At 34.3% G+C, this 72,089-nt stretch overlaps 4 protein-coding genes, 1 long non-coding RNA gene and 2 pseudogenes across 7 annotated transcripts; 3 read left to right on the top strand and 4 right to left on the bottom strand.

Moving 5' to 3' along the window:
• Positions 1 to 13,196: 13,196 nt before the first annotated feature.
• LOC105634344 (ethylene response sensor 1 pseudogene) lies at positions 13,197 to 14,266 on the bottom strand (annotated as a pseudogene).
• Positions 14,154 to 22,669, bottom strand: FAS4 (RNA helicase family protein). 2 transcript variants are annotated; one of them, XM_037639495.2, is made up of 13 exons: positions 22,555 to 22,648; positions 22,415 to 22,479; positions 21,259 to 21,335; positions 21,056 to 21,125; positions 20,900 to 20,971; positions 20,767 to 20,816; positions 20,597 to 20,657; positions 20,128 to 20,508; positions 19,145 to 19,390; positions 18,812 to 19,042; positions 18,028 to 18,141; positions 16,691 to 17,926; positions 14,154 to 16,105 (listed from the first exon to the last, which is right to left on the bottom strand). In XM_037639495.2, exons 3-13 carry the CDS (start codon positions 21,282 to 21,284, stop codon positions 14,618 to 14,620), a joined length of 3,975 nt encoding a protein of 1,324 aa, XP_037495423.1. In that variant the 5' UTR covers positions 21,285 to 21,335; positions 22,415 to 22,479; positions 22,555 to 22,648; the 3' UTR covers positions 14,154 to 14,617. The 2 variants fall into 2 exon arrangements, with proteins under 2 accessions (XP_037495423.1, XP_020535041.1); XM_020679382.3 differs by having other exon boundaries at positions 19,145 to 19,351; positions 22,415 to 22,669.
• An 829-nt stretch (positions 22,670 to 23,498) lies between these two features.
• On the top strand, positions 23,499 to 25,774 carry POM1 (Chitinase family protein). The gene is made up of 3 exons (XM_012217192.4): positions 23,499 to 24,153; positions 24,620 to 24,779; positions 25,072 to 25,774. The coding sequence occupies exons 1-3, from the start codon at positions 23,766 to 23,768 to the stop codon at positions 25,478 to 25,480; spliced, it is 957 nt and encodes a 318-aa protein (XP_012072582.1). The 5' UTR covers positions 23,499 to 23,765; the 3' UTR covers positions 25,481 to 25,774.
• Positions 25,775 to 25,895: 121 nt separating this feature from the next.
• Positions 25,896 to 27,162, top strand: LOC110009464 (uncharacterized). Its single transcript, XM_037639503.2, has 4 exons — positions 25,896 to 26,355; positions 26,452 to 26,588; positions 26,719 to 26,816; positions 26,925 to 27,162. The coding sequence occupies exons 1-4, from the start codon at positions 26,121 to 26,123 to the stop codon at positions 27,133 to 27,135; spliced, it is 681 nt and encodes a 226-aa protein (XP_037495431.1). The 5' UTR covers positions 25,896 to 26,120; the 3' UTR covers positions 27,136 to 27,162.
• A 2,139-nt stretch (positions 27,163 to 29,301) lies between these two features.
• LOC110009465 (uncharacterized) lies at positions 29,302 to 30,205 on the top strand. Its single transcript, XR_002284366.3, has 2 exons — positions 29,302 to 29,723; positions 29,833 to 30,205. It is a non-coding gene; the product is annotated as an uncharacterized LOC110009465 (long non-coding RNA).
• A 7,478-nt stretch (positions 30,206 to 37,683) lies between these two features.
• On the bottom strand, positions 37,684 to 41,326 carry LOC105634348 (Leucine-rich receptor-like protein kinase family protein). Its single transcript, XM_012217193.4, has 2 exons — positions 39,547 to 41,326; positions 37,684 to 39,276 (listed from the first exon to the last, which is right to left on the bottom strand). Exons 1-2 carry the CDS (start codon positions 41,085 to 41,087, stop codon positions 37,812 to 37,814), a joined length of 3,006 nt encoding a protein of 1,001 aa, XP_012072583.1. The 5' UTR covers positions 41,088 to 41,326; the 3' UTR covers positions 37,684 to 37,811.
• A 13,350-nt stretch (positions 41,327 to 54,676) lies between these two features.
• On the bottom strand, positions 54,677 to 60,245 carry LOC149496313 (putative WD repeat-containing protein C2A9.03; annotated as a pseudogene). Its single transcript, XR_016320998.1, has 9 exons — positions 60,105 to 60,245; positions 59,827 to 59,994; positions 59,604 to 59,690; positions 59,291 to 59,425; positions 59,016 to 59,126; positions 58,098 to 58,189; positions 57,905 to 58,010; positions 57,388 to 57,474; positions 54,677 to 55,228 (listed from the first exon to the last, which is right to left on the bottom strand). The product of XR_016320998.1 is annotated as a putative WD repeat-containing protein C2A9.03 (transcript).
• Positions 60,246 to 72,089: the final 11,844 nt, after the last annotated feature.

Genomic DNA, 72,089 nt, shown 5'->3' on the forward strand with positions numbered 1-72,089 from the left:
TCTAGTTTTTTTTTTTTTTTTTTTTTTTATGATTTTCAAACAATATTCTCTTTTAAGTCAAATAAATTTAGGATATAAGATAAAAAAATATCATAAAATTAAAAATGCTTAAGTATAAAAAGGTCATTTATTTATTGCAATGATGATATGAATCTCTTGCTAAATCAAAGTCATAGTAGTTAGTTGAATCTTTCATTTTGATTAACTATAAATAACAAGGACTTACTTTTTTAATATATGGCTTGATATAAATTCAAAGATTTATTTAAAATTTAATATATAACGTCTACTTTTTTTTCTTATGCAGTTTGAGTCTAGATTAAATACTTAAATATTCTTTTTTATCACTATATGTATTGTTTTTCCTTAAAGTTACTTTATAAACGGTTAATGATTTACTTGTTTACATTTTGTGTTGAATATTTATAATTAATATATTACTACTAAATAATACTATTAATCATTTATAAGCGATAATCTACACGGATTTATAATTAGTAAATTTTTAATTTCGTATAATCTATGGGTAATATTATTTGTTATTCTAACAACTCCGATTTAAGTTAATTATATTATATTTAAATGTTGAATCATATTATTGTTAATTACATAAAATGTTTAAAATCGGTTTGATAACAAATTCAAATTTTTATTTAAAATATAATATACAATATCTATTTTTTCTTGTATAGTTTGATTTTATAGCAAATACTTAATTGTATGTCCTTTCCATTTTTTATCTTTTGTTTTTTCTTAAAAATTATTGTTCTTTTACTGCATTATGTAGTACGAACTTGACGCTTACGCAACTTCTAGGGTTCATGTCTCAACCAACTCTAGCCGTCAAGGCCCCACCGAGGCCGTTAGAGTCGAATCGCGCCACGAAGAAGGTCCAGCACCGGACTGTTGAGGAGAGTCTGGAGTAACCTGAAGTCAGTTTTTAGGACAAAGTACTAGAAGGCAATCAGGATAAGTTTGACATGGTAGAGGATGGAGAAGTTGTAGTACTAGGTTTCGCATATAGGTGATATGACGCATGTGACGGATATCCAGAAGACTAACAGATGAGTTAGCTAAAAGCTTTCTGCATGTGACGGCAATCGGGTGTAGGTCGATATATTGGTTATAAAGCTTTCTGCATGCGAATTAATTCACTTTAGAACCTTGACAATCCTCAAGTTTGAGAACTGGTCAATGGATATTTCATGGTGCACTTCTCCAATGAAACTGATTACCAGCATGGTCTTCTTGATGGTCTTTGGATTATTATGGGTTGTTATTTGATGGTAGAACCATGGTATCCTAATTACCAGCATGTCGCCTCCTCGCCACAGCAAGCTTCGGCCTCGCCGCAGCGTTAACCTCACCTCTCTCTATTCGTCTCTAGTGTGAGCGGCTGTCGCAGGAAGAGCCACAAGCGGAATTGCGTCGAGTCTCCTGCTCCACGACTTTCTGGCGACGTCGGCTCCTCTCTCATCAACAAAGAAGCACCGGTCTCTCCTTCGTTCTTTCTGTCGTCTCCAACGAATGCAGCGTCGTAGGAGGAGCTGCGACTGTGCCTCGATCAGGTAGTCGCGTCGCAACTGTCTCCTCGATTTTTCTGGCAAGCCCAACCAAGGATCGGTCGGACTACACCCTCTTCTCGCCTCCAGCATGCCTTCGGCCACCTTTCCACCCATTTCCGGTCAAGTCAGCGGCGGCAGCGACTGTGTTCGTGCCTTGTCGTCACTGTCGGTCATTTAACAGGAAAATTCTGATTTCCAGCATGTTTTGCAACTGGGTGAGCTATTTTTTTCACTCTTTTAGGTGGAATTCACAAGTTGTTGATTTTAGTTGAAAGGATTGTAGTAGATTGGATTAATGTGTAGATTTCACTACTAGCTTTGGATTCTACAGCTGAATTTGGAGAATTTTGTTAAAATTACTATTATCAGGAATTTTGAATTGAGCTTTAGATGAGTTGAGTAGGATATATTGTATATGTTAAATATTTGATGGAATCTTAATTTTTAATATCCATTGGTTTACACAAAAATGAATTTCTTTCGTATAAAGATTATTGGTATACGATTTGTTTATATTTATATTATGAAAGATTTTATTTATTTGGTAGTTAGCTATAGAAGTTAATTGTATTAATGTGGGATAAGAGTAATTGATAATATTACAGTAATAAATTGAAAGATTATTTTAAGTTATAACTGAGGGTTGTATTAATTTATAAATTATGGATGTGTGGTGATGTTGAGGTTAAAGGAGGATGGGAACTGTTGGCTCAAGGGTCAATTTCTAATCTCGGATTTTAATGATTAATACAAAATGAATAAATTTAAATTATGTTATTTGTGCTAATTTTATTTTATGCAGAATTTCTATGGAAAGAAATCGTACAAGGCAAGTCCTACATTGAGTGTGAAGATTTCGAAGATTCTAGTAAGCTAGGTATTTAGGATATTTTGTAGGATAGAGAGAAAATCCATATATGAGCACAAAAATCTATTTCTCTCTCAAAAATATTTGTCGGAAAATTAGTTTTCTTCAAAATAATTTATTTTCGAAAATATTCCTTTAAATTGAAAAGATTTATTTTTCTAAAACTAAAGAGATTTCTTCTCTTAATGTTTTTGGTAATTCAAATTACTCTCTTTTCGGAAATATATTTTGAAAGATCTAATACACTTAAAATTATTTTCTTACCTTAAAAACGAAAGAGAATCTCTTTCGGTTTTAGTAAGAGTATCCTTCCGCAAAAATATTTTCCAAATATTGCTGCCGAAAATCTCTTGTTTAAAGGAAAAAAAAATCGTGTTTTATTCTCTTACCAAAAAGGATAAAATAAACTTTTGGTAACAAAGATTTTCATATCTTCTAATAAGGAAAGAAGATATTCTGATTTCAATCTCTTTCCAAAAGGCGACAGATTCTTTGCTTCCTATATAAAGGAACGTTCACGCCTTAAACATTTGGTGAAGTAAGAGTTTTTGTTTTAAGAACACTCTCTCATTGAACAAATCTTTATCTCTCAAAACTTACTCTCTACCCTCATTTTCTTTTCATCTCTACACTTAACATTTTCAATATTTAAAGTGAAAAGAATTTTTACAATTACTTTTGAAAAACAGTTCTGTGTTCTAATCGATCTTCTAATCTGATAAAACTGTTTTTCATGTGCTTATATGGGCGTTTCTTTCTGTCTATTTAAATTGTGTAATCTATAGTAGACAGGCTCTTTATTTGTTAAACTTTTGTGTGTAATAGCTTAGGTTATAAGCTATTGAGATAGAGGTTATCAAGCGACCTTCTCCATGTGTGGGATAGTAATGTCTTGAATCGAGTTTTCTGTACTCTACCAAAAACAGAAAGGGTTGAGGTTAACTAGAACCTTTGGAAAATCTAGTGGGACAAAAGGGTAGATCTAGGTTTTTGATCTATTGCCTTGTACTGTTGGTTTGTCTCTTACCCTTTAAAAGAGATAACTTAGTTGAGGATCTCAAGATACGTCTTGGGGAGTGGATGTAGGCGAGTTAGTGCCGAACCACTATAATTCTCGGTGTTGATCTCTTTATTTCTGAAGTTTGCTTGATACTGTCTTTATAACACTTCTGTTTAATTTTTTAGAAACGCTAAAATTGTTAATGATTCAGATGTTCTAAAATGGTAATAAGTCTTATCTATTCTGAACATTAGAACTCTGGTATTCTAATAAAGTGAATATACCATGTTCTAACTGTTGTTTTATTCACAGTATATTTCACTGATTGAGTTTCTATTTAATGTTCTAAACTTTATGAGGATGTTCTAATCTTGATAGCTCTCCATCATAAAGTTGTTCTGATATTTGATTAAGGATATGTGAAGAAGTTCTGAATTTAATAACTGTCTTTCACATAGCTTTATATGTTTTCTCAAACTTTATGAGGAAGTTCCAATTTCTATAACTTTCCTTCATAAAGAAGTTCTGATAGCATATGAGTCAGTGAGAAGCTGTTCTAATCAATAGCTGCACTTCGCACAGACTTTCTATTTTTTATAATTAGAACATTGTGAGGATATTCTAATCCATATTTTATTCTCACAAAGTTCTGTGTGTTTTCCGTTGTGCTTAGAATTCTAATTCTTGTTTAGAATTTCTAAAATTTATTTCAGTTTTTAGAAAACTCAATTCACCCCCCCTCTTGGGTTGTGCCATATATATTCGGGACCCACAGGAACCTGACTAGATTTATTGCCCGATGGATGGGCTGTGTGGATTGAGTTGAAATTTAATGGAATTGTTGATATTTTAATTGGTGGGTAGTCCAATTTTTAGGAGAGATGCTGCTGAAATTTCAGTGGAAATTAAGCTAGTTTTAGCAGTTATATATGTAGATAGTTCATTAGATTAAACTTCTTATTTCTTATTTAAATCAGTCCTTTTCAGATATAATTCTTTCCTTGTATACTTAAATTCTTTAGATTATTCGGACCCGTCTATGACTCCTTCAAGTCAGAATCCGAGATAGAGCACCTCCATTCCTCTATCACTATGAGTAATAATAAATAGTACATACCATCATTGCATACGCATATCATATACCTTATATTATATATATATATATAAATGATAATTTAATATTCCTTTCATATTATTAAATTATCATTAATATATTATTATATACACTTGTATCATATTTATATTATGCTAATACTAGTATATAATTATACTTTTATGTTGCGCATTAAAGATTGATTTGGTGCATTACGTTGAATGAATTGCTTGATTACTTGTGCTGTGAATTTGCTATGCTTTGTTTGTGTGGAATTGGGATGAAGTGGGCCACTATGGGTTTGCGAGGGTGGTCTGCAATACCGTCGGCCGTGTATGGGGAGATTGACGCCCCCGTGTGCACATGATGTTATATGATATTGAAAAACCACAAAGTGGCCGCCCGTTGATATGAAAAAGAAAAGAAAGTATATAAAAAGTAAATATGGGAGAGGGCTGGTCAAGTAAGGATTAGATCGGTCGGCTAGGTATGAGGGATCGGCTCCCTGGTGCACATGTTTGAGAGAGCAGGCTATGTGAGAGGACGACTTGCCGGGGTTTTCGGTGGCACCACTAACTAATTTCCACTTGCTTGATTATTTGAAGGTGAAATTTCTTGTGAGTGTTGATGTTGTGCCATATGGTTGACTGGTTGTGTGCTCACTTGAGTATCTTAGGGTGCATTTCGCGTGAATGCTTGTGATATGCATTATTTATTATTATTCACTTAGTTGTAAAACTCACTCTTCTTTTACTTAACTTGTCAGGAAGTAGAAGCTCGTCGACCGACTAAGGCTCTGCAATATTCTCCACAGGGCTATAAAAGTAAACTTCTAATTTCTGCAATTAGTTAATTTGTGTATTGTTATACGTATAACTTCATTACTTCCAACTATTGCTAACTCCGCAGTTGTAGGATTTGTGTATCTTTAATCTGGTCTTTAAACAAGTGTGCTAACCTATGAATGTTCTTATTGTTTACTTAAATTCATATGAATCAGTAGTCCATATTATGAATGAGATGTATTATTATTAGACCCGAACTAAGTTTTTCTCGAGATATTTGAGAATGGACAAGGATTGTATGATTATTAGATATATACAAATTTATATGGGCTTACTGCTCCTAAGATTTTTGTGTAGCGTATTTGGCTTTGGTAGTTTAGGCTTACTACGGGCCTCGGGACCCTTTAGCTTACCTAGGCCATAGTGCCGGTCTGGCCCATGGAAACGAGTCATAACAAAGCTGGTATCAGAGCTTAGGTTTATAATTCTAGATGTAATTGCGAAGTTATTTATGTCATGTCTTGATGTAGTTGTACCTTGCCTCTTAAATTCCAGCGTGATCGCCTTTAGAGTCATATTATTAGAATTAGACTAAGGATATAATTGATGTTAGTAGGATAAGACTTGTTATGTTTTTGATAAATTTTTTTTTAATGCTTTGAATTTTAGCATAGTGAATACCAGGAGGAGAGCGTCTGATAATACAGAGCGAGAGGCTCTAGATGAGGTTTCTTTCGGGCATCCAGCCCCAGCTCGACAACGAAGGGGTAGACTGCTAGAAATGATTGTGGGTCCCGTATATATATGGCACAACCCAAGAGGGGGGTGAATTGCGTTTTCTAAAAACAGATATAAATTTTAGAATTTCTAAACAAAATATAGAATTATAAGTGCAGCGGAAAAACAAAGAACTTTGTGAGAATAGAATATGGATTAGAATCACCTCACAATGTTCTATTCATAAAAGATAGAAAGTCTGTGCGAAGTGCAGCTATCGATTAGAACTGCTTCACACTGACTTATTCAATATTAGAACTTCTTTATGAAGGAAAGCTATTGAAATTAGAACTTCCACATAAAGTTTAGAAAATCACATAAGACTGTGTGAGAGACAGTTATTGAATTTAGAACTGCTTCACAAAGCCTTAATCAAGTGTCAGAACTACTTTATGATGGAAAGCTATTGTAATTAGAACTTCCTCATAAAGTTTAGAAAATTAATTAGAAACCCAAGCAGTGAAATATACTGTGAATAGAAGAACTATTTAGAACATGGTATATTCACTTATCAGAATTCTAGAGTTCTGATGTTCAAAAAAGATAAGACTTATTACAGTTTTAGAACAACAAATTTATTTTCAACTTTAGCATTTCTAAAATATAAACAGAAGTGTAATAAAAGCAGTATCAAGCAAACTTCAGAAATTAAAAGATGAACACAGTGATTTAGAGTGGTTCGGCACTAACTTCCCTACATCCACTCCCCAAGACGCATCTTGAGATCCTCAACTATGTTATCCCTTTTCAAGGGTAAGAGACAAACCAACAGTACAAGGCAATAGATCAACACCTAGATCTACCATCTTATCCCACTAGATTTTCCAAAGGTTCTAGTTAACCTCAACCCTTTTTGTTTTTGGCAGAGTACAGAAACTCAATTCAAGACATTAGAATCCCACACATGGAGAAGGTCGCTTGATAACCTCTATCACAATAGCTTCTCACCTAAGCTATTACACAAATGTTTATCAAATAAAAGCTTGTCTACTATAGATTACAGAATCTAAATAGACAGAAAAAATGCACATATAAGCACTGGAAAAACAATTTATCAGATTAGAAAATCGTTTAGAACTCAGAACCGTTTTTCAAAAGTAGTTGTAAAAAAAATTCTTTTCTCTTTAAAGATAAAAACGTTAAGTGTAAAGATGAAAAGAAAATGGGGGGTAGATAGTAAGTTTTGAGAGATAAAGATTTGATCAATTAGAGAATGCTCTTAAAACGAAAACTCTTACTTCACCAAAGTTCAAGACGTGAAACACTCCTTTATATAGAGAGCTTCGAGTCTCTTGCATTAGGAAAGTGGATATTTCATTTGAAATCAGAATATCTTCTTTCCTTATTTAGAAGAAACGAAAATCTTTGTTACCAAAAATTTATTTTATCCTTTTTGGTAAGAGAATAAAACACGATTTTGCTTTCCTTTAAACAAAAGATTTTCGGTAGCATTTTGTTATGGAAAATATTTTTACGAAAAGATGTTCTTACTAAAAACGAAAAGATTTCTCCCTTCATCTTAAGGTAAGAGAATAAATTGAAATACTCTTAGATTTTTCAAAGAGATTTCCGAAAAAGATAATATATGATTTATTACCAAAAACATTTAGAGACGTAATCTCTTTAGTTTTAGGAAATTAAATCATTTCGATTTTAAAGAATATTTTTCAAAAGATAAATAAAAGAATTTATTTTGGAAAAAGCTAATTTCCGAAAAATATTTTTGAATGAGAGAAAAATTTAATTTATGTGCTCATATATGAATTTTCTCTCTATCCTACAAAATATCCTAAATACCTAACCACTAGGATCTTCGAAATATCTTCACACAATGTAGGACTTGCCTTGTACGATTACTTTCCATAAAAATTCTGCATAAAATATTAGCACAAATAACATAATTTTAAATTTATTTGTTTTGTATTAATCATCAAAATCCGAGATTAGAAATTGACCCTTGAGCCAACAATGTACCTAATCAAGAGGAAGGAGTTCAGGAAAATCTAAATAAGGAATATACAGCTTGAAACCCCCCCTCCCCCCCCCCCCCCCCCGGGGAAGTAAACATATCGATGACCGGATTTCAGTAGGCAATAGCTGCTATGAATAACATGTTGATGCAACAACAATAGTTCTTTCAGGCTGAGCAGCAGCAACAGATACATCCTCCCATGCCCGAACTGACAACACAACCATTTCAGCCGGCTCCACCTCCCAATTTTCCGAGGGCCGCTAATGATACTCTTTATGACAGATTTATCCAGCATAAGCCACCCAAGTTTGTAGAAACTGGAGATGCTTATTCCTTTTTAGCAAGAATCAGAGAGTTCTGCGTTGAGTTAGGTTGCGATGATCAGAGGTCCATTGTATTTGCGGGCCATAGAATGGAGGGTGTGGCTGAAATATGGTTTAGACTGTGTTTTGTCTTTCGTAACCGGGATGTCTTGGCAATAGTTTTCTACTCTTTTCATGTATCGCTTTATACCAAAATTGACTAGGAGAGCCAAAATGAGAAAATATGAGTCCTTGGTTCAGGGAGATATGTCTGTTGATGAGTATAACACGAGATTTATAGAGTTGAGTAGATATGCTTCAGGATCTATACCAGATGAAGGCACTAAGATATATAGGTTTATTAGTGGGCTGAATGCAATATATGCTACTTTATTTTAGCAGAGGAGCTAGACTTTAGTGCTGTGATTGATTCAGCTAGGCGGATAGAGACCAAGTACATTTCTGACGGGATGATTGTAGGCAGAAGAGGTAACAGAACTGCGGCTCCACTTGGGAATCTTGGTGTGTCAAGGATAAGTGGATCTTTTACTATGGGTACACAGTCTCCAGGTTTTCATTTCCAAGGAAGAGGAAACCTTGGTAGGAAGAAAGATAAGAAGAAACTTAGGCCGAGAAGGGGTATTTATACTGGTGGTTCTAGCAGTGGTTATCATTCTAGCAGTAGCAGATCTAGTGAGACTGTTTGTCACAGATGTGGTAAAGTTCATAAAGGAGAATGTACTTTTGATGCTAACACATGCGTCAGATGTCACCAGACTGGGCATTATGCTAGAGACTGCCCACTTCCTTAGCTACGACATATGTCATCCCAATCTTCTATGGGTAGTGTGTCTAGACCCCATAGTACCACACCTTCTAAACCAGGTTCCAAATTTGCAGGCCAGCAGGGCTGTAGTTCTTTTGGTAGAGTTAGAGGCCAGAGTTCCGGACAAACTTCATAAGCTGCAGGAGGAAAACCTCGACTTTTCCACTTGACCCAGGAGGCATCCAATGTCGTGGTGGTAGGTATTCTCACTATTTGTTCTTTTGAGGTGGGAGTTTTATTTGATCGAGGTGAACCAGCTGATAGGAGATAATGATGATGATAAGGAGATCTCGGATACTGAGGAATCTAGGGATCCTAATCTAAGAGATTAATTTCTTTGTTCAAATATTCCTATGTCAATCTTTATATGGAATGTACAAGGTGCTGCTAGCACCACTTTTCTTAGACATTTGATGCTGAAGTTAAAAGGTATATAATCCGTCGGTCCTGGTTTTACTTGAGTCTCTGAATTTTCCTTTCTCTCATACAGTGGAGGCAGTTGGGTTCTCTAGGGGAATATGGGTGCTATGGAAGGATCGGTGGACGATTAAGGTTTTGGAAAGCCAACGCCAATTGATTCATTGCCAACTGCTAGGAAACTCTAATGGGCGTATGGTTTTTTCTATTTTATTTAGTGATGAGCGGCAAGGGGGTGCCCATAATAGAACTGGAATTTGCAGGTTCACAGGTTCTAATTAAATAGGCCTTGGGTACAAAGGCCCAAAATTTACTTGGCAGAGAGGGACGCTTTCTAAACATTTAGATCGAGCTCTTTGCAATCAATCTTGGAGACTTTGCTTCCCAGAAGCTGCTGTATTCCACCTTCCTAAAACTCAATCAGATCACCGGCCTTTGTTGATCAAGTTAAGTAGCACTAATGCTCCTCCGTCTGCTAGCAGGTCGTTTAGATTCCAAGCAGCGTGGTTAACTCATCCTGCCTTTGGGGATTTTGTGAAAGAAGCATGGAATCCAACACATTCGATCAGCTCCACCATAGCGGCTTTCACTCAGTAGCTTAAGAAATCAAATTCAGCAGTGTTCGGAAATGTATTCAAATGAAAAAAAAGCATTCTTGCTCACTTAGCGGTTATTCAGTGTGCTCTAGAATCCCGATAGTCTAGTCGGCTTTATGAGCTTGAGGTTAGCCTAAGAACTGAATCAGAACATGTTCTTTATTAAGAGGAGTTGATATGGCGTCAGAAATCCAGATCTGGATGGATGCAGTGGGGAGATAGAAACACTATATATTTCCATCTTAAAACTATTAAGAGACACAAACACAACCGGATTGAGATGCTATGTGATGAGCATGAAAATTGGATTGATGATGGACCCACTTTAAAACGAATCGCTTAAGACTTCTTTGTTGAGCTGTTTAAGGAAGAATGTCTGACTTCTCCAATATTTCCAATCTATGGTTTGTTTCCAGCTATTAGTGAGGAAAATTTGCAAAGTCTGTCTCGCCTGATTACTGATGATGAAGTGAATGGTGCCCTGTTTGACATGAAACCGTGGAAAGCGCCAGGCCCAGACAGGCTTCATGCATGTTTTTACTAGAAAAAATGATATTTGGTTGCACCTGCAGTCTGTGCGGACACTCGTAGAATTTTTACAGATCAAATTGTGGATGCAGATTTAAATGAAACCATCCTCATTCTTATTCCCTAGATAAGTAATCCTACTTCTATGTCACAATTCAAGCCTATTAGTCTTTGTTCTGTGATGTATAAAATTATTACTAACCTAATTGTGAATAGGTTTAAGCCCCTTTTTCTAGCTATGATACGCCCTACTCAAACAAGCTTTGTTCCAGGGAGAAGAATTATTGATAATATCATTATTGCCCAGGAAATTATTCATACTATGCAACAGAAGAAAGAAAAAAAAGAGGATTATGACCATTAAAATTGATCTTGAAAAAGCCTATAATAGGATTCGTTGGGATTTTCTGACTGATTCGCTTATTGATGTGGGTTTTTCTATTCCGTTGATTAATTTAATCATGTCATGTGTTTCATCTGTTTCTATGCAGATTCTTTGGAACAGGGAATTAATGGACAAATTTTTCCCATCCCGTGATATTAGATAGGGAGATACACTCTCCCCATATCTTTTTGTAGTACGCATCGAGAGATTGGCTCAAGCTATTTCTTTGGCTGTCCATAAGGGATTGTGGAAACCCATTCTTTTAAATAAGCATGGACCCCCTCTCACACATTTTTTTTTTGCAGATGATTTATTCTTATTTGCAGAAGCTGACATTTCTTAAGTGAATTATCCATGGGATTCTGGCTGATTTCTGTGCATGTTCTGGTCAGAAAGTTAATGTTAGAAAAACTACGGTTTTCTACTCCAAAAATGTATGCCCTCACGAGAGACAGTTGCTGGATACGCATTTGGGTTTTACGAAAACAGATAATTTTGGCAAATATTTGGGCATGCCCATTCTGCATGGAAGAGTAACAAAGCGCACTTATCAGCACATTCTGGATTCGGTGAATACTCATCTAGCTAGTTGGAAGGCGTCCCACCTCTCGCTCGTTGGACGAATTACTCTCACCCAGTCGGTTTTGGCTGCCATCCCAATTTATTCGATGCAAACCATGAAGCTTCCATTTGGGGGGTGCCATGATATTGAAAAAAAGTTGCCGTCAATTCATTTGGGGTAGTACTGTGGATAATCGAAAGGTTTCCTTAGTTCTATGGAGTCGGGTTCAATCTCCTAAAATGCAGGTGGACTTGGGATTTAAACGAGGCTTTTCTGTTGAAGTTGTGTTGGAGCCTTATTCATGACCGAAACACGCTATGGGTTCAAGTTTTACGGTCTAAATACAAGCTTGGGGATGAATATATTCCAGCTCATTTTCATGGGTTGAATTTGTCTACTGTGGCGAGAGGAATGAAACAAGTGTTTCATTGTGTTTCATTGCTTGGATGAGGGTATGCTTTGGGCTGTGGGTAATGGGCTCTCTGTTCGGTTCTGGATTGATAATTGGATTGCTCCTGGCGTGAAACTTATTGATGTGGGGATAACTGATGTTCCAGCGCATATGGTAGTGTAGGTGGTTGCTATGTATGTTATCCTGGAGGAGGTTTTGAATCATAGTTTGTTACACCAATATTTGCCACAAGAATTCATGGCAAAGCTTCAAGCTATTCCAGTCCCGTCCCACGAGCTTGGCCCTGATTAGGTTTTGTGGGACCCTTCTCCGACTGGTAAATTTTCTAATTAAGTCTGCTTATAAGCCTGCATTCACAGGACTTGGGACAGTCGAGCACTACTTGGAGTTGTATATGGAAGTGGAAGGGATGTCAACGGATACGGACTTCCTATGGCTCCTCCACCATAACCGTCTGCTGACTAATGTTGAGAGATGGAGGCGCCACCTTCCACAGCACATTGATTGCCCTCTTTCCTCAAGGCAGCTGAAACTTGTCTTCACATTATGCGTGATTGTCCTGTGATTACTGGGGTTTAGCAGTTTTCTATTCCATGTGATATTCATGAAGCGTTCTTTAGGGGTAATATCACTATTTCTGATTGGGTTTCTTTAAACATTCATTTTAAGAAAATCATTGTTCGTTTTAAGAAAATTAAAAATAGGTATCTTTCTTAGAAAATTACTTGTTCATAACCGTCGTTATATGATTTATTGCTTAAATATGTATCTTTGAAAATCTGGATTCTCTTTGCTATTAACGGGAGACGATTCGGTGATGTGATTATTCATAATTTTTTAATAGATTAAATTCTTAAATATATTATTAATATTTTTTACTATATTATCTTCTTTCGTGTTGAGAGAAGTTACTTAAATATTATTTATAAAAATAATATTTAAGAAACTCATAAGCAGCGTTCTAATGAACAACTGCAACCTGTATCGAAAAGGATTTCAGAAATGGAAATCTTGTTCTGTCTACAAGTTTTCATTAATGCAACCTGTGCAAGTATTGAATGCAAAAGGACAAGGAATCATAACATAATTATGCGGAAAATACGAACAATGAAAAAGACACTTGTGATTCACATTATTCTTAGTTTCTCAAATCTCTCAACATAACATCATACTATCACAGGTAGCAAGAAACATGAGTTAAATCTCTAGATTAATAAAAATGAAAATGCAATAGCAAGATACAAAGCTATACAACATTTGTAAGCCAGCCTTGAAATTAAGAAAAGAAGCATAACCTGTTCTGCAACAACTTCAACAGTTCCAACTCATGGTCCCGCCATTTTCTAGCACTGTCTGTAGGAAGAATCAGAACCATGACAGCCTAACTTTTTGCAGAGATATCAGACCAATCATTGATTTGGAAATTTGAAAGATGTAATAACTGAACACAAACAGCAACAACCTCTGGTGGTGTGTATCTGCCAAGAAGAGGTCTGATTCTAGCCAATGGACAGGTATATCTTAAATAAATTGCTTGGGCACTTTTGAAGACTGCATTGACCATTGGATGGTTTATTGGCACAGAGTTCCAACTTGCATTTTCTAGTTTAGGGTACAGAAAGTTGCAGAATCAAATCAGACCACGACGAAGTCCACGATGCACATTCCTCTACTCAACTCAACAAGAGTTTTTTTCAATATAGATTGCCTATCAAGTGTGCTTCTTGTTTCACGAGCCAGCTTTCTTACATGCCTTCCAATTTCTTCCCATGTAAGAATATGTCCCATCACTTTGTCAAGTTCTTCAGCCTTGTTCTTAAGAAGTAATTCTTGAGTTTTAACACTCCATCGATAAGGAATAATGTGAACAAGCATCAAAGCAGTTGCACATGATGCAATGCCACAAGAAAGTTTTGCAATAGTCATCACCATGAATGTCCACAAGTTTATGAAGTAGGTTGCCCCACAAAGAAAAATAAAAGCACCAAATTGCATGAGCACCCATCCATAAAGGAAGAATGCAAATTTTTGCACAAAGCATATGAGCTCAATGGGTATAGAGAAGTAAATCACAAAGAAAATGTAAATCTGATAACCATCACAAAGAAAATGTTTTGATGAACCTATTAGAATAGGTAACAATAGTGCCTGTACGAGTTTATAGAGTAAAAACTGCCATTATTACTTGCAAAATAATATGGCTCGAACAGAGAACCTTCCTTGGTTGCTTGCTCTTAGCATTGGTTATGGCATGCCTCAGGATTAGAAACTAATCTGTTACATACAATTCAACAGAGACTCTGATTCCAATTGTCTCAAATGCAAACAATTTTTATCATATATTTGCAATTTTCCTCAGTCAGTACTCAGTAGACTTCTATGTTACAAGCAAAAATAGGCACATAGGATTACCTTACACACTTTGTAATCAATCGGTTTCACTCAAGTGAAGGAAGCTTCATTTCTATTTTGGCACAACTCAAGGAAGCTCTTTCAGAATAGGAACAATGTTATACCAGTATCTCCAATCTAGCTCCCCATATCCTTTTTCTTTTTATCCTTCTTCACCTTCTTAAGAAAGCGTTCATGAGGCTCTAATTGTACTTCAACATGCATCTGTGTCCAAAGTGCTCCAAAATGATCATGAAAGCTCTTCTTAAACCAGTGTAAAATTTCTGAATGCAATTCATTGGGATTCTCTTTCCATACTTCTCTTAGCATCGCACAACTATCAATCGACAATGTCTTTAACTTATACATAAGGTCGCCAACCCGTCTTTCACCTACAGCCTCTTGGCCCAAAATGATACTGGGACGAGCTGCCATAAAATTACGGACAGAGCTTAAGCATGGCAAAACATGGCCTTCGAGTAAAGCATAAGCAAATACCTTCACACGATCCACATCACTGGTAACTGATACACTGTATAATGGCAACTGCCAAAGGTAAGGCCCAAAAGTTGGAATGACCCAGTGATATACTTGGTCAGTTTGAGGCTCATAATAAGGTTTAGGGTCCTCAACATCAGAAAAACTGCACAAAGACCCAGCATATTTAACAAGCCATTTTGATTTCACACTTGTCGCTCCATGAACATATGGTCGTTTTGTATGCAGCAATTCACTGTACACCAAAAATTCAGGGGCTGAACTAGAAAGAGATGACCAACGATGGAGGAACACAGTTTCTTTAACCATGCAGGCTTGATAGCGAACTGAATTTACTTTTCTATCTCCTTCAGATGACCTTGAATTTCCTCTGATTCTTTTGGCAACTCTATCAGCCCAACCAGCACAAATAGCTTGGCCTAAGAGCTCCTCCTCATTCATTAAAAGCGGGTTCCTACCGGAGGGTGTCATCCAAGCTTGTTCTACATCCCCCATTGTTCCATGAGTCCATGAAAACTCCTGCTTGAACCTGTGATCAACATTTTGATTAAAGACTAATTGAAGAAGCTGCTTTCTTAGCTTGGACATTTCTTCCATGGTTTTAAGATGTAGGGAATTTTCAGAGCAGAATTCCATTGGGTTGTTGGAAAGTTCAAAACACTGCAATGCATAAGCTATAGTCAGAGCATCGCTGGTAGGGTTTGAAAATTTTGCTCGAGATATTTTAGCTGTCTCTTTAAGTTTCTTTTTCCTTAATTTTTCTTGCTTGTCCAAGTCTTTATTATCGTCCATGCATTTAGCCATTCCATTCTGCTCTAGGCCATTGCTACTATCATGACTTCCTTCAAACTGCATGAGAAAAGGACTAGACAGGCTCAATGCTGCAGCTGCAGCAATTGCATATCCAAGAACCAGATTTGCTCTAGCATAAGTTTTGACCTTTCTCATAATTTTGATAGAAGTAAGAAGCATCCGAGCATGGCGAGGACTCATGGGATAATAAGCCATGGCCTTCCCAAGAGGTGTCAATCTTCCATTGCTATCAAGTGCTTCAAGAGTCTTTAAGCACCGTTCTGCTTCCATCATGGCAGTGAACTCTGGAGGAGTTGGAAATGGAAAATTTTCTACCTGGAATACACATAATACAAAGACAATTAAGTGAAAAAATTAGATAGAGGATGAATAGAACTAGTCTCTAAAAAACCACAACTCTTAAAAGCCACACAACAAGAAGCTTTCGCAGCATTGAGGCGAAAAAAAAAAAAACAAATTTGTTGCTAGCTGTGAACAATAGGTCTCTAACCAACATGCAAGAAATGTACAAGTTGTTCATGTAAAGACACAAGATCAACAATTCAAGAGGGTTCCAACTATTTCCTTCCCAACTCCATCCAAATAATTAAACTGTTATACCTAATACTTGGGAATAGCATGTGACAATAGCATCATCATCCTCCCTTCAACCACCACCCTCCCCTGCCTTCTATATATCGAACCCAACCCAACCCCGTTCACCCCAAACCCCCACGAAAAAAAAAATACATATTCAAAACTTAATGTCATAAAATAAACACAGACAGATCCACAAGTTTAAGGTCTTTCATTTGCTCAAGCTTGCATACTGGCCAACTGACTATGTGAATCATTTACATACCATTGTGGAACCACCCATCATATTCATCATGAAGCACCAGAACAAATAAGAAAACCCACCTTATCAATACTCATGGATTTCAGGAGAAGAACAATGCTATCAACAGGCACTTTACAGATTTCAGCATAAGAGAAGTCTTGAAATATATTATTAAACACCGCAGATGAATAGAGGCGGTAACAGTGGCCAGGCCCAGTTCTCCCAGCTCTTCCGGCACGTTGAGCAGCTGATGCTTTACTTATCCACTGTATTTCATATGTTTCCATGCCATTAGAGGGGTTGTAGTTCTTCACCTTTTCCCTTCCAGTATCAACAACATACTTTATGCCCGGAATAGTCAGAGAAGTCTCAGCAACATTAGTGGCAATAACAACAAGTCGCTCCCCTTCCTTGACCTCTTCAAATATGCGAAGCTGTGCTGCAGCAGGAAGCATTGCATAAAGAGGAAGAACATGTAAAGCTCCAACAGAGACACATACATCTCCTCCTTTCTTCCCCCCTAAAATGTGGTTGGATTGCTCTAAACAGCCTTTCAACATAGAAGGAATCTGGTTTCCCTCAGAATTAGGGTCTGATGTAGTTTTTCCAGCCAATACTTCAAAAGCAGCCTTTAACGAGGCAAGACTCCCCTCCCCTTCTAAAGCACCTAAAAGGTTACCATCATTTTCCAAAATGTCATTGTCTCCTAAATCTCCATCATCACCAGCAATTTCTAGTTCGCTATCTGTTTCAGAATCGTAAAGGTCATCTGGTTCATCCCCATTAGTATGTTGCATATCTTTGTCATAGGAGCTATATTTGTCAGTTTGCTCACCAGTTGAGTTCCCTTGAATCTCAAATGCATCATTTATGTCCTTCATGTTAATTCCCTCAACAGAATTCATTTCAGATGTGGCAGAGACCTTATTCCCCATATTCCGTTCAACAGTATTAGCAATCAGTTGTTTTGAAGCTTTACGTAATTTCTGGCACAAGTACTCCACCTCTCTCTGCCCTGTGACAAAGACAAGTATGCCACCTGGTGGCAGCCTCTTGTGGATTGACAAGACCTTTTTATAGGCTTGGCCAATATAATCCACAATTTCTGTTCTCTTTGAGAAATGTACCGTTACTGGAAATTGTCTGGTGGGAACTTCAACAACAGGAGGAGGGTTATGAAATAACCTTCCCCCAGAAACAAAATCTTCCACTCGCAAGGTGGCACTCATTAGAACAAGTTTGAGTGGAAATATCATATTTTGGGGGCTTATGCTTTCTCCAGAAAATATCATATGTCGTTGTTCCTCATACTTCTTCTGCGTATGCACAGAATGCATATAGTAAATAGAATGCTTAAGGCAAAAGAGAATAGACTTTGTTTACTGCTTACAATAGTAAAGTTAGTTTCAAGTTTTACCTGGCGAAGTCGAATGATACGAGAAAGCATTCCAATGAGTATGTCTGTGTTCACACTTCTCTCATGAGCCTCATCCAGAATTATAACAGAGTATTTCTTCAATAGAACATCATTCTGCAGCACAAGAGACTTCATTAGGAAAACAAAAAGAAAACACTAACATACACAAGTAAAGATTTGATGAATAATTGTCACTTTGTATACACCCCACAAGTAATGATGGGCTCACAAATACGTGATTGGAAACAATGCCAAAAAGGCTTTAGTAGAAAGAATATAGTCCATGGCTATGCTAAAGAAAAAATAAACAAAACAGTACATCCTAATCTGATCTCTAAGCATATATACTACGAATTTTAATTTTCAGGAGCAATCACAAACAAAGCTAGAAAATTTCTCATGTACTTTTTCTTTCTTTTCAAATTACTTTCTTCCACTCAGAGCCACAGATTCTTTTTGCCTCAGGTAAAAACAATAGATAGGCAGGCAACACAGCAAGAGAAATCTCCAAAAAGTCGAACCTTAGAAGAAACAACTTTAATGGTAAATCAAACCCTCAGCCTCCATAACCCAAAAGAGGGGAGAAAAAGAAAAAGGAGCAACAGAGAGCAAAAAAAAAAAGCTATGATAAGAGGAGGGACGCCAATCTAATATGGAATTGAAAACATATAAATATAACAAACACCATCTAGCATCTTAAGGAAAAGCAAAAACTAGTATCACAAAAGAGTTTCCAGATCATCACATGCAAGATGCAATATTCAGTATTGAGTGGAAAACAAACCTGAACTTCTCGTAGTAAAATTCCATCAGTCATAAATTTGATAGTACAGTTGTCCCCAATCCTCTTGTCATGCCTCACTTGAAAACCAACCTCCTTACCAAGTTGGAGACCCAGCTCAAATGCCACACGTCTAGCTGTAGCGAGGACAGCGACACGTCGTGGTTGAGTAACTCCAATAATACCACCTCGAGCAACAGATTGGTTTGAACCAAAGCCTGCTTCATAAAGGAACTGAAAGAATACATCAATGAAGCTAAAATCAAGGCGATTCAATGGAAAATTGGTCTGAAATTCTAGAAGGTAGGCAAAAAAGAAAGCATCAAATAAATCCACCTGAGGAATTTGTGTGGTCTTTCCGCACCCAGTTTCTCCACAGATAATAACACTAGAATGCTCATTTATAGCTTCCATTATCTCCTGCTCCATCATAACTATTGGAAGATCCTTTCGTTTCTCTTCTACCTCCTTTGGCCTTACAACATGCACCACCATTGGGGCAGCAACAGGACTTTGCAATGTGCAATCTGGTAAATTGTTAGCCTGGACCAAATTTCCAATTAAGTTCTCATCTGATTTTCCCTGATCCATGAGTCTCAGATTAGGCAACATCAAACAGTGATCCAATTAATATCTCAGTTCTAACATGTCTAATATTGTATGTCTCCATGAATGTTCTAGCACTAACTACATCTGAATCTTCAATGTCATACCATGTGCTACAAACAAGAGTTGCATAATGCAGGAAATGCATGCCATGCATGAACAGTTTGTTTTCTTTTGGCAACATCTCAGTAAACATAAATAAACTTTTGACAAGGCCTTGGTCTCAAATTACTTTATAAAAATAGAAGAAAGCTTTCAGAATCTAATATCTCCTACATTGAAAAAAATAATAATTCAACACTAGGCAAATTTTTTTAAATACTAAATTTTTCATTATTCTGTAAATAAAAAGATCTGGTGTACGATATGGCTCGTCACTTGACTTGACCATATAGATACATGTAAGTCATTGTTACATCATCCTACTGTACATACATTATCAATGTAGCATTGGAGGCATATGTAGCTCCCGATTAGCATGATTCATGACCAAAAAAAAAAAAAGTTTTGTTGTTATCTTATGCTATTGTAGCATGAATCACTCAGAACATTGAAAGCAATATCTTTTATTCAGATTTGTTTGTAAATGCCAAAGCATTATATTTCTTGTGCATGCTTTTCTACTTATATCGAAATTTCATTGCACTTCAAATATTGTGTCCAATAAGCTTATTATACATATGATCCCAAAATTAATTACAGACATAACATACCATTAACTGTGTGATCTTTCCAGAACCACAATGATGTAGAGCCGGAGCAGAAATCTTAATGTCCTCTTTACTCGATTTGAAATTTTCCTTTCCAGAAAATTTTTCAGTTGAGAAGGCAGAAACTGATCCGCAATTGGACTTCTGTTCATTGCCACTACCTAGCTCTAGACCGGTGGCCAAAGAATCAGAAGAATCATTTGCAACATTTGTTACAATTGGCTGTGGTTGGTCATTCGTGTTTAGATCCTGCCATGGTACAGCTTCGGTCTTCCAAGATGCACCATCAACACTTATCTTGAAAAACTCATCACTATGTGAAACTTCTAGACCTGCCTTGGAAAATTGTATTGCCATTCTGCGTTTTTCTTTCACAGTTTCAACCTGCATGGATATAAATCTTATGAGTAACATAACAAATAGTAGGATTTGAATGTAATTTTCAAAATTCAAATTGAACAGAGATACAAACTCGACTCATGTTCCTTGATGATTGCAGAAGTGAAAAGGCATCCTCTGGTATCTTGTATTTCCTAAAAGATAAAAATTTATATTAAGTTCCAAACAATGTCAAATCTTCCTAGAAAGACAGCAGACAAAAATAAAAATCAAGCATGTTGTGGGTAGAAAGTATAAACGCACTCTAATGCCTCAATGCTTTCCTTGAGCAAAAGTGATTTCTCATTTTCCTCCTACAGAAATTAAAAGGATTTTCAATATAAATTAACACAAAATTGAAATGAATCAAGGTAGAAGCAATATGAGAAGCACACACCTCCAACTTCTTCAACTTTCTTTCCTGGGATTTGCTCAACTTTGGGTTTTTATTTTTTTGGACTCCTTTATCCTGCATGACAAAACTTTTAGCATTGAAACACTTATATTAAATATTGGAACAGAATCATGAAGCCTATTACTCTACTGCATATACCTTATTGATGGCTTTTCTTTTGTTACGTTTCTTTGCAGGCATGATCAATGCATTGCTATCACCTTCCAAACTACCAAATGCAAGCAACAAGATTACACAAGTATGACAAATATACAAGTACAAATAAAAGCTTATTAAATATAAATTAATAAAAAAAAACTGTAATGAACAAACTTAAAGGCAAAGTTAAAATGGGAAAATACCATGAATCTTCAATACACACTTCCATGTTGGCTCTCTATTGCTCAATGAAGCCTTCAAGCTCAGATAGAAGATGTGGCTGTCAAAAAATTGACTTCAAGGTCATCACAACAGCAGGAAAGTACTATGCTAATGCTTTAAAACTCTTAACTCGTTGAAGATTCATGATTTTGAAGAAAGACAGCCAAATTGTTTAAAAAGTGACTGATTAGCAATTTCTATCATGGACATTGGCAGCAGGATGGGTACCCACTAGAAATCAACTACCTGAACCTAAACACACTTATCAATTCAAGTACCTGAATCTTTCCCGAATCCATTAAGAAATAAACCAAAAATACTCAAATCTGTCCCAAATCCATTTAGAGTTATCCGCATACTACTCGAACCCGGTTTCCCGTTTAATCATTAATTCATTCAATCATTTTGAAAACCGAAAACATTTAAAACCCGAATCCGAATCGGAAAATGCAACAGAAAAATTATAAGAAAATATAATCTATCCAAAAAAAATTCAACCTGAAAACGATGCTAATAAATTAAAATAGAACAAAAAAATTAAAATTCAAACTAAATAAATAATACACACAATCAAACCAATAACTCAATTGAACAATTTGACAATCAAAAATCTATTTTAAAACTCAATAATAATATAACACCACCAAACCAAAAATTAATTAAAAACATAACAATTGATTATTACAATCTCAATTACAAAATTTAAAAAAAAAAAAAAAAAAAAAAAAAAAAAAAAAAAAAAAGCTTACACCTGTCTTCAATCCTAAGAACAAAATACAAATTCAACAAATAACAATATTTATTTATCACTCTTGAACTAAATAATTAATAGTTAATTAACCTAAATACAATATGGTTTCTACCTGATCACTAATCACAGCATCAAAAATTGATAAAACCACTCTCTATCTTTGTCTCTCTCGACTAAAACTATAAAGCAGTTAAGCAATTCCTCTTCTATATCTATTTATATATATTTACAGAAAAAAAAAAAGGAGGGAAAAAGGAAAAGAAAGTAAGGCACTGTTTCATGAAAAGAAAATAAAATAAAATAAATCGACAATGAAATTTTTTTAAAAAAATCTTCTCAAACGTATAAGTAAATGAACAACAAAAAAATTTATTGAATGGAGAAACCTGGCACTATGGTTGAAGAGCAGGATTGCCAATGAAGGTACGCGATCAAAGTTCAGCACAGAGAGCTGCTCGAGGTTCAGAAACGAAGGCACTGTTGGCGAAAAGAAAATTAAATAAACCAAGAATGGAAACGGAGAAACCTGGCACTAAGGTTGAAGAGCAGACTGCTGCGGAGGCGACGGCAAGGTGTAGAAGGAAAGGCGCAGTGAGTTGCAAAGGAGAATAAGATTATTGGGCAGGAATTTTGTTTTTTGTTTTTTTATCATTAAAATGCAACTCTAAACGAAAACAACATAGTTCTGATGAAGCTACACCGTTTGATAGTAAAACGGTTATTATTATTATTATTAGGGAAAATAATTACTTGGTACTTATATTTGATCAAATTAATTAATTCGTTCTTGCAATTTTATAATATTAATTAATAGTTATAAAAATTTTCCTCAGTCAGGATATTTAATCTTTATGTCAATTTTATCAAAATTTGCCATTAAAATCATGAGAAATGATAAAAATACTCTTATATTTAAAAAGGTAAAAACTAATCAAATTACTAATTTACTGTACTTAAAAAATAATTTATAGAAAGAAAGAATGATAAAAAAATAATCTATTTGTATGGATAAAAAAAAAATAAAGTTTTCAAAAAACAATTAAAAAATAAATGGATTTAAAATTCATGACATATATATACTAAGAAGAAAGTTATCTTATGAAAAAAAATTCAAAAGAATAAAAAAAAAAAAAGCCATATATAATAGGAATATTTATTTGCTATAATAGATTACTATGCGAAATGGCACACAAACACAACTTCTCTGTGCATGCAGAATTTTTGAATTCTGATACCAAAGTCAACGCGGAAGGACAGATACCGTTTTATCTAATTTCATGAAACGGTGCGTTTCCTCCTTTGTCCAGAACGGTGCGTTTTTGCGTTGGCTTAAAAGTTAAAAATTGGGTAAAGTTGTCGTAAACGTCAAGATGGTTAACCAAGAGATTTCTATCTCCATACAGAAATCAAATGTAAAAAGGCGCACAGCCCCTGCTGGTATTTTGGTTGTCGGTGGAAGAATCGGGTGGGGTCAGCTCCAAAGCTTCCAACCCTTAAAAGCCAGCCTGTGTTCCATAATCGTCGAGCATCTATTCCCAACCACAGCTAATATCCACCGTTGATATGTGTCAAAGATGCAAGCGATTTAAGCACTGATGCAATAACTGGTTTACGGAAGCTGAAAAAGACTTGCGATCCAACACTTGTTTCTTCTTCTTCTTCAAATTGGGGGTTTTAACTTAGTTAAGACTGAGTAGAAGCAACAGATCCAGAAATTAGCATTTCCAGAATAGGGAAATGGAGAAGAAGGGTTGGATAAGTGTGGCATTGTTATTGGCATTGACGTTCAATTGGAGTTTGTTGGTAAACGGAGATGATTCAGAGAAGACGATAGTGAAAAAGGTGAAAGGAAAGAAGGTTTGTACGAGAGGATGGGAATGTAAGGATTGGTCTGTATATTGTTGCAATCAGACTATTTCAGATATATTTCAGACTTATCAGTTCGAGAATCTTTTCTCTAAGAGAAATGCTCCAGTCGCTCATGCTATTGGGTTTTGGGATTATCAATCATTCATCACTGCTTCCACCACTTTTCAGCCGCTCGGTTTCTGTACCACCGGCGGCAAACTCATGCAGATGAAGGAACTCGCGGCCTTCCTCGGCCATGTTGGCAGCAAAACCTCCTGTTAGTTTTTCTAAATCTCTCTCTGTGGTTGGATTTTCTTTTTCTTGATTTAGCATTTAATGTGCTCGAACACTTCCATTAAATATTTTTTTGTTTGATAGAAAAGAGATTTCTTATATAGGATGGGATTCATTTCATTTCTAAATGAGTTTTTAGAATTCATTAGGTTGTAGTAGGTTTCGCCCTTGTTAAGGATAGAATTTGCTTCAAGCATAACCAATTCTATACAATTAAAATGTAGAATTCTAATTTTAAATGGACTTTTATTTATACCAAACATGTAAAGATGGATTTTTAAATGAATTGAATATATGATTTCATGGAATTCGTTTGTACCAGAGAAGCTGCGAGTTTTTGATTCATTTTGGTTCCTACGTTATGATAACACCTAGTTACTAAATTCTGAATATAGCTAGTAATCCCCCTAGAATTCGATGCACATAACTGGTTTCTATGATAATTGCAGGTGGTTATGGAGTGGCTACAGGAGGACCATTGGCCTATGGTCTTTGCTACAACAGGGAAATGAGCCCTAGCCAGTCATACTGTGATGACTTCTACAAATTTACCTATCCCTGCGCTCCTGGTGCTGAATACTATGGTCGCGGTGCCTTGCCAATCTACTGGTATCTTATGTGCTCTCTCTATTTCTCATGTTTCTTTTTCTGCATGACACTTTCTGGCTCTTTTATTTTGCTTAACCCAATTTGTATCTGATTCTATGGAGTCTTAATTTAGGAGATTAATTTTGATTGAGCTATATAATCGCGAATTAGGACAAGGCTATTGATCCTTTAAATTTTATTAGTGATTGATGATAGAACGTGGGCAGTAAAATTTTAGATTCACATGATGGGGTTTTTCATTGTGAAAATATTTTGTTATGGGTTGCCATCTAAGATAATGTTGTTGTTAAAGGAACTACAATTATGGAGCTACTGGAGAAGCTCTGAAGGTGGATTTGTTGAACCATCCTGAGTACATTGAGCAAAATGCTACCCTTGCCTTCCAGGCTGCAATCTTGAGGTGGATGACCCCAATAAAGAAATCGCAACCTTCTGCTCATGATATCTTTGTTGGCAACTGGAAACCCACTAAGAATGACACTCTGTCCAAGCGGGTTCCTGGTTTTGGTTCTACAATGAATGTTCTCTATGGGGAGCTTACCTGTGGCCAGGGTGACATTGATGCCATGAACAACATTATCTCACACTATCAGTATTACCTCGACTTGTTGGGTGTAGGCCGAGAAGAGGCAGGACCACATGAAACTCTCAGTTGTGCAGAGCAGAAAGCATTCAATCCATCAACTTCTGCAGCTTCTTGAGCTTTTGTATGCTGCTTTGAACCATCCATCAAAGTCTCATATTGGTGTTTAGTGAATGAAGTGTCTGCCAGCTAAATATTATAAGATCATTTCAACTTTATAATGTTTCTGAAAATTAAATTACTTTGAATCAATATACAATAAGGATTGTTTTGTTCGCCTTTTGTAGATTTTCAATTCATTGTTAAAATCTTTATTATTATAAGCTGTGTGCATCTAGTACTGTATGTAATATTTGTCATTTGGTGTTTGTATTGCCGACACTACTTAAGTAAATGTAATTATTTCATGCAACTTCTCTTGTCGTGCATGGTTAATTTTTCTGTTTGCACTAAATCCTGCTTGGAAGAGTAGTTGTATGGACTAATTCTAGTTAATATATGTGGCATTAACAGCTCACTCCGCCTTACCTTGTTATCTAATTAATTTCTTGTATCGACCTCTACTATGCTGCACAATCCTTGAAATACCTATCCATTTTTATGTCTCTTTGTTTGATATCTCCAATAATGGTGGGAGGATTTTTTTTTCCTATTTATGGGCAGCAAGGGGCCTAAGCTTCTCTCTTTTCCCTCCTCTCTTCTTCTTTTCTTGTTCTAACTCTCTCCCTCTCAAAAGAAAACGTCTTTAAGGTCAAGAAATGATTGTTTGCATCAAAGGCACAGACGAGGATGAGAGGGATGAAGCTACTGGTGCAGGCAGTAATACTTTGGCTGAGGTGCTCGTGCCGATGAACATCTGTAAACATGTAGTAATTGTAATGGATGCGTTGAAGGAATTCTCCCGACAACCTCTCCAATGGGCACTTGATCATGTTATTCAAACTCACTGTACTATCACTCTCCTTGGTGTCATGCCATGGCTTCCTTTACCATGTATGTGGCTTTATCTTCTTAATTATTCTTCAAATTTCACTTGTTTTCAACATATTTTCCTTAATGAAAGCACGTTTAATTTCCCTTTTGTTTCAGTATCATGCAAGACATGGTTAGATGTTTGGACGTTTGATCATGGAGATTTGTCAGCACTGAAATCCAGGAGTGAGTGGAAGAATGATCATAAGTATCAGAAGATTCGGAGAATAATTGAGCAATGCGAGCAAAAAGGGGTTCGTCAATTGGCTTAATTTTATCCACTATCCCTCAATTTATCATATGTGATCTGTCATTTAACCTTTTGATGATGTTTCAGAGAAAATCCCTTAATTTACTATATATGATTTACCAATTGGCTTGCAGGTAGTCCCTTGCATGAAAGTGGCAATGGGGCACCCTCTGAAGCTAGTGATTCTCGAGCAGACCACAAATCTTCATGCTACCTTGGTGGTTCTTGACAGGCACAGATCCTTTTCTATACCAAGGAATTATTTTCTTTTCTTTTCTAATTTCAAAAGCTGAGTTAATTACATTATAATTTAATTTAATTGATTGTGTGTTTGTGATAGGCATCTGAGGAAAAACAAAGCATTCTTTGCAGAAAGATTACGAAGCAGCGTAGTGATAATGAGGAGTGATGGAGAGGTTGACATGCTCAAAATACAGACAAACATGGATAATTCCGGTTATCTGAGTCCTACTACGCCAGAATCTACGGCAACCATAATATCTACACCTCAGATTATTATATCTGAAGCTTTGTCTCAACGACTGAAGTGAATAATGGAGAGTCGGAGTTAATTACAAGTAGCAGAGTGAATATTTTGCTGCAAGGGAATGCACATATTGTTTACATTACTTAAATTTTCTTTTGAAGCAAAATCTCATGCACTTACATTTAAAAAGTAAAATGAAAAATATAAAAAATAAATCAGATACATAATCTAAATATACAAATTCTAAAAAATGAATGTGTGAAATATAGGAAATTAACAAATTAAATATAAAGAGCTGACAACAAATACAGTAACAGTGTATGAAAGCCAAATTTGAAAATTTAAATATATTGGCACTCTAATTTTAAAATCAGACTATAAAAAGGAACAAAATGATATTATGGTAGGATCCGGTGTTTGACATTGGATTAATTTAACTCAAAAGAGGCAAAACTCACCGTTTTGATACCACTTCCCCTAAACGAAAGGTCCTTTTGTTTGCATTGAACTGCCTCTTCAAAAATCCCTAATCGCCCGACTTTCAAGCTCTATCTCCCTCGCTGCCTCGCAAACACTTCTCTCGTTCAATGGGAAGTATCCTTCTCTTGTTCTTGGTTTAGGACTTTCTTTTTGGAATCGAATGTTTAATCCATCGCGTTGAATAGAAGCATAACGTGGTTGTTTGGCAATGACAAGGCAGAAGCGTGATTAGTAAATAATATACACTATCTGATGCTTTTAATGGTTGTCGTTTAACCTTCTGATGTGTAACAAATTTGAGCCTTTGATAATTAGAAATTATGGATTTGCAGATTGTGACAATTTCAATATATATATAAAATCAATCCATATGTTAGGGTGCTTCAAGTAAGGACGAACCTACTAATTCCAAGCAAACCAAAAATAAGTACCTTTACAGAAAATACATAGGGCTAAGGTGGGTTTGGGTTTTGTAGCTCGAGATGAGAGGGGAGAACTTTTAGCAGCAAGCGCTAAGAAAGGTGTTGGCCCTCTTGAACTGGTGGAGGCTGAATGTGAAGCTCCTATTTTTGTGTTGAAGCGTGCAAAAGAGTTGAGTTGTTCCTCTGTTGTCTTAGAACTCAATTGTCTCGTAGTGGTTCAAGCTTTGAAAACCATGTCTTTTCCCCGCAAATAAACTTGGGACTCGTCTGTTGAATTTACTAGATATTGCAAACTCTTTCCTTTCTATTAATATAGGTAGCGGTAGCCATGATTCTGAAATCGCCGATTTCGATTCTAAAAAATTTAGAATCGGAACCGAATCGAAAATAAATGGTTCCGGTTCCAGCTTGGAACCGAACGGTTTCAATTTTATTCCCGGTTGTTTAATGGTTTTAAAATTAGCGGTTCCAGTCGATTCTCCAATTGATTTTCCGGCGAATAGCATAATTATAAAATAAAAAAATTAGATAATATTTTTTTATTAAAAATTAAAAATTTAAATATTTATGAAATAATTTTTAGAAAAAACTTTAAGCAAAAATTTTTTTAAAAAAAGGCTTAACTTAATTTATTTGTCTTTTAAAAGACATGAATTTTTTTTTTTTTTTTTTTTTTAGAAAAAGGGGTTGGACTTAGTTTATTTTTTTTAAATGAAAAGGGGTATTGATAGTAAATCTAAAAAATCAAATTTCTATAAATACCCTTAAAACTAGTCGTTATATAGTTGTTAGGAGGATTAATTTGAAAATTTTATAAAAATATTTGAAAAAATAAAAAAATTTATTGAAATCGGGTGGAACCGTTGATTCGAACCATCAGAATCGCCGGTTCCAGTCGGCTCCGACTGATTCTTAAAACCGTCGGTTCACAGTTCCTTAAAAGTTGAAATCGAAACCGGACTGCAAACCCTAATTTCAAATTTAGTTCCGGTTCGGACCGATTTTGATTTCTCAAGATTCCGATTCCGGTTCCACTGGTTCCAAATCAGTGATTCCGACTCCAAAAATCGTGAAATGGCCACTCCTAAATATAGGTCATACCCGTAGGGAGGGCAATATTGTGGCCCATAATTTAGTAGAGTCAGTTTTTTCTTTTGAAGAACAAAAACTCATTTGGGTGTAGGAGGTTCCATCTTCCATTTTGTCATTTGTAGAAGTTGATAAAGCTTTCATTTCTCAAAAAAAATATTGAGATTAGATTTTATGATATTAGTTCCATTAGTGTCCTTCTAATGTTGTAATAACAATTGTTATCTCCTTCATCTCTCTAAATCTCCATCTCAGCAACTATATATTCAAACTCAAAATTAATTATTTTCCTTTGTCTTGATAATTTTGGTAATTAATTTTGATTATTTCTTTAGATTTATCCCAAGACAAACAAAAGTGGGCCATAAGACTTCAGTGAGATAGCTAATTAGCATCAATGCATATTTTCTTTTTCTTTTTTTTTTTTCCCTTTCCCTTTGCCTTCATTTTTTCTTTTACTGCTTTCTCATAATTTCCCTTTATGTCTTGTGAGTTTTCTTCAGTATCCATAAAACCCTTGGATTTTGACCGAAATATTACATTTTTTGGTGACTAATATCAGTCGGAGCAAGTCTTTCCATCCTCTTTCTCTAGTTTTAAGCTTGGAGTTCTATTACACTCACTAGACCTCTGGATGACCTTTCCTCTTCTCAAAATATTTGTAGGTGTTAATTTCTCTTTTTTTTTTTTCTTTTTCTTTTTTCTTTTTATTCTTTACAATATTTATAAGAATTGCATTTTTTGCTGCAAAAAATTTGGTCTCATTGTAGCTTTAAAAAATTTGTTGCCTTTGTCTATGAGATCGAGCTTGAAGCTAGTGGTCGGTGCCATTGATTGAGGGTCTAGATCTTGATGAGAAGGATAAGAATCGAAGAGAAATTTATTCTGCAATCTGCGTATGCAAAGTTTAACGGTACCCTGCAATGTCCATTAAGATTTCGTATATGCTGCTTTCTTTGATTGCTCTTTTGTTGGTAGTTGTGGTTGTGGCAATAGCTACATTGATTATGCAATTTGTTGAATTTTTGTGGTTGTTAATAACAGTCATTTCGCGGCTGTTAGCAATTAAGAGTTCATGTAAATGGGTTTCTTGGATATGAACAATTTCTGGTTTTATAAAGGGTACTACTTGTCAATTTAAAATATCTCTCTCTCCTCATTCTTAGTTTGTTTTTTGTTTCAATTAATGGAAAGAATAGTTGATTTTGAAAGGAATGACCATCTAACGAGACAGAATCAAACCTTGGGGACTAAGGAGGGTGTACTGCATTAAGACCCTATTAGATTTTAAAATCTTGTGGGTTCAATTTAGACTCTTATAAAATCCATAAAATCTGATGGTATTCAATTATGACTTTTTAAAAGTCCATACAAATTTGATAGTATTCAAAAATTGCTGATTTGGAAGGATTTTATAAAATTATTGCTTTTATCAGATTTTAAGATGCTAGGTATGAATAAAAGAGTCATTTACAAATCCATTCCAAATCCAAAGATTTCAAAATTCTTTTAAAATCAAATGGAGTCTTGATCCAATACACTCCTTAATAAGGATATGTATTCGTTTAAAATTTTACTACTCGTATCCGTTCTAAACCCATTCAAATAACCGTATTCGAACCCGTTTAAATTTTACTACCTGTCCAAAATTCATTTAAAATAGCTCTTAAACGGATAGGGTGCTCATGAATTTTAAACTATTTAAGTTTGAATTTATTTAAAATATATTTTTTTACTAATAATTGATAGGGTACCCGTGGATAGGGTACTTACTACCGAACCTGTTTAATATAGCAGTTAATGGGTAGCGGGTATCCAAATATCTATACATATACCCTACCTATATCCATTATTAGTAGCAATTTCACTATCCATATCCGTTACAAGTAGTTATTTTATTATTTATATCTGTTCAGACCCTTTTATGACTACCCATATCCTGTTTAAACGGATAGGAGCGGAGTGTGTATCCTAAAATACCCGTACCACTTCTCTCTATCCCTTAAGATGTAAAACAATGTATTAATTATCGGATTAGTTTAGAATTAATTCATGTTCTGAAATTTTGATATTTTGACAAAAATTAATATTAATGGTGCTGCAAATTTTTAGAATTAATTTGATTATTTTTTTTAGAATTTTTATGCATTGATTTCAATGAAATAAGGGTTTAATCAAATAAAAAAATTTGAAAAAGTTTTGAAATAGTCAAAGAACTAAAGAATGCAATCTGCCATTGTTGTGGATGGACCACTAGCCTTCATGAGTTGCAAGCGATCGGTCATGCATTAGTTTTAAATTAATATAAAATCAACTCCTTGCACGAGCTTTGGAAGTTGGCGCAAGTCCTAGCCAATGGTAGTTGCTGATTTTCAGTTTTAAATTAATATAAAATCCCCTCCTTGCGCAAGCTTTGGAAGTTAGCGCAGGTCCTGACTAATGGTGGTTATTGGTTTTCAGTTTTAAATATATATATATATATATATATATATATATGAACTTGCGATTTTTCGACGAGACGGTCACCGTTCATGTCAAGGGACGAGAAGCCTATGGTCGTTTAACGACATCGTGACTGTTGTGGGAGCACAGGATAGCCGGCGGCGGTGGCGTTGGCCATTGTAGGCCTTCCACTATCGGCGGCGGTAATGTTTTAATGAAGAAAAAAAATGATTTCAGAGAAGATGTCACATTTACATTTTGGTCCCTCGTGTTTTCAGCTTTTAAGTTGAGCTCCAAAATCTTTTAATTTGTTCAATTAGGTCCTAAAATTAATTTTGATTAGATATATAAAAATCACTGTAATTCTATCAAAGTCAATCAAAATCTATAAAAAAAAACTCTTACAAATTTCATAAAACTCTGTGTAGAATTCTAGTAGAATATGTGGAAATCTTAGAAAATCCTTCAATTCTATCAAATTTAAATTAAATGGCATTTGACATATTAGAGGCTCATAGTTAATTAATTAATTAATTAAAGCAATATATATCTTAGGAGTTAACATGATGCACGATGAAGACAAGTTACATGAACTGTTGTTCACCTGAATGGTTGAAGAGGTGACAATTCGATAACCAGCTGGTGCCTTATAAAAGCCAAGTCCGAACAACAGAACTAGCCCCAACAATCAACTCTAAAAATCAAACTCAAGATCAAACTCAACTACAATTATCAAGCAATTTTATTTCAATTTCCTTTATGTTAATTGTAATTTCTTTGTTCCAAGTATTGTTAATTTGCCTTCACAATCTCAATCTTTGTCAATAAGATATTTTTAATTCAAGCAATCTCTTTCTTTTACAAAGCTTTCTACAGTTTCTATTTTCAAGCACTATTTATTTTATTCCAACAGTTGGTGAAACATTTATCGTGAAGCCAAACCTTTCAATCCTCTAATAAAAAAGTTCAGGTGTGTAATTTCTCCTGTAATGATAGACTTTAATACATAGCATGCTCAAATTGTTAGTCAGCCCGTAATTATTTCTCAGTATGAATACTAATATAATTAATTTTAATCTAGAAATTTAATTTTAACTCAATCTCTTCTTAGTTTAGTAATTGATTATATTGAATAAAATTTTAGGCTAAAAATTTGAACAAAACATAACGTGTAATTTATTATGTTATATTAAAATTATAACACTAATACTTATCATATTGAAAATCCTAATTGAGAGGTTCTCCCTAGTCTTATTTAGGAATTGTGGAAATTTTGTATATCATTATATACATGTTTACTTTGTGTAAAAAAGAATTTCACCACTAAGTTTTATTTGCTTTCGCTATCAAATACTCCCTACCTCATTATCATTATATATAATAAAGGAGAATTAAGGGTTTTATTGAATGTTGATATGGCACTTCCTTTAAAGAGAGAGAGATTCTCTAATATTTTAGTAGTATTTAACTAATTGGAGGAAAAAATTGTAAATTTTGAAGAAAAAACATGTTTTTCATTAAAAATTCTCCTTTATTATATATAATGATATGTTTTCTCTGTTTTAATTGGCCACATATAAATATTAAATTAGCATTTTTTTTTTACCTTTGCATGAATAATTCATTCATTAGTTAGAATAAAAATTTTCAATTTTATGTAATACATTTGAATCATACTACCTATGCATTATATGCACTTTAAATTTTAACAATTTATTCAATGCACATATTTTATAACTTAAAATTAAATATATTATATAGTCGCGCAAAGCGCGGGAAACCACCTAGTTCTTTAATATAGGAACAACTAATTTTTCACCAAAATTAAGAAAGTAGTGTAACCAACTTCTTTTGCCCTTTTTTTTCAAATTTACCCATAATATCTCATTTATTCCTCTTTTAATATCAATGTGTATCTTAAATTACGTTTCAATCTTCAATGAGGCTTTTAAATGATTTGTTGGAATGAAAAGAATACAAGTGGTTGCAAAAAAATGAAGTTTATGCTCTGACCTGAGGAGGCAAATTCATATTTTGGTCCTTTATTCGGGAAAGTTGTGTGAAAATATGAAAATTTATACTCATTTAACCTTCCAACTGCTTTTAGTTATTGAAAACGCACTTTAAATATCATGTAATTTTTCAAATATAAGGATGAAGTCTGTAAGGATTCATTTCAATGTGGCTAACTTAAAAATGTTACGGTGTTTTTCTATTCAAACTCTATTTTAATCAACGCTCATATCATATATATGAGCACGTAATTTAACCTTTCAACTGCTTTTAGTTATTGAAAACGTACTTTAAATATCACGTAATTTTTCAAATATTCGGATGAAGTCTGTAAGGATTCATTTCAATATGGTTAACTTAAAAATTTTACGATTTTTTTCTATTCAAACTCTATTTTAATCAACGCTCATATCGTATATATGAGCACATTTGTTTTCAACGGAAACTGATGTGAAAAACTTATTCTCGAAAATTTCTCCATATTAAATGTTCATCTATACCTTTTGTTTGCCACTACATTGAGAATTTCTCACATTAAAAGTTTCACAAATGACTAAAACAAAAGTAAAATAGACTTTTCACATTAGCACAGTTTTCAAAGTTACCAAATTAGGCAAAATTTTATATATAAAAAGAACACTTAAAATGGAAAATTTTCCTATATAAAAAAAATGGAGAGAGTAATTATTATTTTCTTTCACTATTATTATTATTATTTTTTTTTTTGCTATCAAGGGTATATTGAAAACTTCTCGATTATTGTTCATCTTTGAAGTATCAATTTTTATTTTTAATTTTTTTATATACTATCATAATTTTTTTTTTTTTTCATCATTTGAGATCTGGTACAACTTTACAACTTGAATTAATTGGTAATATATTCGTAGTATATATTATTATGTTATGTGTTTTTACTCAATTCAAGTTTTCTTTATATATATCATTTGAATTATATGGGGTTTGTAACACTGATATTGTATATTAATAGTAAATAAGAGACAAATAAATTGGAGGTAAAATAGTTGATATTAGTTTCATTAGTAAGTTAAAAGTACATTAAAATTGAGACCCATCTATTAGCAAGCAGTTAGTTCTTTAATATCGAGATTAGATTTATTATATTAGTTCCATTAGTTTCCTTGTACGGTTGATTACTTAATCATTTTTTACTATTTATATTACAATTTATTATTACTATTTTATATTAAAAGAAAAAATAATTTTTTATTCGATCATTTAAAAATAACAAAATTAAATAGTAAAATGATCGTGAAAAACATTACAAAATTATATCTCATTGAGATATGTTGAAAAAGTTGCGATGTTAATATGTGCTATCTTGGCAAAGCCTTTCACCAAGGTATGAATCAGTAAAATCTATACATAATATGACCTGCATAAAAAAATGCATAAACAATATTCCTACAAATGATAATAAGACTTGTAATAGTATCATTTTTCTCATTCTCATTTTCGTCACATCTTAATAGACAATTTTCATAAAAATTTGAGTTTATATTTGTATAAAAAGAAAAGTTCTATTTTTAATAAAATATATATATATTTTAATATCCATTTTGAGGAATGAAAAGATATATTAATATACACAGTTAATAAATTACTTCTATGAAATTTTATCTTCTTTTCATTTTTCATTTATACTTCTAACATTTGTCATTCTATAATTCAAAATACTGTCAAATGACAAATTGTGATACTTACATTTGGCTTCCATATAAGGCAAATTATTCTTCTTTTATATATTATATAGATACTATTATATATATGTATTTATAATATTTCAATTATTTAATTAAATAAACAAATATTAAAATTTTTCCCACAAAATAGAAAATTGAACAAGATAATAGTTATTATATGCAAGCAGCCAAACACAATTAGAGATGCAAATAGATAGGTTTCAAATAGGATAGTGCAATACCCATGCCCATTCCCCATCTCATCCCCAATCCCTATACCTACCCGATACCCTATCGGTTAAGGAATGTTACACCTATACTCAAATCTAATAGGTTCTTATATAATCACGAGTACTCATTTATTGGTGGGTACCCATGGGTATTATTAAATACAGATACCCATTTATCCACATACTCATATTGTACTCATATTGTTTAAAGATTAAATTACATTGAATTAAAAAAGTAAAAGTTTTTATCCAAATGGTTTATGTAGTACATATATAAAAAATTAAAATAAATAAATATTTAAAAAAATGATAAATTAAAACTTTAATTATAAAGCCGTCTTTTTATCATAATACTTCACTCAAAGTGTAATATTAGTAGACTCTCCAAGTATAATTGTAATAAAAATCAATTAATAGAATGGCTAAAAACTCAGATAACAAAATCATTAAACATAAAAATATAATTATCTGAGCACTCCAAACTACCATTATCACCATTATTTTTCTTTATTATTTGTGAAATTGAAATTTAACTCAAATAAAATTGAATTTTAAATTTCAAAATCTAAAACTTTAAAAATTTGACCAATTAAAATTAATATATGAAAACTAGAGTGAAGTCATTTTAGACTACTCTATACTACAATATAATTAAAGTTATAATTTATATAATCTCTTGAAATTTAGATTTTGAGTCCAGATCTAGGTTTGAATTTCTAATAACAATACTCATACTCAAAATAAAACTTTCGGACTTTATCCAAACTCTATCCATATTTAATTAAAACCTTAAAATTCGGGTTTGACTGGATTCAGATACCCTTGCATTGAGTTGATTTTACCATCCCTAAGCACAATAACTTCATTTCTCTCTTCTTTTTTTCTTTTCTTTTCCCTTTTCTATTTATACTTATAGAATATACGTTTGCTATCTTTTTTTTTTTTTTTTCTGTTAAACAGTATTTCAAATGTATTTATTTTTATTTTTAACATTTATTATATTCCAAAAATATATGACCAATCAAATGAAATATTACTATAAAAATTATAGATTCTTAATGAAATTTATGGCTAATTCAAATATAGGAGTTTATCATTATTAATTAATCAATATCCCTTTTTTCACCATCCCAATGTTTCTTATTCTAAAAAAAGGACAAAAATATATAAAAATTAAAATTGTAAAATAAAAATAAATAATGACTAGTAAATATATAGATAATAAAATGGTGATAAAAAGACTAATATTTGCATTCAATTAAAAATTATATAGAAAAATCAATAAAAGCTATATAAAAAATTAAATTTATTAGTACATAAAATGAGTGAAAACAACATGCAATTCACATTCTCAAATATCATTTGATAATAAATTCAAAACTTTCACATCTGGCTAAATATAAAAGCTGCGCAAATTTTGAGATTATCTTAATATATATTGGAAACTTCATAATCATCCATGTCATTATTGATAAGACTCTTTAAATTAGTTTGAAATTTGTGGAAGTATAAAAATATTGAAGTTTCCTATTTTGATTCAAATAATAAAAAAAATGTCCATATTAATTATTTAGAGTGTTGTTATTAGATTTGACATGGTGCCCCAAGCAAGATGTGTTCTTAGGAGCAAATGGGAAAAGCTTTGGAAATTATAATAATAATAATATAAATAATGGTCATGGTTGAGAAGATTGTGGTTTATTCCTAGCTTTTTTTTTTTTTTTTTTTTTTCAATTGTGCAAAACAAACGCGGAAGGAAGTATTTTACCTCTTTTAAAAACTCGGGAGGAAACGCTTTTGCATCTCCATTGTGGATTTGCACCGATTTGTCAGGCCGGTGGACTTAAGATAGCCAATGGTTAAAAAAAAAAAAAAAAAAAAAACCCATTTCAAAAGACTTAGAAATTGCAGAGAGATTTTCAACCCAACGACTCCATCGATCAACAATGGGAATGTGCAACCAATAAGATGCAAGACTCATTTATTGGGATAATACTTATGTAAAAAATGTTATGTATATGAAATAATACTTGCAAAATACAATTATAAAGTACAATGTACATCAAGAAAGCAATCGGCGGAATATGCAATCCTTCATCTAATATACTAGTGCAACCAGAAGTAGCACATGAACATCCTGTGCTATTTGTTTAGTATGATAGTGAAAGGTACCTTACTAATTAAACATGCATATCAAAGAGGTAACTAATCGAACCACGCTTTAGCATCCTAAATGTTGATGGAGGAAGAGAATTTTAACTAGTTATAGAAAAATAATTATACAAAAATGAAAAAAAGAGAGTCAGGTAATCCAATCTTACAAGTCAAAATAAAAGTGAAACAAGAAATAATTGACATTGTTAACTAGAACATCTCCATTCTCTGTGGAACAGGAGTCTTAATAACTTGCAGTATTTGCACAACTTCTGCCATGGAAGGCCTACTGGATGGAATTTGAGAAGTACAAACCAAGGCCAATTTCAGAACAGGCAAAACCTCATCTTCTGGATAATCTCCCATATTAGGATCAACACAATCCAATGAATTCCCTTGCTCGAGTAAAACTCGAACATGATCATTTAATATGACAACATTATCTTCACCATATTCAATTGGTCTTCTACCAGTCACTACCTCAAGAATCATAATTCCAAAACCATACACATCGCATTTCTCATTCACCCTCAAGCTTTGACACGCTAATTCCGGTGCCACATACCCCAATGCGCTCTGGAATCTATTACTCATCACATGCTTATCAAGCTTTGTTAGAAGTCTTGCAAGTCCAAAGTCTGAAATCTTTGGATTGCAATTATCATCAAGAAGAATGTTGCTTGGTTTTATGTTATAGTGAATGATCGGAGGACGAAAGGAATGATGCAAATAAGCAAGCCCCTTTGCTGTTCCAAGCACAATTTTGAATCTATTAGCCCATGAAAGAGGAGGAGTAGCATGAAGTTTTGCTTGTAAGCTACCATTGTTTGCAAATTCTGATACCAATAGCTGAAACTGAGGTGTCCAGTAATACCCTTTCAATGAAATCAGATTAGGATGCTTTGCTTTGCCTAAAATTCGAACTTCTCGATCAAAATCCTCGCAGTACTGAATAATATTCGATGTAACAAGTTTCTTTATAGCTACCATTCTTTCTTGAGAACCACCTAATGAGACCTTATAAACAGTTCCAAACACTCCTTCTCCTATCTCAGAAGCCTTGTTAAGGAGTGATTCTGGATTGTTAATGAAATCTGGGGAAGATGATCTTGAATCAAACAGAATAAGCTTGCCTGTGGCAGGACTTGCAGACCTTGAAGAGCTAGAGAATATGCTTTCTAAAGCATGGTCGACAAATGCAAGCCGCTTCTTAGCAGATATATTCAAGAGGCTAATCACAATTACTCCAAACACTATAAACACAGCTGCTGAAATTGCAATAATTGCTGAGGTGCTGAGGAGCATGCGGTGATGAGAGCTTATGGAGTCATAATCCGAGGATACATTTCGCGGTCTGTTGTTACCATAGGCGTATGGATTGAGGACTAGAGGTTTAGGAACATTCATCTTACATGGTCCCTTGAGCAAAGGTGAGCAAATTCCCAAATTTCCTTGCAATGCACTTTGATCCAAGCTTGGAAATATACCTTCAGAAGGAAGCCTGCCTATGAGATTGTTATATGATATGTTGACAGCAAGTAGGTTCTCCAATTTTCCAAGCTCTAATGGTATTTCTCCACTCAGTTCATTGAATTCCAGTTTTAGAATCTTGAGTTTGCTTAGCTTTGAAATGGACTTGGGAATAGGACCACTTAAATTATTGTGAGACAAGCTCCTGCACAAGCAAGCATAATAATTAAGCATTTACATTTATAAAACAAGGCAGAACTTGGAAAGAAAGAAATTATATACATGAATTATCTAAATTACTCATCCAAAATCAAAAAATTGTGTGGATCCATTTGGATAACTAGTTATTTGAGATAATTGATGTTCTGCATAATTATGTCTAAATATAAAACCAAAAGAAAAAAAATCAGCAGAATACAAATTCCAAATACTCAGTAATTTCAAATGAGTAGCTATTTTGAAATAAAAGACTTACAGCAAATAGAGAGAAGAACAGTTTCCAATCTCTTCAGGAATTGAACCACCCAACGAATTCCCATCCAATTGAAGAATGCTCAACCTTCCAGACTCACAAATATCTGCTGGGATTGAACCAAATATTGCACTGTTTCGAAGATCCAACACCATTAGATTCTGGAAATAACCAACCTCTGCTGGCATTCTGGATTGAAGATTGTTCCATGACAAGTTCAAATATCTCAAATTGGAAGACAGACCCATTTCTGCTGTTACATTTCCTGTCAAATTGTTTCTTGAAAGATCAAGTGTACGAATCTCTTCATAAAATCTTCTTGAACCAGCCGGAATTGAACCAACCAATTGGTTATCTGAAAAATCAACTACCTCTAAACCAAGATCAAACAAACCCTCTGGTATAGTTCCATTAAAGCTATTACCTTTCAATCGAATGACTGATAACATGCTACAATAAACAATGGAGATTGGAATATTACCACTAAGTTTGTTATTTGACAAACTTAAATAGGTAAGAGCTTTGATTTCGCTTATAGATAAAGGCAGACTTCCAGTAAGACTGTTACTAGAAAAGTCTATATAAACAAGCTTGCTTAAGTCACCAATCCATTGAGGGAAATCACTGGACAACATATTATTTGATAAATTGATATAACTCAGTGAGGTGAGTTGCCGGAGAGATTCCGGCAATGGTCCGGTGAAGAGATTGTCGCTAAAATCTAATTTATACAGATGTATACAAAGTCCAATATCTATAGGTAATGGACCAGAGAACTGGTTACCCTCAAGTTGTAGGACTTTCATATTGTGTAGGGCAGATATTCCTTCTGGTACCGAACCAGAAAACTCATTCTCTGAAAGATCCAAAGTTCTTAACCGATTTAACGACCAAATTCCGGTAGAAAAGTCAGGATTACCGGAAAAATGGTTGTTGGAGAGATTGAGTGTATTTAATAAAGAACATTTTGATAGTGTAGAAGGTAATGGACCTTGAAGCGAATTTGAAGCTAAAGAAAGATAGCGGAGAGATAAACAGTTCTGGAAGAGATTATCAGGAAGTGGACCTGATAAAGAATTATAAGAAAGGTCAAGAAATTTAATGGAAGTCATAACAGAAAGTGGAAGTTGACCTGAAAGACTGTTATGACTAAGATTGAGATTTTCAAGTGTTGGAATGACAGGAAAATCTGTAATAATCTCACCACTAAAATTGTTATACGAAAGAGACAATACCTCTAAATGCTGCAATTTCTGAAGCCCTTTGCTTAACTTTCCTGATAAGGATAAATTGTCAAGCAAAACATGAGAAACCCGACCAGTAACAGGATTGCAGGAAATGAATTTCCATGAACATGGTGAATCATCATCTTCATTCCAAGAAGTCAGAGAGGAAAATGGATCTATGAGGTCATATTTGAACACAATGAGGCCTAAAACGTCATCGTTGAGTTTAATAGGTACTTCATCATTGGCTTTAGCAATGCAAGAATTAAGAGAAAAAGCTGAAACCAGAAAATATAACAAGAATTGAACAAAACCCATTATTAACAGTAACAGTCTCTGTCTGTCTTTCTTCCTCTCTTTCAGTGTTTCTAACTGTGCTAGTTAGCTTAGGAAACATGGAAGACTATGGCTATGATGAGATAGAGGAGATATTGTCCTCGATAAGGAAATTCATGTGTGAGAATGAGAAATACTGTTAGATGTTGGCTGCAGCAGTCTGAAAAGTGAAAGCGACGTCGCATGACTGAGTTCACGGGAGGACAGAGAGAGAAAGAGAGGGAGAGAGAGAGAAACTCATCACGAGAGAGATAGGACTTCTTTGCTTTCTTGTCTTTGTCTTTTTGCACTTTTGAAATTAGTTTTTTTATTTTATTTTTTGGAAAAATTACTATTTAGCCCTATAATTTGACAAAATCAAATACTTAGTCCTTATTATTATCAACAATATATTATTAGTTCTTATATTTTGCAACCATTGAGTAAATTAACCATTCCGTTAAAATTTTACATTTTTTGCTATTAAGTGGCCATGAAAAGCACTAAAATATTCTTTTATCCTATTTTTATTATATTTTTCTCTGCTATTTTTTTTTATCATATGTGTATTATGTTTTTGATTTTAGCATATTATATTTTAATGCGAAGTTAACTATTCATACTATTAAAAAAAATGATATTTGCATAGTTAAATTAAAAAATCTAGTCGTCGCTCGCATTTTTCAAGATCTTGCTTCTTTGGGTTATCACCGATCATCATCTTTTATCAGTAGTGGTTCCTTTTTATTTTTCTCTTGATTTTTACTTTATTTTTTCAATAATTTCAAGATTCATATTCGTTTGGAACAAATTTTTGATTTATTCTTATTAATATATCTTGAGTGCTTTTGCTGCTCTCTTGATAAGAGTGAATATTTTTTGTACTCTTATAGTGAGAGTGTGTTTTTTCTCTTTTTATGTAGTTATTTCTCATTATTGAGAAATTTTATTTGTATTTGTGATTTGTTCTTTTTAATAGTTCAAAAATACAAGATAAAATATTGATTACTTTTGGTTGAAGACTTTAGATTTTCAAATTCGGATAAAGAACTGCCTGGTAGGTAACATGGCATGCTCCCCTATTAATCTTTACTATTTTAAATTCGTGTGAGTAGTGTAACAAGTTTCTGAAGAATAAAGTTCGAAATTATATTGTAAAAAGTTTTTTTTGTCATTCTATTTAAAAAAGGACCAATGTTTACTTTGAAGATTAATCTTTTATGTTAAGTTTATTTATGAATATAAAATTTTAATTTTCTATATGTATATTTCTTATTCCTATATGAAAATATTATTATATACTCATATATATAGTCTTTATCAATGAATTGTCAAGTTTCTTTAACAAACGTAATTTTTGCATAAAAAAACTGCGATAAAAATAGAAATAGATAAAGGTATTTTAGGTTTTTTTTTCAAAATTAGTGGTAGAAAGTATAAATTTTAGATGGAAAACTTATTAATCAAATGGGAGAAAATTAGAGAACATATTAATGTTTTTTTTTTTTTTTTTAAAAAAGGGATTAAATAGTTAATTTCTTCAAACTAAAGGCACTAAATAATAATTTACTTTTTCTTAAAAAATTCACGTTGAGGTGGTCCGTGTGACTGCACGGCCATGAAAGGAATGTGAAGTGAGGATACAATCTACAAGAATGAAACCATGCAATTTAATATAATTGAATCTAATAAAATACCATGACGGATGACCTGTTTCATTCTTAAATTAAAATTAAATTAAAATTTTGTTTTATTTTGCAAATAAGATCGGATACTATTTGATTACAATCTGCTTTGGTTTATATATATATAAATTAGCTATAATGGGATCAGTTGTTGATTAGGATTTTATCGGCTACTAACTACTGATTGAATTCATTATTAATCGATTATCATTTATCAATTGTATGAATCAAATGAACTAATGCCTTCAGTATTGCTTAATTTGCTTTATAGAAGTTCTGATTTAAGCTTTGATGTGAAATATTATTAAAGATTTATAATATTAACTTCAATTTATATTATTTTTTTATAGTTTTCTAAATATAAATTTAATATTGCTATAACAATAAAGATGACAAACATGTCTGAGGCTTGATTTTGATTGAATCGAGCTAATTTGGGTTGAACTCATTATTTTAAATTTACACGCTCTTAATCATGTCTTTTTCCAAGGATTCGAATTGAATTATTTTTAGATCGAAAACTATTAGATTATTCACATGACTGATTCACAAAGTAATTTGAGATCAAATTTAGGGTTTTTATATAGAGATGATAATCTTTTACTACGGAATGGTGGTTTGAGGCACATAGGAGATGGGAGATGTACTGAAGTTTTTAATTCTCCATTGTTGCCTGACATTCGTAGTCCTTATGTTGCATCATCAAATGCAACGGGTCTAAAGGAGATATATGTTTCTGATTTGATGCTGTAATTCAATGTGGAAAAAATATTATTGTATATGTTTTATCAATAGGGACACACACACACATATATATACAAGATACTATAAACCTATTAGGAATTTAACTCCTAATAGAACTCTATTTACAACTAGTCCTTAACATTCTCCCTCAAGTTGGAGCATAGATGTTAATCATACCCAATTTGTTACAAAGATAGTTAACCTGAGGTCCATTTAGGGCTTTTGTAAAGATATCTCCTAACTGTTCACTTGTTTTAACATGTCCTGTAGAGATAACACCCTGTTGTATCTTTTCACGAATGAAATGACAATCAATCTCGATATATTTTGTTCGTTCATGGAATACTGGACTTGATGCAATGTGAAGAGCAGCTTGATTACCACACCATAATTTTGCAGGCAAAAACGACTTGAAGCCAATTTCCTCTAACAACTGACAAATCCAAATTAATTCACAAATAGATTGTGCCATAGCTCGATATTCTAATTCAGCACTCGATAATGAGACTATATTTGTTTCTTGCTCCTCCACGATATCAAGTTTCCACCCACAAAGACACAACATCCTGAAGTTGATCTTCTATCAACCTTTGATCCTGCCTAATCCGCATATGAAAAACACTCAATGTCCAAATGCCCATGATTACTATAAAGAAGGTCACAACTTGGATTGCCTTTCAAGTAGCACAAAATCTATCCTAAAGCTTCCCAATGGATAACAGTAGGGGAAGACATAAACTGGCTTAAGACGCTCACAGAGTAAGCAATATCTGGACTTGTTACTATAAGATAATTCAGTTTGGCCACCAATCTTCTATACATCTAAGGATCATCAAATAGCTCACCACCAATTGAAAGTTGCAAATTAGGAGTCATTGGAGCACTGCATTGCTTGGCACCCAACTTTCTAGTTTCCATTAGTAAGTCAAGGACATACTTCCTTTGAGATAAGAAAATGCCTCTCTTACACCTAGACACTTCAATATCTAAAAAATACTTCACCAATCCTAAGTCTTTTGTCTGAAGCTGAGTCTGGAGAAATGACTTGAGTGATGTAATGCCGGCTGAATCACTTCCTGTAATAACAATGTCATCTAGATAAACCACAAGTAGAATCAAACCAGTCTTGGTACTTCTGAAAAAAATAGAATGATCAGAAGTACTCTTCTGCATGCCAAATTGGTGTACCACATTGCAAAATCTATCAAACCAAGCTCGAGGACTCTGTTTTAGGCCATAAGAAAATTTGCAGAGTTTACACACTTTACCCAACTACCCCTAGGCAACAAAGCCTGGTGGTTGCTCCATGTAAACTTCCTCCTGAAGATCCCCATGAAGACAAGCATTCTTAACATCCAGCTGATGTAAAGGCCAGTCAAAAGTAGCTACTAGAGAAACAAACAAACGAACAGAAGAAAATTTGGCTACAGGAGAAAAAGTATCAAAGTAATCAAGGCCATAAATCTGAGAATAGCCCTTAGAAACTAATCGAGCCTTGACACGAGCAACAGACCCATTAGGATTCACTTTAACAGTGAAAACCCACTTACAACCAATAGCTTTCTTACCTGCCGAGAGAGGCACAAGATCCCAAGTACTATTAATATCTAAGGCAGCCATCTCCTCTTTCATTACTGCACACCAACCAAGATGGGACAAAGCTTGAACAACAGTTTTAGGGGTAGAAATAGAGTCTAGGTTACTTGCAAAACAACGAGATGAAGAAGAAAGATAATCATAACTGACAAAAGAAGAAATGGGATAGGTACACTTGCGTTTACCTTTTCGAAGAGCAATGGGAAGGTCAAGGTCTGACTAAGGAGTGGATGGCACAGGCTCAAGTTGAGTAGAGGGAACCGGATCTTTTGTTGAAGTGGCAGGTAGGGGAAGTGAGTCAAGAGTTCCTGGTCTCCTGGAATAAACCTGTTCAAAATGAGGTCAAGCGGATGCTAGTGCAAGAGTGGGAATAGGAGCAACAGACGCTGTGGCAGGAGTCGGTGCAAGTTCAGGAATAGTAGTAGGAGCAGGAAAGCTAAGAAATTGCTGGATAAAGTAGACTAAAAGCTCATCATCCTCCCCCCTCACTCTTATATATAGAAGAAGGAAAAAATGGAGTATTCCCAAAAAATATGACATCTACAGAAATAAGATAACGGTCAAGATCGGGAGAGAAATAACGATACCCCTTTTGATGCCAAGAATACCCTAGGAAACATAATGAAGGGACTTTGGATCTAATTTGGTAACCTGTGGATGAACATCATCAACAAAACAAGTACAACCAAAAATGCGAGGTTCAATTGGGAATAAAAGCTTAGAAGGAAACAGGACACTGTAAGAAATTGCAACATTAAGCACAGAAGAAGGCATGCGATTGAGCAAAAAACATGCAGTAGAAACAACATTAGCCTAAAAATGTTTAGGGACCTTCATCTTGAATAGAAGTGCCCTAGGAACCTCAAGAAGATGTCGATTTTTTCTTTTTGCAACCCCATTTTGAGAAGGAGTATTAATAAAAGATGTTTGATGGAGAATACGATTCTATGACGTATAAGATTGGAAGGAACTAGATAGATATTCTTTAGCATTATCAATTTGCAATATGTTAACAAAGGTATTAAATTGAGTTTTAATCTCAACACAAAATGAACAGAAAATAGAGAATATCTCAAAATGAATTTTCATTAAAAATGACCAAGTAACACAAGAATAATCATCCACAAAGGTTACAAAGTACCTAAAGCCAGTTTTAGAAATAATAGGACATGGACCCCAAACATCAGAATGAATTGACTCAAAAGGAGATGAAACCCGTTTATTGACTCAAGGAACTACATGTAAACGATGATGTTTGAAAAATGGATAAGATTCACATTCTAAAATTGATAAAGACTGAAATTGTGGACACAACTTCTTTACAGTAGAAAATGAAGGATGACCCAAACGACAATGAACCTCAAGAGGAGATAGAGCACCAGCACAAGCCAGAGATAACGAAACTTGTTCGTCCAGAAGATAAAGGCCGCCAGACTCACGTCCTCTACCAATAATCCGCTTCGTCAAAAGATCCTGAAACAAACAATAGTGAGGATAAAATTTAACACAATATTCAATGTATGAGTAATTTTGCTAATAGATAATAGGTTAAACGAAAAATGAGGCAAATAAAAAATAGAAGACAATGGAAGAGATGGGATGGGATTGGCAGTGCCAATACACTTGACAGAAGATGTGGACCAATCCGCTAGAGTAACATGACGATTAAATCGTTTAGGTTCTTTTAATGAGGATAAGAGACTAGGGTTACCTATCATGTGATCTGTGCAACCAGAATCAATGACCCAATCTGATGATGTAGACATAAGACATGTAGTAGGAGTAGCTGAATTGGCAGCAGCAGCAATTGAGAAATCAATAGACTTAGAAGAACGGTATCTAGAGAGCTTAGCATACTCAGCAGCAGATATTGTTACAGTATTGTCAAAAGAAGTAACTACAGAATCTTGAGTGGCCATATTTGCCCTTGGCGGCTTATTTATCAGTTTCTTGCAATATCGTTTAGTGTAACCAGGTTCATGGCAATAATGGCAAATAAGTATGCTCGCCTCCCGATTAATTGCTCCATTACTACAGTTATTTCCTCCTCTTCCTCTATTTCCTGGCTACCTAGCTACCTGATTACAAGTCACAAGGGCACTATTTTTATAAGGGAAAGGGGTATGAGAGCCTTCAGTACGTAGTAATCTAGCGAAAGTCTCCTGAAGAGAGGTAACGTCACTGCCTGAAAGAACCTATGATATGGCAATTTCAAAAACCGGAGCAAGACCTGCAAGAAAACTCATCACAGCCATTTATTCTTGCTAAGTTTGTTGAACCTTAACATTGAAGCTAAAAGGCAATAAAACATTAAGTTCCTCGTAAATCTTCTTAAATTTCATGAAATAAGCTATAAGGGGCTTATCTTGCTGGTCAATCTGATAAAATCCTTTCCAGACCTCATACATACGAGACAGATTACCTTTTCTTGAGTATAAGAATTCAAGATATTCCATTAATTCTTTAACAACCACTTCACTATCAACTGTCAATAGAATTTTGAATCAGTAGAAATAACTTAACATCTTCCCTTAACTAACTTTGCCTGGTGTTACCAGTTGGTGGACCATCAATTAGATTGTCATCTTTTTTAACACTCCTCAAATAAATTCTAATTGTTTTACTCCAATCTAAATAATTAGTTCCTTTCAATTTATGTTCTGTGATTTTATTCATTGTTGGGATCAATTCAGTAATAGTTGCATTAGTATCTATAGATTCAGTACCCATTATTAATAAAAACTAAACACCCTACCAGCAACTCAGAAAAGAGGCACCAAAATAATAGTATGAACCCAACTTAATCTGACCTTTCAACGCAAACAGGGGCAAAAAAAAGAACAGTATTAACCTAAAACGCCAAAGTAATTTTGACAAAACTGAGAATGCCCTTATCAAAACTTCGCCGGATCAAAAAAATGACCACCTGAGTAAACTGCTGATCTGGAATCGAAGTTAGAGAATAAATTCCGATCGCCGAAAACAGCTGGACGCACCGCCACGCACCGGGGCGTGGTACTGTAGCAGAAAACAAATTAGGCGCGTGAGGCCCACGTGCAGGGAATCCGGTGATAGGATTTTGAGGAAACACTGGTCGATAGTTAGAGAAGCTCCTAGGGTAGGCGATGAAACAAAACAATGACCCTAAAGTGGCCACCAAGACTGACAGTCACCGAAATCTTCAATGCATATGAGAAAAATAAGTCTAACGAACCAAAGACTTTGATACCATGTAATTCAATGTGGAAAAAAATATTATTATATATGTTTTATCAATAAGGACACACACACACACACACACACATAGATATATATACACAAGATATTATAAACCTATTAGGAATCTATCTCCTAACAGAATTTTATTTACAACTAGTCCTTAATAGATGCTTCCAGTTAGGGTGGTGGGTTATATGGAAGCTTTATTTTCCTTATTCACAGAACAAGAAGTCCAGTTAATTGAACATAGACCACTTAGTTATAATGGAGTTGAGGATGGTTGGTGTTGGGTGTGGGATACCAAGAGCATTTACACTGTCAAGTCAGGTTATCATTGTCTATATGGTGAGAGCAATTGCCGAGTGGTATTAACTCATGCTCTATGGCATCAGATTTGGCAAGTGGAAGTGCCAACTAAAGTATTGAATTTCATATGGCAGCTGGTGGCCGATTATTTATAGGTGAAGTTACAATTGATCAAGCGGCAGGTTACTGTAGATTTTATGTGTCTGATGTGTAATTTGGTTGAGGAGTTAGCTGTTCATCTCTTTTTACAATGTCCATTCGCAGTAGACTCTTGGCAGATGGTGGGGCTTCAATGGCGACTAGCAAGAGAGGAGCCAGACTCCAACACTAGAGGGGCCAAAAAAATTTTCAAAATTAAGAGGGCCAAATGAAAGAAAAAAAATTTTTTTTGCACTATTTGTAGGTAAAAGTTTAAAATTCTTTTGAGTTTGGGGGAGCCTAGTCCCCCCCACCTCTCCCTCCGCCCCCTGTGGCTAGTGAATGATAGTATTGCTAGCTAGTTACATAAAGTATTTGAGATTTGTGATAGGGAGCGAATATGTCAGGTTTTTATAATTACTTGGGAGTTATGGTAGCAAAGGAACCAGCTTGTGTGGCATGGCTGTTGAAGGTCAGTAGGAGGTGGCATGGCTGTCGAAGGTCAGTAGGAGTTGTTATCCATAGTGCTTTGCAATTTCTGCAAGAATGGCGGCATGCTCAACAAAACAAGAAGTTTGCAGTTGGTCCTCATACTAGTCTTTCTGTCACGCCCCGACTCTAATCACCAGAGGAATTGTCTGCTTTGGTATAGTCCACGGACGCCCTACCCTGTCGTGTAGTCCCCGCACGCCCTACACCACACGGTTTTGTCCCGCAGGTGAAATGGGAAACTTCTTAGGAGGTCACCCATCTTGAGATTTCTGTTAAGTGAGCACGCTTAACCCTGGAGTTCTTTCAACTCTCCAGCCATTCCACCAAAAGGCGCCTCTAATGATTAATTTCCCCCTTTTCGATATATGATTCAATTCATGCCTGTGTCCCGCATTCCACTACCCTGGCTAGCCTACCATCCTTGGATCGCTTTGCCGGGTCGAGATGTTACAGGCCCACCAGCTTCCGCATGGTTCGTCCTTAAACCATACATCTACTGGAGGGGGTCCGGCTCTGATACCAACTGTCACGCCCCGACTCTAATCACCAGAGGAATTATCCGCTTTGGTGTAGTCCACGGACGCCCTACCCCTTCGTGTAGTCCCCGCACGCCCTACACCTCAGGGTTTTGTCCCGCAGGTGAAATGGGAAACTTCCCAGGAGGTCACCCATCCTGAGATTTCTGTTAAGCGAGCACGCTTAACCCTGGAGTTCTTCCAACTCTCCAGCCATTCCACCAAAAGGCGCCTCTAATGATTAGTTTTCCCATTTTCGATATATGATTCGATTCATTCCTATGTCCCGCATTCCACTACCCTGGCTAGCCTGCCATCCTTGGATCGCTTTGCCGGGTCGGCATGTCACACTTTCTATAAGTAAATGGCAGCCATAGGTTCTTCATGGTATTAAGGTTAATGTCGATGTTGCATGGCATGAAGGGTCCTCCAAAGCAGGGATAGGGTGGATTGCAGGGATATGCATGGCTACTATGTAGGTGGTCGGATGGGCCCTCTCTCTCATGTTATCGATCCTGCCATGGTGGAGCTACCGGGTATTAGGGAGGTGCTCAGTTAGTTGAAGGGTAAGTTTGCTGGGATGAGTGTTGTGGTTGAAAGTGATTGCTTGTGTGTTATTCAGGCCGTAACTGGTGCTTCTTTAGATTATTTTTATTTTGGTGCCTGCGTAGTTCATGATTGTAGAGTTCTCTTGAGGGATCTTCCTACAACATCTATTTATTTTGTTAAAAGGTCAGCGAATTAGTGTGCTCATATTCTGGCAAAAGCAATTGTTTTTATGTTTGTTCAGATGAAATGGAAGTCTATCCCATCATCTATTATTTGTGATGTTTTGCCTTCCGATAATAGTAATATATAAATCATTCCCATTTTCCAAAAAAAAAAAAAAAAAAAAAAAAAAAAAAAAAAAAAACCTATACTTTATAGAGTCATCTTGGTTAGGGTAAGAGGCATAAGAGAATAAAGGCATAGGGTGGAGAGTGCTGACATATTACCACCGCACATCTGGGCTTATGTTTTTTATCCATAATAATATTATCAAATCAAATCCAACACTCTTAGCTGTGACCTTATTTGTCGCTTCTTTCATCGGCTGTCCCTTGTTTTTTATCAATTATTTTGTCCCCTTCTTTTTGCTTTCAATTTCGGAATCACTCTATTTATAGAATTTCATACCTTTTTTTCTAATATAACACTAATTTAATTTCAAAATTTGTTGTTACTCTTCTATTATTATTATTATTATTTATAGTAATATATCATCTCTTACTCTGCTATCCCTAAACAGTGCGTATCAATCACCTAATCTGAGGTGTGTTAGCTAATTACAGCTGTCCCTCTTTTATTCTTTTTTAATTTCAATTTTGACTGAATTTTAAATTAAAATGCAAGTTTTATCATAAATTTTAAAATTGAAGTGTGTGGCGGATTAAATTTAATTTAAGGTGCAATTATTACAATTCTCAAAATTTATATTATCCAGAATGATTTTACTTAAAATGTAACTAATATTATTTTCATTCCATAAGACAATACTTATAGCGTTGGAGAAAATAGTTTGTTCCAAAATATTTTTCACATTTGTAGTTTTAAGGAGTACTAAATATTTTTCTCTATGTTTACCCTTTGTATACTACCTCTATTCTATAATACTTGTAATATTTAAGAAAATAGTGTATTCCAAAATATTTATCATATTTGTGGTTTGAAGGAGTACTAAATATTTTTTGCATGTTTACCTTTTGTATACAACTAATAATTATTACTTCAATTTAATGATTTTCTTAGAAAATTAGTATTAAATTAAAGATAATATAGTCAATTTATTGTAACTTAGACAAATTTAATAATTTTCTTAAGGAACGTGCAATTTCAAATGTGATAAGTATTATGGAACAGATGTAGTAATAGTCTTCTTAGAGAATTAGTATTAAATTAAGGATAATATAGTCAATTTACTCAATAATTTATTGTAACTTAAATAAATTTAATAATTTTCTTAAAAAATGTGAAATTTCAAATGTGATAAGTATTATGCAATAGAAATAGAAGTAATTTCCTATACTACATATGTTTTCTTTTAAAAGGAATTGAATAGATTCAAACCCTACCATCTAATTTTGAAATCATCTCACCTTACCATTTTATTTTACATAAAAAAAATTCTCGGGCTCACAAAACTTGACCAAAAAATTTTCTTGTTTTTGGTTAATTGTTCATGTGAGTATAATTTTAATTTGCTGAAGAAACTCTGCTTGTCGTTTTATACGACATTACTTGTATTTCATTTTGTCCTTGTCTTTGTCCATCCCTATTTCTTTTGCATTTGCTAGCATGATCCACGTCATTTTCTTATATTAAAAAGAAAAAATTAATCTACTTTTCCATGATTTTTAAACTTCTTGTTTAAATTAAGTAAGTCTACGCAAACAATTCAAGCTAGGGCTAATTACTATATAGTTTTTAGATTTTTAAGAACCTCAATTTTCAAAATTATGTTATATAGTTTTTACCAATAGTTAATTTTTTTTATTAAATAATTATAAAGTGTTAAAAATACTCTCAAATATTTATTATAAGATTTTTACTGTTTGACGAAATATCCTAGTAAAAATCTTAATTTTTATTTTACACTATTTAGTTCTTATATAATGATTATTCTTAAGAGTATTTTGGATATTTTACGATTACTTAACTAAAAAGTTCCATTAAAATTTATAATATAACAAAATTGTAAAACAGAGAGTAAACAGTGTAATTTTGAAAATAAAATTTCTTACTAGTGTATTTAATAAAAATTTATGGATTAATTATTATGACAAATAGTAAATTCATAAGATATTATTTGAATTTTTAAAAATAATAAGAAAATTATGTATATTTGACGCAATTGACAGACACATGAGTAGCTGTCATTAACTGTTTACTTCCCTTTCTGAAAAGAAATTGAAGTAGCTGACAAACTCTAATAAAGCAACGATTTGCTTATCTTTAATAAGAGTCTGAAATGAGTCAATTTCAACCTAAACAAACGCCATTAAAGAAGTTGTGATCTTTCTACTCGTACAGCAGAAGCATCCTGTCGGTAGGGATAACTAGACAACTTGTCTGTTCTGTGCATCATCCAAGCCAGTGGATATCATTCACCAGAAGTAATGTCCCTATATGTAAGAATTTTTACTAGAATTAAACACCAAAAAAAACCTGAATTTTTCTCAAATTTACGATATTTTTAATTTTGTCAATCAATATTACATATTTATTTTTATTGTTATTTCTAGTCTCCATTTACAATCCGACTGGATGCAGTCAAATGTTACAGCTTCGGAAGTAAAGAAATCTGTTGCAAATCTTGATGTCACTAAATGTGCGAGTTGCTCGATAATGATCCACAAAAAGTCTAGTCCATTAGTTATAAAACCATATTAGATTCTTTCAAGCTTACAATTCGATGAAAAGGAGATTGCCTCCGCATCACATTTTTGCAAACTTAGAAATTTTATATCACTAGGCTTCAATCTTTACAAGTATGTTGATGTATATTCTACCTGTATGGGGCTTCCTTTTAATAAAATTTTTCAGCTAAAATAAATTACTTTATAATAAAATAATCTTGAAATTTTACTAAACCTATCATACTTCTTTCAGCTAAAATAAATTACTTTATAATAAAATAATCTTGAAATTTTACTAAACCTATCATACTTCTCAAGTCGTAAAATTTATTACTTTTGAAATTACAAAATTTGTTAATATTAGCCCAACAAATTTAGTGGCATGTAAAATGCATCTATTTTCTTTATGCTTTTAACAGCAACTTTTCATATAATATTTAATATTTTAACTAATATCAAAATACTAGCTCCGTTATTTATACAGCTATAGCTATTAAACTAATTAATATTATTGACAAAATTTAATTTTCTCTTTCTACTTTCTTTTTGTTTAACTACTACTAGTTCTCAAATCTCTTTCCCTCTTTGACATAAAATAAAAATCAATGTCATGTTACAAAAAAGGAAAACCGAATGAAAGAGTTAAGGAAAGATAAATCATGATCAATTATTCTGCTTGGATACGTTATAATTGTATCCTTGTATTTTAACCAAAGTAACTACTCTACCCTTGCATTTTAGAAATACATTACCATACACCTATGGTATAGGTCTGTTATATTGACATATGTTTTCGTCTATATTTTTCATTTTCAAAGACCAAGTCAATATAATTTTTCCAATAAGAAAATGAAATATATATCAAAAATACCCTTTCACTGTGAACTACTTCCTCTAATGCATGGAAATTTCTTGCCTTTTTCCCGGATTTCCTTTTTTTTCCTTTCAAAACAGTCACAACAAAGAGGGGCGATTTCTGCTGCCAGTTTCCTCCCAGTTGAAATGTTTTTTTCATTTTGTTTTTTAGTTAAGGTTAACATTATCATCTCATAGAATTTTAAGTCTAAAAATGCAAAAATTGAATGAAACACGTCAATGTGACGAACCTCAACCGTGAGCGCATAATAATATATTTTCTGAATTACAATAATAGAATAGTTAATTTGGTTAAAATATTCGGATATAATTATAATTTTCTCTTTATTTTATTTCCAACCAAATTAAATTTTTAATTTTTATAAAGAGGGAACAAATAACTAAATATTAATGAAAAATAAAAGAAATAAGAGTAGATATAATAGCCACAACTAAGATTCCTCACTTTTCTTATATCTTCCATAATCCTTTTTCGACAACCAAAAATTCCTTCACACGTATAAATTGCTCGTTATATTATGCAAACCATTCCGAACTGCAAATTTATGCGGTTAGTGAAATTTCTATTGGAACCATAAAGGGGCTTACAAAGACCAGTTTTTTCTCACTTTATATGAAGATCAAAATATCAACTGTACACAATCTAAGTTTCTTACTGACATATTTATTTTATCATTGTCTTTTATCTCAACTCAACTAATTAGTTCACCTGAAGATGATACAAAAAGCGCACTTCCAAAGAAAATCGTTCGGGTAAAAATATATCATAGGTATGAATCAAGATATCATTATGTATGCCTTTTGCTATATTGTAGCAAACTTCCATAAGTCCGATCCCAAATTCCGATGTATAAGGATTCGTCGTCTGGACTTAGAGCCACTCCTGATATCTCACCAAAGAAATCTATCTCTTGCCGCCTTTTGTAATCGGCTCTGGTACTATACACATGAACAAAATCTGCAGGTTCAGCCACCACCATGAACTCACCATCTGACGAGAAGCGAATAGATCGAACAGCACCCAAGTTTCCCTTGAGAACTGAAACGGGCGACGACAAGTTTCTTATATCCCACACCCGGCAGGTCTTGTCCTGATTACCTGTGGCAAAAACATGTCCATCTGGATGCCATGCAGACGCAAAAGAATAATCTAGATGACCTTTGACAGTGGCTACAGTCTGCAAAGCCGTTAAACAAGATTCATATCAGCAAAATCAATCCCACTCCAAACAAATTGTAATGTAGAATACAATTAAATCTGCGTAGGGAAGTCCTTTAAAACTATGATTTAAAAAATGTCATACAGCAGTTTGTGAAATACACTGAGCATTCCATAAAGATAGTCCAGTTGACCTTTTGACAACCCAAATGAATTTTTTTCCATAGAAACTTTTTACAAGCAGCCATCATTTACCATGGTTTAAGAGCTACTTTCCTTTGTACATTCCAAAAACAAATAACCCATTAGACTCATGATTACCCAAAGAAGTTTACTTTCATCATATAAGCTAACTTTTCCTTTTTTACCCAAAGAAGTTTAGTCTCACGTATAATTTTTTTTTCTTTTTTCCATTTCTCTGTGTTGGGGCGGCAAAGTAGTTTAAGAATTTGCTCTCTCCCTTGATATTTGAACATTTCCCTCATCTTTTTATAGACAGTGAGTGAAATAAGGTCGCATCTCCTTTCTGCAAGAACATACTATAATGACATTATGTCATCATTTGGTTTTAGGATAATTACAGTTCAGTGTTTGAACCTTTATTTTATTTAATCAAATGTTTGGAGACATTTCATTTCATTTGATGAATTGGATTAAAAACTATAATGGAAGATTTTATCCTATCCCTATACTCCATTCACTCTCTCAATTTCACCCTTTCTCTCTTAATACATTCTTCCAAATTTCCAGTGAAATTTTCTTGGAAAACGAGAGAAATTTTGTTTATTTTAGATATAGGTAATAGAAGAGAGAGAAGAAAGAAGTAAGAAATAAAATGAAGCTAAAGTTCATTACAGCTTTGATTCTTGTGCAAACAAATTCTGAGTTCTAGGGAAGATATTATTGGCATGAGATTTTTCTTTCCATGGCTTTTCTATCAAAGATTGAAGACCAGATAAAGGATTCTTGAAACAAGATATAAAATTGTATGAAATACTTAAAAAAATTACAAAAAAATAACCAAGAGAAAAAAGTAAATGAAAACAACTATTTTGATGAAAAAACTAGTTGCATAAGAGCAGAAAGGTTTTACAAAGACCGATGATTTAAAAAAGAAAGAACTGGAGAAGCGAAAACTAGCATTAACAGTCAGGTCCGGTAGAAATTTGTTTTCAGAATTTAGGATCTGCATTGAAGTGTCACGTTTAGGAAGGGAAGAAATTAGATATTTAGAACGATAAAAGAGTAAATTTACTTTAATAATATGAGCGTGTCACTCCAAAGTTCACAGCTAAAACTACACAAAAATGTTCTCACTAGAGACCATAACATGGTTCGACCCACAAAACACTCTTGACCTTTACCTTGAGGGGACCAACACATTTTACCTTGCCTCATTTAAATATTGCTGTACTTTTTACACTTGAGAAACCCAGGTATTCTGTCCTTGTTCATAAGGCACCCATTCTATTTTTACCTTGTCCACATTTCTAATTATCATTGTTTTCCTAGCACTAAAGTTCCCTCTGAGCTGAAGGCAATTTGCTTTGGTCAACACTGCTTAACAGAATCCACATCAAACGAGTGGCATAAATTTTTAGTTTTCCCATTTAAGTGAGCTTGAGTTTTTAGGGTTTCAGAACAAGGAAGAAAGTTAATAATCTTTGGCAGCAGTTTTCCCAAATGCAGCGAGTAAATAAGAAACATAATGCAAGGATTTCCAAAAAGCATCATTTCTCATCAAGTCAATTCCAAGTAAGATTTTAATTTAGGCTTCATTGTATGTTGTGCTCAGCTAACAGTTTTCTTAAAAATAACCTATTTAATTGATAATAGAGCAAGATTGAAGAGCTATTTTGTGTTAGTTTACTTTTTTCTTTCTTTTTCCCTTTTCGAGGAGGATATCTTATTGTCCTCTTTACAATTCTTCTCTGCATAGCTCCCAATTAGAGATTATCGACAAGAGCTGTATTTCGACTTTGTTAACAAAGAATATAATTGGGGGCATTTTACATGAATTCTTTATAGCATCTGATGCAGTTTATCTGCCTCATCATCAGCAGTAGCATAAGTTCCTTTGCAAGTTAAATAGAAGCAGTAATATCTCAAAATGTCTAGTAATAGAAGAGAGAAGAAAACAGGGGGTGCGGTGCGGGGTGGTGAGGATGGGAATCATACCTTTCCATTCTGCGCATCAACCAGCAATCCATCCAGGTGATCTCCAACAACAGCTATTAGTCTACCGTCAGGGCTCAATGAAGTATGCTGCATCAGAGTCAATTAATTTAGCAATGAAGCTGGAAGTCGCAAAAGAGTTGTAGCAGCAAGGGACAGCTAACAACTAAAAAAATGGCATATCTAACCCATCGCATTAACTAACTCCTTCAAGCGCAGGAATTTGAGCTCAATTCTCAAAATAATTAACTGGATGCAAAATTTAAATGCAATGTGTGGAAAAAGCATCTTCTACTTTGTTAATCTAAATGAAGTGATAAATGAAGTGAAGAATCTCAATTTTCCTAGTTCAACAGACCCTAATTTCAAACTGTTCCATCATTAAATGTGAAAGATCAGTTGTTTTCATCCGTAAATTACTGAAAAAAGGGAAAATTAAAAAAAAAAAAAAAAAAAAAAAAAAGGCCAAACCGATGATATGTTAATTGTATACTTGTATTAAGCGCAGAGGAGGGCTCACATTGACTGGCCAAGAGAAGCGAAAGTGATTCAGGAGCTGAAACCTCTCCATGTCATATTCTCTTACACCACAGTCATTATTGGATGTGATGAAATGGATTCCACCCCTGCAAAAGAGTTTGTACATCTAATTTTATTCTCTGGAACTGATTAATCATGCTTTGAAAATAAGAGACAGGAAATAATAACCCTACCTCAAGCTGTCATATATCTCAATAGCATTTGTGATGGCATTATCATCATATGTGGTGCGGGTACAAAAGCTAATGCCTTCTTTATCCAAACGCTGTAACAATAAACAAAATGCTATTTTTCAAGAAAACGAAATCATAGGAAAAATGAAAACACAACAAAATGCATGCATGCCTTTTCTTTTTCTTTTTTTTTTTTTTCTCCTTTTTGGGAGGAGGAGGAGGGGGGAAGTGCTTGAAACAACAAGGGTAGAATTGAAAACATTTACTGATTAGTCTCCTCAATCCAAGCCCAAAAATATATTGAAGAATTGAATCATTCATAAATAAAAAAATAAAAAAAAAATACAACATAATAATAATAATAATAATAATAATAATAAAAGAAAGAAAGAGAAAGCCTAGCAGAAGGAAATAATTGATTACATCTGTTGCACATCAGCCCCTGAACCCTTAAGGCAATTATTCTTCTTAAAAACTCTGGTTTGATCTTGGAAGTAATATTATTACAAGTAACAATATTTATAGCAACCATTAAGCATAAACCAATCCCTGAATCATTATGACAACTATTGTTTTTAGGAATTCCGCGTGCAGTTTTAACTGTCGCAAATTTTCATTTTTTTATCTTCTGGAGGAGGTTTGGTGTTGTGAATGTACAAACACATGAACATGCATGCATTTTGATTGGAGCAAGAAAGAGAGAGAAAGGCCAGAATGCAAAAAGCAAGCTACATGCTTCGAACCGTCTATCAACCCAAATTAACATGAAGCACAACAACTACCGCCATATAGATACAAGGAAATAAAGGAAGATTGGATTTGTTTGTTAGAAATTAAATATATCCAACAGAAAATGAAAACATAAACAGAGTGCTATTATTAACTACAGTAAGCTATGAAAAGAGCACCAGTACTCACTTTGCAAGTAAGCTCTCCTTGGAAGCCCCCTGCTACAAGAAAATTATCCTTGACTGCTAATGTGCTAATCTGAGTTTGGGTAAAACCTTCTAACAAACTCCCTGCATGTTTCTATATTAAAAACCAATTAAGATTAGCAACATATGTGTAAATGCTTATATATATATACAAAAGAGAGAGAGAATGACCAATAAAGAAGCAAATAAAAGCACACTACAACAGAAAGTTTTTATAAATTGTAAATTTAATATGGAACTATAAAGAAGACATAATACCTCATTAGGTGCTACATGTCCTGCAAAATTGATAACCTCGGACAAATTGCTAGATAATGATGACCAGTGCATGACTGAATATTTAGACATGAGATAGACATCATGTTTTGTAGTAGCCCAAACCAAGTTCCTAAGCTGCATAGCCATTGGACACCAGAGAAAAAGAAACGGATTATCAAATGGGGTAATAGAATTTGCAAAGTACATCAAAACCAACAATTAAAAACCAAGCTGAGACAACTTAAAAATTCAATTATTAAAAGAAGGTACACACAACATATAATCAGATATAGCACTCATAGAGTCTACAAACCTGAAAATGAAGAATTGTGGGCTTCACCAATCCAGTATTAAGGAAGAATTCGTAGTAGTTCCCTCCCTTCTCCATTTGTTTGCACTCCTAAAAGATTATGTATGTAATAAAAAATAAATAAATACATAAATAAATAAATAATCACCAAATTTCAAACCCAACCAATTTAATACGTAGAAGGAAAGATAGAAATTAAAAATAGTATTAAACAAAAGTAACATACCTTATCCACAGCTTGACCAGATAAAGGAATGTTCTCATAATTCTTGTACTGTTCAAGCCTTGTCAATCTGTACTTATCCCTAGTTATATTCAATCTCTCCCATGGAATTCCTTGTATGTCTTTCGCATCCCTAGCTTGGGCAGAAGATGTATCAGTGACCTTGGTCAGCTGCTTAGAATTCAATTCCAATAATTCATTATTGTAATCACAACCATCAGTTAGATATTAAAAATCAAATCAAAACTAACAATAACTTAAAAATAAATAAACAAACAAACCATGTCATATTCATCTGCTTCCATTTCTACACTGTCTTGTCCTCCATAATTACTTCCATCTTCCATTTGGTCGATTTCATCTCCCTTCTCCTTCCTCCGCCATGAAATCGAATTCCCCTAAATGCTAGTAAGACATTCTACCTTGCAAATCTGCCGCTGATTTTTCTTATCTTTTGTCTTCTTCTTCTAGATTTTTGCCTCTCATTCTATTTTCTTTTAATTCGGATGGTATAATTTGAGTGTCTGAAATTCTTTTTGGAATAAGGGTGAAGAGGCATGGCCACCGGTTCGGTTCGAACCAGAACCGAATCGAAATCGAACCGTACTGTAGACGAACTGAAATCAAACCCGAACCGGTGGTTCAAGAGTTGTTAAGGTTCACGCGAATGTTAAAATATAAATCGGAATCTGTCCAAAACCGGCGGTTTTGGTCCGGTTCAAACCGAAAATTTTCTATTTTTATTTTCAAAATGATAATCACTTAGTCTATTTTATTCATCTCTAAAATTTTCAATAATATTATACTACATGATATACTTTATTTAAGAATTTTTTTTAAAAAATATATTTTACTTTAAAAGTTAAAAATCTAAAAATTAAAATGGTAAAAAAAGAGAGAAATATTTAGTCTAAACTTATATTATTTTTAACTTTTTTTTATCCTTTTAAATTGTTTGTTAAGTTTAAAATTACATTCTTTTGAAGCATTTTTCAAAATTCTCTTATAATTTATTTAATTAATAACATTTAAATAAAATAAAGTGATAATTTATTTGATTATTTTGTAAAATTAATTAATTTTACTCCTAAATGAGTATCAACATTCTAAAATTTATTTAAAATAAAATTTACCAATATTTTTTAAATTCATATTAATATGTGCGAAAGAAAAATGTAACATTAAAATCGATATTTAAAAAAAACATATATTGCCGAAAACCGTGAACGGAACCGTCGATTCATCAGAACCACACTGAAATCGACCGGAACCGAAATCAGACCAGAACCAATGGTTCAAAAGCTGACTCAAATTCAACATTTTAAAAAATTTGAACGTCGGTTTCGTGAATCGAATTCGGCGATTCAATGAATCGCCATGCCTAAGGGTGAATCCAATATTACAACTTTGCTCGGCGGGATAAAAGGATTAAGATTTTATCTATTAGGCCAATTGAATGGATTAAAAAAAATTATATTTGACTTTTTAAATTAATTTAGTTTCTATTCTTTATTATATTTATAATATGAGAATCTTTATATAAATATTTATAAAAATAATTAAAATCCATGCATTTCTCTTTTTGAATAAATTAAAATTACACTGCATATTTTGTAAATTAAGTGTGTTACATAGAAATGTTACTTGTATGGATTTTAAAATTTTATTCAAAAGAGTTGAAAAAAGTTTGATGCAGTTGTTCCTTTTTAATTAAATTAATTCATTAATTTGTAAAAATCAAAATAGATTCATAGATTAAATTGCCTAAAAAAGTTATATATAATATTTTTAATTATTTTAAACAAGTTAAAAGGTTAAATTGACTTAAAAAGTCATATCTGACATTTTTCATCATGCTAAATAAATTCATGTGTCATATTAATCTCTATTCAAATTCTTTTTAGTGTCTAAATGAAAATATCATAATTAATTATCTGATCAGCAATTTTGGTAGTAGTACAACTAAATGAGTTTAGTTTTAATTTCTTGTTGAAAAATCAAAATGAACTATTTTACTTAATTACTTTATTTTTTATTTTTCTAAATTGTTATCTTTTGTTATTTATTTTTCTCTCTTTCTTTTAATATTATTTTAAAATTGAAAGAAAATTGGAAGGAATTTCTGAAATTTTTTATTAAAGAGAAAAGACATCAAATAATAAAAATAAAAAATAAAAAAAATTAAGAAATGAGAAATATGATTAAATTAGGTGACAAATCAAAAACAACAATAGAAGAAATGACAATTGGAAGTGAACTCCTAACTGTTAGACTAACACTAAAACAAGCTACATTTGCAAGGACATGCGTTGTCTCGTTTGCTTGCCTATCAATCCAAGCTAATGACACAATATTAGTTTCCATTAAGAGTTTCCTACCGTCCTATACTAAGGCTATGCATGGTTCTTGGAAAACCGAACCAAATCGCAAAACCTACCATATTGAACTGAAAAATATGAAATATGGAAAAAAAATCTGCAAGAGTTTCTTTTAAATTTAGACTTAAAAATTTTTGCATGTAAACAATACTTCGAAATTTACCACAACAGTTCCATAATTACTACTACTTACTAACCCAATCACACTCAAACTCAAATATTCAATTATTCAATCTTAGTCAACACATTCATGAAGCATTCGCAAGATCAATCAAACATAGCCATTAACTAATCCATATACATACATTACACATCTAAATCATTAAAATACTCCAAAATTTACGTCTTGTAACAATTACACCCTAAATACAATTTAGCTCCTCAGTCACTCAATTATAACATTTTGTTGCTATTGTAACCTAATTCAAAACTGATTAGTTAGTGAATAAAAAAAATTAAGTGTCTGTGTAACATCCCTTCCCGGTTCACCCGTAAACCCGAATGAACCGAACCGAGACGCTACAAACTGGTTGACCGTATGGCCTGACATGCTGAAATCATAATGTATATTGAATATAATATCATGCTGATGTTGTTTACATAACTAATGTATTTAATATTTACAAGACATGTTACTAGTTTACAAAATGAAATGGGCCCAACTGTGTGCCCTGTACATGCCATGAAAAGGCTAGACAAAAGATACACATTAAAATGAGTAGCTACCCTGAAGACTGAGTCTTCTACAGATGAACTGCAGCAGTTGTAAGCTGACTCTCTACGGTCCAGTCGCAAAACCTGCGAGTTAAACAGGTAACTCGCTGGGCAAATAAAGCTCAGTGGATATCTCGACTTATAAAGAAACAAGTAAGCACATACATAGATATAAATAAGCATGTAAATGCATATGGATAATTAAGCATTTAAGCACACATATCATGATACTTTCATTATACCTTGATTATCTTTCGTACTGTTTATAATACTGTATGATTCATGAAATGTTATGTCAAGATATCTGTATGGCTCCATAAGGTTATAGTGAAACCGAAGTGATAAGAAAAACTGTATGAAGCTGGATGAATACTGTATGCTTGGCTGCTATGGCCCATATATAATCATATCCACTCAACGGCCTGTAGCCGGAGTATCAAACTGTATGGGGTGCAGATCTGCTATCCTATGTCGCGACATAGCCTTATCTAAGTGGTTTCTACCTAACCTCAATGGAGCCTAATGTTGGTATGTCAATAATATAACACAACATCATATTAATAGTTCATAACTTCATAAATCATAATGTTTATTTGATTTCACATCATTTGCATGCTTGCATGTTGCTTTGATACATGTTCTAATGTTGTATTTTTGTTTTAAAATGATTGGAGGCATACAAGTTGAGCAAAGGAATCCAATTGCATAGGAAATGAAGTCCAAAAGTGCATGAAAACACAAGTCGCGAGCGCGTAAAGTGCAAAATGAGAGTCAGTGAGTTTCAGGCACAAGTCGCGAGCTCGTCATGCAATTTGCGCACGCGCGTCGCGTTTTCCAGCCTGCACAGTCTGTACTCTTTTGGTCATATCTCTCAATATACAACTCCGATTTGGATGATTCAAAAATCCATGTAAAGCTAACACATAGAGGAACAAATAACTCTTCTATGACACTTCCTAATTCCATCATTAAATGGGGTCAAAATCAAGATGAAGTTACTGGTAAAATTTCCAGCAAAACCTGTTTCAGCATAAACTCACTATTTACTTCATTTATTCAATTCCTCCCCTATTTTCTCACCATTACCAGTCCTCCCACTCAAAATGAAGCAATATTGTCTCATTAGCAACACACCACACAAATTCTCATGCAAAGAAAATGGTAAATGAAAAGAGATATCAAACCTTTACGCCAAAAAGCTTGAGCTCTTCTTTAACTTCCTTTTTCTACTACCTTTGAACTCACTTCACCTATAAATAAGAATTCTTATGAATATTCTAAAAATAGCACCAAATGATTCAATTATGAACTTCAAGAAGGTTTACTTACTTGGATAGAAGAGAAGTTGAAGTTAAGGCTTAACTACCATGAAAATGGATGGAGAAAGGAAGGAGATGAAAAAGATGAAGATAAAGATGAAAATGGGAAAGTGAAATGGTTATTACGGGTAGGCCATCAAAATATCAATGAATTTTTATGTGAAACTTCCTAAATGGTACCTCAATTGTCAACAGGTTACTACTTAAGACCCAAGCTTGATCTTTTAATGCAAATAAATCCTCACCCATATGCTTTGATCTTTTTCTCTCACTCAAGTAAGTCCACTTATAATCCCATTCTACCCCAACCGGGTTTGGTTCAACTCGACTCAACTCGACTACTCGACTCTATGCTAAGACTTGACTCGGTAGGATGTCACAATTCTCCCCTCCTAAATAAAAACTTCGTCCCGAAGTTTACCTGTTATGAACAATTGTGGATACTGTTGTCGCATGGTTTCTTCAGATTCCCAAGTTGCTTCTTCTGTCTTATGATTCCTCCAAAGAACTTTTACCAATGCTATTTTCTTGTTCCGTAATTCTTTAATTTCTCTGGCTAAGATCTGAACTGGTTCTTCTTCATAAGTGAGATCCGGCTGAATTTCAATCTCTTCTGCTGATAACACATGTGATGGGTCTGATCTGTATCTCCTTAACATGGATACGTGAAAGACATTATGAATTCGATCTAAGGTTGAAGGTAACGCTAGGCGATAGGCTAATGGTCCTACACGTTCAACAATCTCGTATAGACCAATGAACCTAGGGCTAAGCTTACCCTTTCGTCCAAACCTTAGGATCTTTTTCCATGGTGAAACTTTCAGAAATACTTTATCACCAACCGAGTACTCAATATCCTTTCTCTTTAAATCGGCATAGGACTTCTGTCGATCACTTGCTTCTTTCAGCCGTTTTCTGATGATTTCCACTTTCTCTTCCGTTTCTCTAACCAAATCTGGACCCAAAATCTTCTTCTCACTCAGTTCTGTCCAACACACAGGTGTCCTACATTGTCTACCATACAATGCTTCATATGGTGCCATCTTAATGCTCGATTGATAGCTGTTGTTGTAGGCAAATTCCATGAGAGGTACATATCTGTCCCAACTGCCTTCAAATTCTATAACACATGATCTCATCATGTCTTCCAGGATTTGAATTACTCTCTCTGATTGGCCATCTGTCTGAGGATGAAATGCAGTACTGAAATGCAATTTTATCCCTAATGCTTCCTGCAGTTTACCCCAAAACTTTGATGTAAACCTTGGATCACGATCAGAGATAATGGATGATGGAACTCCATGTAGTCGAACTATTTCGCTAACATAAATGTCTGCTAACTTGTCCAGAGAATAGTCCATCCGAACTGGTAGAAAGTGTGCGGACTTAGTTAATCTGTCCACGATCACCCATACTGCATCATGCTTCCGCTGCGTCTGAGGTAATCCAGTAACAAAATCCATCGTGATCTGATCCCACTTCCATGTTGGCACTGTTATTGGATGAAGTAACCCAGCTGGCAGTTGATGTTCTGCTTTTATTTGTTGACATGTTAAACATCTTGTTACAACATTTCCGATATCTTTCTTCATGCCCGGCCACCAATAGCCTTTCTTCAAATCTTGATACATCTTGGTACTACCTGGATGCATTGTATATGGACTGTTATAAGCTTCATGCAGAATCTTTTGTCTAAGCTCCCCTATCTGTGGTACAACAACTCTGTCTTCATAAAATAAGACTCCACTGTTATCCAATCCGAATTTCCCACCATGATCTTCCTGTACTTGTTTCACCCATAGTGCTGTTTGTGCATCTTTCTCCTGTGCTTCTGCAACTTCTTGAACCCAAGATGGCTGTACTTGCATCTGTGCTAGAATAACTCCCTGCTGTTGCAACTCCATGCTAATTCTCATTGCTCTCAAAGCAAACAATGATTTTCGGCTAAGGGCATCAGCTACCACATTAGCTTTACCCGGATGGTAATTAATGACATAATCATAATCAGCCAAAAGCTGCATCCATTTCCGTTGTCTTGAATTCAAGTCCTTTTGTGTCGGTAAATACTTTAAACTCTGATGATCTGTATAAATGTAACACTTTTCACCGTACAGATAATGCCGCCATACTTTGAATGCTAGAACAATGGCTGCCAATTCTAAATCATGGGTTGGATAATTCAATTCATGTGGCTTCAATTGTCTGGAGACATAAGCTACCACTTTTCTGTCTTGCATGAGTACACATCCTAACCCAATATGAGAGGCATCACTGTAAATCTCAAAGTCTTTACCTGACACTGGCTGAGTCAACACTGGTGCTTCAGTCAACTTTTTCTTCAAAGTGTCAAAACTCTGCTGACGTCTATTATCCCATTGGAATACAACTGCTTTCTTCAATAATCTTGTTAAAGGTGATGCAATGATGGAGAATCCCTTTACGAACCTTCTGTAATAGCCGGCTAAACCCAGAAAACTTTGAACTTCTGTGACATTTCTGGGTGGTCTCCAATCAACAATAGCTTCAATCTTATGAGGATCCACTCTGATACCCTCCGATGACACCACATGTCCTAAGAAAGAAACTTCTTCCAGCCAAAACTCACACTTACTGAGCTTGGCATATAGCTGTTTATCCCTCAGTGTCTGAAGTACAATCCGCAAATGTTTATCATGTTCGACCTTATCTTTGGAGTAGACCAAAATGTCATCTATAAACACCACCACAAACTGATCCAGATATGAATGAAACACGCGGTTCATGAGATCCATGAAAACCGCTGGTGCATTTGTGAGACCGAATGGCATGACTAAAAATTCATAATGACCATATCGGGTCCTGAATGCAGTCTTAGCGATATCTTCTTCCTTTATCCGCAACTGATGGTATCCCGACCTAAGGTCGATCTTAGAAAACATACCTGCACCTTTTAGCTGATCAAACAAATCATCGATTCGAGGCAATGGATACTTATTCTTGATTGTCAGTTTGTTCAGTTGTCTATAGTCAATGCACAATCTGAGTGATCCATCTTTCTTCTTTACAAATAATACCGGTGCTCCCCAAGGTGATACACTGGGTCTGATAAAGCCTTTATCCAATAACTCCTGCAGCTGAATCTTTAACTCTTTTAACTCTGCTGGTGCCATTCTATAAGGTGCAATTGATACTGGTGCTGCTCCAGGATAGACATCTATGGTAAACTCCACTTCCCTCCTTGGTGGTAACCCTGGTAACTCTTCTGGAAATACATCTGGATAATCACACACTGTTGGTATATCTTGCACTTTTAACTGTTCTTTCTCTGCTTGTAATGCACATACCAAGTATGCTTTACAACCTTTCTGAATTAATCTCTTTGCTGCCATGGCTGATATCACATTACCTAGAAACTCTCGCCGCTTCCCGACTACTGTAATCTCTTCCCCTGCTGTTGTATATAATGTCACCCTTTTCTTTGCACAATCAACTATAGCCTGATGTCTGGATAGCCAATCCATACCCAGAATAACATCAAATTCTCTAAATGGCAACTCCATCAGATCTCCTGGAAACTCTTTTCCATGAATAACAATTGGACATCCTTCGACCACTGTATGAGTTTGTACTACATCTCCTAATGGATTAGTAACTAACATACCCTGACTCACATATGCAACTTCTAACCCTTTAACCCAAGGTTTAGGTACACTAATGTATGAATGAGATGATCCAGGATCAATTAAAGCAGAAACTGTATGACCACATAAAGAAAACTCACCAACTATTACATCTGGAGCTTCCTCATCTTCCCTGGTTCGCATCGCATAGACCCTGGCTGGACCTCTTGTATCGGGTCTGTCCACAGTCTCTGACTGCTGTCTCTGCCCTCCGGAGCTCTCACCTCTACCTCTGCCTGTTATGAACTGTGTAGGAACTTTTGCCCTCTTCGGACAATCCTTCTTCTGATGGTCTGATGCTCCGCATATCCAACATTTACCAGTCACCAACCAACAATCTCCACCATGCCGTCTGCCACAATGCTCACAAGGTGGAAAAGTATAACCGGCTGACTCTGCACCTCTACCGGTGCCTCTACCAATTCCTCTGCCTGAACCTCGACTACCACCGGCAGAACTAGCCACAACTGATACCGCTGGCGCGTTAGCAACCCTAGCTGCGCCTTGGCTAAAGGAAGGTCTAGAACTAGCTGAACTACTAGCACCTCTGATTCTCTTGCTTTCTGACTGATATGCATTGGGTGCACTCTGAGTTTGGTCTCTCCTCTGCTGAGACCGCTGGCGTCTGGTACGCTGACTGGCCTGAATTCGCTCTATCTCCTGAGCTGCCTCTACCAAAGCTGAGAACTCTCTGAATCTGGAAGCTACCACTCCCATTTGAATCTCATCGTTCAGGCCTTCCTGAAACTTTTTACACCTTTCGGCCTCTGTAGTCACTATCCCCTTACCATACCTGCTGAGCCTGGTGAATTCTCTTTCATATTCGGCAACTAACATTCTGTTCTGCCTCAGGTATAAGAATTCTTTCCTTCTCGCATCTAGGTAAGCCTCTGTGATGAACTTTTTCTTGAATTCATCCAAGAAGAATTGCCATGTACGCTGCTCTGCTGATACTCGCTGCTGAACAGTAGTCCACCATGTATATGCCTCATCTATGAGCAATGATGTGGCACAAACCAACTTGTCCTCTGGTATACATTGTAATTGTTTCAGAACTCTCGATGTCCCATCTAACCAATACTCAGCTATTTCTGGACTATCATCCTTGTTAGCACTGAATTCTTTCGCCCCATATTTCCGAAGCTTCTCTAGTGGGGGCTTTCTTTCTCTTTCTACTACTATTGGTGCTTGAGGTATCACCCTTGCAATCTGTCTAAAAGTATCTGCAAGTTGCTTTAACAACACCTCTTGACCTGGTGCTATTGGAGCCTCACCCTCCACTGCTCTGGCTTGACCTGGTGCTACTGGAGCCTCACCCTCCACTGCTCTGGAGGCGTGTGACTCGCTCTCACCTTCCTGTGACATCCTCCTAAAAGAACAACAACTGCTTAGTTCATCAGGGTTGACATGGCATGTACACTATACTGATTTATGAATGCAAGCCCGGGGAAACTAAACCTAGGGCTCTGATACCAAAATTTGTAACATCCCTTCCCGGTCCACCCGTAAACCCGAATGAACCGAACCGAGACGCTACAAACTGGTTGACCGTATGGCCTGACATGCTGAAATCATAATGTATATTGAATATAATATCATGCTGATGTTGTTTACATAACTAATGTATTTAATATTTACAAGACATGTTACTAGTTTACAAAATAAAATTGGCCCAACTGTGTGCCCTGTACATGCCATGAAAAGGCTAGACAAAAGATACACATTAAAATGAGTAGCTACCCTAAAGACTGAGTCTTCTACAGATGAACTGCAGCAGTTGTAAGCTGACTCTCTACGGTCCAGTCGCAAAACCTGCGAGTTAAACAGGTAACTCGCTGAGCAAATAAAGCTCAGTGGATATCTCGAATTATAAAGAAACAAGTAAGCACATACATAGATATAAATAAGCATGTAAATGCATATGGATAATTAAGCATTTAAGCACACATATCATGGTGCAGATCTGCTATCCTATGTCGCGACATAGCCTTATCTAAGTGGTTTCTACCTAACCTCAATGGAGCCTAATGTTGGTATGTCAATAATATAACACAACATCATATTAATAGTTCATAACTTCATAAATCATAATGTTTATTTGATTTCACATCATTTGCATGCTTGCATGTTGTTTTGATATATGTTCTAATGTTGTATTTTTATTTTAAAATGATTGGAGGCATACAAGTTGAGCAAAGGAATCCAATTGCATAGGAAATGAAGTCTAAAAGTGCATGAAAACACAAGTCGCGAGCGCGTAAAGTGCAAAATGAGAGTCAGTGAGTTTCAGGCACAAGTCGCGAGCTCGTCATGCAATTCGCGCACGCGCGTCGCGTTTTCCAGCCTGCACAGTCTGTACTCTTTTAGTCATATCTCTCAATATACAACTCCGATTTGGATGATTCAAAAACCCATGTAAAGCTAACACATATAGGAACAAATAACTCTTCTATGACACTTCCTAATTCCATCATTAAATGGGTTCAAAATCAAGATGAAGTTACTGGTAAAATTTTCAGCAAAACCTGTTTCAGCATAAACTCACTATTTACTTCATTTATTCAATTCCTCCCCTGTTTTCTCACCATTACCAGTCCTCCCACTCAAAATGAAGCCATATTGTCTCATTAGCAACACACCACACAAATTCTCATGCAAAGAAAATGGTAAATGAAAAGAGATATCAAACCTTTACGCCAAAAAGCTTGAGCTCTTCTTTAACTTCCTTTTTCTACTACCTTTGAACTCACTTCACCTATAAATAAGAATTCTTATGAATATTCTAAAAATAGCACCAAATGATTCAATTATGAACTTCAAGAAGGTTTACTTACTTGGATAGAAGAGAAGTTGAAGTTAAGGCTTAACTACCATGAAAATGGATGGAGAAAGGAAGGAGATGAAAAAGATGAAGATAAAGATGAAAATGGGAAAGTGAAATGGTTATTACGGGTAGGCCATCAAAATATCAATGAATTTTTATGTGAAACTTCCTAAATGGTACCTCAATTGTCAACAGGTTACTACTTAAGACCCAAGCTTGATCTTTTAATGCAAATAAATCCTCACCCATATGCTTTGATCTTTTTCTCTCACTCAAGTAAGTCCACTTATAATCCCATTCTACCCCAACCGGGTTTGGTTCAACTCGACTCAACTCGACTACTCGACTCTATGCTAAGACTCGACTCGGTAGGATGTCACAGTCTGTCTCACAACTCATACTTGAGTTAATTTAACCTAAGGAATGGGTTGAATAAACTATATAAATATCCTAAACTTTGGTGGTTATAATAATTGCACCCGAAAACAATCTTAATCTCTCAGATATATCAATTTTAACTTTTCATCACAATTGCACCTTGAATTATGCCAAATATATTGTCATAATTGCACCCTAAATTCAGATTAAGGGGCACATTCAATTATAATTTAACCCTAAATATAAATTTTATCTTATTTTAATAGAGTAAACCCTAGATTACTAGAGAAGAAGTAATCAAGAAGAAATGAGTTCGAAATAAAGTAAATTATTGCACATATGTAATCATAACCAAACCTTAAATTCAAATTTCTTCTCATTTTGATGTGCAAATCCTAAATTACTCGCGAAAACTTAGTGCACTCCAAAAACAACCTTAAACCTTCAAACACCCCAAATGCAAATTATGGCAAATTTATTAAATAAAAAAAAATTGTGAGTCCCACATATGCACATTAGGTTAATTTCATAATCTCTTCTATAAAGTCATTGCAAAGTGTTTTGCTCCATTCTAAATTCATCTCTTTTTAATTACTTCTTCTCTACTAACTAGGATTTCCCTATAAAAATAAGATCAAATTTGAAGCTAGGGTAAAATTGCAATTGAATGTGACTCCTAATTTGAATTTAGAGTGCAATTATATTTGCCATAATTTGAATTCGAGGTGCAGTTGTGACAAAAAGTTAAAATTAGAGTATCTAAGGGATTAGGGTCATTTTGGATTGCAGTTGTTATAACCGTCAAAGTTTGAGGTATTATATAGTTTAGCCAACTCATTCTTTGAGTTAAGTTAAATCAAGTATGAGTTTTAACTCAAAGAATGAGTTGTGAGACCCATATTTAATATATTTTATTGGATAAAGGTTCATTTTGCCACGTGAAGTTGGGATCAATATACAAAAAACACAGATTTCAACTTTTTTTTTTCAATTT

The sequence above is a fragment of the Jatropha curcas genome, chromosome 5 (assembly GCF_041381405.1).
Source record: "Jatropha curcas cultivar XTBG-Jc1 chromosome 5, XTBG_Jcur_1.0, whole genome shotgun sequence".
NCBI classification, from domain to species: Eukaryota; Viridiplantae; Streptophyta; class Magnoliopsida; order Malpighiales; family Euphorbiaceae; genus Jatropha; species Jatropha curcas.

Excerpts from the sequence above, each read along its gene's own strand:
- FAS4 (XM_037639495.2), bottom strand. The coding sequence starts at position 21,284 with ATGGAAGTGTGTATTGAAGATTCATG. Across the intron at positions 21,126-21,258 it reads GTGTGTATTGAAGATTCATG|TTTGGAAGGTGATAGCAATG; the intron begins GTATTTTCCCAT and ends TGCATTTGGTAG. Across the intron at positions 17,927-18,027 it reads GTATCATTCGACTTCGCCAG|AAGAAGTATGAGGAACAACG; the intron begins GTAAAACTTGAA and ends GTGCATACGCAG.
- POM1 (XM_012217192.4), top strand. The coding sequence starts at position 23,766 with ATGGAGAAGAAGGGTTGGATAAGTGTGGCATTGTTATTGGCATTGACG. Across the intron at positions 24,154-24,619 it reads TGTTGGCAGCAAAACCTCCT|GTGGTTATGGAGTGGCTACA; the intron begins GTTAGTTTTTCT and ends TGATAATTGCAG. Across the intron at positions 24,780-25,071 it reads GGTGCCTTGCCAATCTACTG|GAACTACAATTATGGAGCTA; the intron begins GTATCTTATGTG and ends TTGTTGTTAAAG.
- LOC110009464 (XM_037639503.2), top strand. The coding sequence starts at position 26,121 with ATGATTGTTTGCATCAAAGGCACAGACGAGGATGAGAGGGATGAAGCT. Across the intron at positions 26,589-26,718 it reads AGCAATGCGAGCAAAAAGGG|GTAGTCCCTTGCATGAAAGT; the intron begins GTTCGTCAATTG and ends ATTGGCTTGCAG. Across the intron at positions 26,817-26,924 it reads ACCTTGGTGGTTCTTGACAG|GCATCTGAGGAAAAACAAAG; the intron begins GCACAGATCCTT and ends TGTTTGTGATAG.
- LOC105634348 (XM_012217193.4), bottom strand. The coding sequence starts at position 41,087 with ATGGGTTTTGTTCAATTCTTGTTATATTTTCTGGTTTCAGCTTTTTCT. Across the intron at positions 39,277-39,546 it reads TGTTCTTCTCTCTATTTGCT|GAGCTTGTCTCACAATAATT; the intron begins GTAAGTCTTTTA and ends TTGCTTGTGCAG.